Source organism: Lepidothrix coronata, unplaced genomic scaffold (assembly GCF_001604755.1).
Source record: "Lepidothrix coronata isolate B3197 unplaced genomic scaffold, Lepidothrix_coronata-1.0 Scaffold54, whole genome shotgun sequence".
Classification (NCBI taxonomy): Eukaryota; Metazoa; Chordata; class Aves; order Passeriformes; family Pipridae; genus Lepidothrix; species Lepidothrix coronata.
The window spans coordinates 2,435,504-2,490,320 of NW_016690234.1; the positions used below are offsets into that span (position 1 = coordinate 2,435,504).

The 54,817-nt window shown below is 45.2% G+C and overlaps 1 long non-coding RNA gene across 8 annotated transcripts; it reads left to right on the forward strand.

Moving 5' to 3' along the window:
- Positions 1–3,496: 3,496 nt before the first annotated feature.
- Positions 3,497–37,276, forward strand: LOC108497930. 8 transcript variants are annotated; one of them, XR_001875011.1, is made up of 10 exons: positions 3,497–3,828; positions 4,804–4,873; positions 5,709–5,855; positions 17,039–17,173; positions 18,096–18,165; positions 23,290–23,432; positions 33,683–33,792; positions 35,083–35,289; positions 35,433–35,528; positions 36,520–37,276. It is a non-coding gene; the product is annotated as an uncharacterized LOC108497930 (long non-coding RNA). The 8 variants fall into 8 exon arrangements; XR_001875013.1 differs by having other exon boundaries at positions 35,125–35,289; XR_001875009.1 differs by having other exon boundaries at positions 33,683–35,289.
- Positions 37,277–54,817: the final 17,541 nt, after the last annotated feature.

Genomic DNA, 54,817 nt, shown 5'->3' on the forward strand with positions numbered 1-54,817 from the left:
CTCATCCCAAATGCAAGAGCACTGGAGTGGGCACCTTCTTGCTCTCTACAGCTACCTGACAGGAGGTTGGAGACAGGTGGGGATTGGTCTCTTCTCCCAGCTAACAAGTGACAGGAAAAGAGGAAATGGCCTCAAGTTGAGCCAGGGAAGGTTCAGTTGGATATTAGGGATTTTTTTTTTTTTCACAGAAAGGCTTGTAAAGCCCTGGCACGGTCTGCCCAGAGAAGCTGTGGAATCACCATCCATGGAAGTGTTCAAAAAACATATGGATGTGGCATCTGGGGACTTGGTTTAGTGGTGAACATGATAGTGGTGCTGGACTGACAGTTGGACTTGGTGACCTTAAAGGTCTTTTCCAAAATTAATAATGCTGTGATTCTAAGCTGTCATAGCTGTGAGCACAGGTGCCACAAATGGGCTCCACCTGTAACCTCTTAAGGGACTGCTCAGCTCCAGCACATCTAGGCATCCTTTCCACAGCTGGATTAACACCACCAGTGAGTTTGTGTACCCAGCACTCTTTAATGGGGAGTGAAGGCCCATGGAGTGTGCACAAGGGAGCAGCCAGCTCCAGAGTTTTCTCTCCAACTCCTCCAGCACTCTTGGGAGTTCTGCGTCCTCCCTCCCTGTTCTCCTGGCCACAGATGCCACTGTGGCTACTCAGCCTGGCCTCTGGGCTCAGCCATGCCACAGTGGGAGAGGCTCCATTGGCTCCAGAGCAAGGGGAGCTTTGCTGCTGGAGCTGCTCTTGGAGGGCTCAGGTTTAACAAGGGTTCCCAGCACATGCCTTGGATACAGCCCTGGGGCTGTACAAAGACGTTCTGCCTCCCACCTTGGCTGACTGAGTAGTGACAGTCAGGGCTTGGAGTGCCTCTCATGGCCTGTCAGCACCACCTCTGCCCCGCTTGAGGTTGGACCAGCAGGTCTCCACACCTGCAGGATCGTTGTGCCTGGTGAGTGGACACTGTAACAGTGAGTGATGCACCTCATGGCACAGAGCCAGCACTGTGTGTCGCTGATGGCTGCGGGCACCTGGGTTTGTGCTTCTGGCTCACACGTCTATCTGGCAGCTCACTGTGGTTCTGCAGGGCTCTTCCAGATGAGTCCCTGGCAGCCTGGTAGAGGCACAGCTCCTGCTGACAACCTGCTGGATGATTCTCTCCAGGAAAGATAGTTTTGATGCATTGTCCTGGCATCCTGCCACCAGTCCCTGGTTGGGGTCTATTTTATTAACATTGCCAAGACGGCAGGTCTAACAGGATGGGAAGGGAACTCTTCCCTCAATTCACTGACTGGAGCAAATCAGCTTACAAGGAAGCAATTTCAGTTTCAGGCCTTGGCTCTATTCCAAACTAGGATGGGTCTTAGTCTATTAGCCATAATAAAATAAACTCAGAGTCGGCCTCTGCGGGGTCCCTCACACCCCTGCTCAGACACCAGGGCTTTGACACCAGCAGAGTGAAGCAAGGCACACCTGGTGTGCATTCCTGCAGACTGGAGGAATTCATGTGTCCTTGAAAGGGAAAAAAAGGGATCTTCCCCAATGAAGGCATCAGCTACATCAACCAGCAGCAGATGTCCTCAAGTGTAAGCTCAGTAAACACAGTCCTAATTTCATACACCTATGAGTGGTGAATCAAAGCCAAATTACATAAAGGCACATGCTGGTGTGGATCACTGCTGCTCCTAATTTCAAATTTTTTTACCTGTGCAGACTTCAGCTGAAGGAATACTAAGAGAAAAAAGGTCTAAATATATTTTCAATACAAAAATGTTTCTGGTTAGAAAATTGTTACAAAGTTATGAGAGATGGGGAGAGAATTGTAGTGGAAATTCTGAGGAAATATGGTTGTAATGTGCCCAGCAGTGACCATAACTGGGCTCTGGCCCCCATAAAACCCTGGTTCTCTTGCTGTCTCCCTGGATTTCACACATTTAAATGATACCTTGTTCTGGTAAAAGAATCTGGAACTGGACTTCCATCCCCAACACCATCTCACAGATACCCCATTCATGCCATCTGGTATTTGATCTATATACATGGCTGCGAGAGTATTTTATGTTTGAGCTCTGTTACATTTTTCATGTGATGGTCCATTGCACCTGGGGCTTGGCCTTATGCTGAGCTAGACAAAAACAAATTAGAAGTTTCTCCTGTAGCAGGCAGTGCTTTGTTATTTCCTAAGCATCTCCTATGCCTGAGGCGAGCAAGATTAGGGGAGGATTACTGTCCATGCGCGCATAGCTTAGAAAGCTGCTTTGATTACAAAGCCCAAAAAAAGGATATTAAATTTTTATTACAAAAATATTTGTTTTACTTCAATCCTCTTCAAACAGCAGACTAAGTTCCAAGCATTCTCTCGCTCTGTGGTCACACTCCAGTTTCAAGAAGGGAGAAGTGAATTTCCAGTGCTGTTTTCCTCCTGGAGATCACAGCCTGGAGCTTTGCCTCGCACTGTTTCCCAGATCTATCACTGTGAGCAGGGCCTGGACAAGCTGAACTCCATCCTGCCAACAAGGAGTGAGGGCTGTGAGAAACAGCAGCTCCCTGTCATTATTTACACCTTTAGGGTTTCAGTGAGCTCAGTTCCCTCCCTGCTTCTCCATCGAGTGTCAGGGCAGCCAGGCAGTTCCTTGCTACTATGATTTACCATTTGTCTGTGCATTTGTAATTTTTTTCTTTTCTTTTTTTGCCTACAGCAATTTAGTTTCTAAATTGTCTCATGAACAGATGTATGAGTCATGCAGGTTTCCCAACTCCAAAGCTTGGCTTATGCTTTCCCTGTGCTAATGACACCTCTTTCAACAACCTTTCTATTTCTCAAACTGGCTGCTTCACTTACATCGAGAGCAAACCATCTCCAGCATCTCCTGGGTTTGGAGGCTTCCTCTGTGTCAAATCAGGTCTGTGTGTGTGCCTCAGAGGCAGTAGGAACTCCTTCAGCGGCATGTAACACACATAAATCAAGGTCTAGCTTCGATGGCTTTGGCGGGGTTACAGCTGTGACTGGAACGCCAGGCGATGGAAGCAGGGCCTGGGGCTGCGCTGAGGGACAGCGCAGGACAGTGATATTCGACCCGAGCCCCCCAAACCATTGTGTAATCACCGAGTGGCTTCTCTGCGTGACAGAGGACGGGAGCCTCGCTCTCTGCGGGGTTGGCCGGGAGCAGCACCGCTGCTGGGGTCCGGAGATGCCGAACGTCCCCATGGCAACGCGCCTCCTCTCTCTGGGCGGGATGGCCAATTGGCGCCACGCATGGGCGGGAGGCTGAGCTTCTATTGGGTCATTCTTACGTCCATCAACGTCTTCAGAGACCAAGGGGCTCGTGAGACCTTCCGCGTGCGCAGGCGGCCCCGCCCCCGCCCTTGGCGAGTGTTGATTGGTCCTTTTGGGGGCGGGGCTTTGTCTCTCCCGCCTCAGGATTGGGCGAGGGCACGGTCAATACGGGGCGGGGCGGGAGGACGGGCTGGCGGGCGCGTTCGAACGGCGGGAGGGGCTCGGGGCTCGGGTTCTCCGGTCCCCGCCACTTCTGCGGGCTCCGGCTCCGGGCGCCGCGAGGCCCGAGGGAGCCCCCCGCGCTGGCGGCAGGCGCGCTGTGCCCCTCGTGCATCCCAGGCTCCCGCTCTGTCTCCCGCTGCCCCCGACATCCCTCCTGTCCCGGGAGGGCGGGGGGAGGCAGAGCTCCTCTCCTGTGCCGCCCGCTCCCAATCCAGGACAGGCCGCGCTCCCGCCGGCTCCTCCGTTGCCGTTTCGGGAGAAGTGATGGGACAGGCTCGGCGTTGCAGGGTCCTGAAAAAAAACGGGCACTTGCCAAACTGCGGACCAGGTTAGTGCTCGGGAGGATCCCATATGTCCAAGCAGTTCCCTGAAGTCTTTGTAGGGAAGAGTGGTGGGCTGCGAGGTAAAGCTCAGCAAGCCACTGTGGGAATCGTCACAGTGGTCATTGGGTTTAACACCTGGGTGCAAAACTTCTTCTAGGCAGGTTATTCTGCAAAAACTTTGGGATACATCATCCGGTCTGATTCCTTACTGAAAAGGGGGATGAAATGCACCTATATATTTTCTGACAAACTATTCCAAACCTGTTATTAAAAGCCTTCAGGGATGGAGATTTAAAGTGAAAATCGAGCTGATAGAAGCTGAAGTGCTCAGTGTGTTGAGTTCCTGTTTACATTGGTCCTGTTTGGCCTCCTTAATTCAAAACCTGAGTTTATTTCTACATCACTGATGAGAGAGAGAGAAATAGGGAGTTGCTTTTACTGAATCAAGTTCTAGGCGAGAAAAGACAGGAACAGCTCTCCTATGGTGCCAGAGCATTTATTGCACAGAATTTAGTGTAGGTCAACGAGAAATTAGTTGCTACCACAAAATCCAGGTTTTCTTAGTTGTCATACTTCAGGTAACCTAGAAATCATCTGTTTGTTTAAAAATCCCCAAACGTGTGCTTGAATATGTATTTACTCTTTTGACTGCAACAACAAAGAAGCAACTCTGCACTCTCTGGTAGGTGATATAGTGAGAAACCATTCCCTGATAACTATGAAATTCTGATTCTGACCAGTTTTGGTCTGGGTTATCAGTTGGACCATGTGGCACAGCTCTGGTCTCGGGGCGTGACCTCTCTGTGTCTGACTATGTTTAATAACGAGTGCAGGGGAAATGTGAGCACCGTTGACTTTTTGATGTTCTGACTGAGACAATGGCATCTTCTGGAGCATAAATTGTATTGTTTGAGTTGAATTTATGTATGCTTATGAAAATTATGTAAAATTAAAAAATTCTCTTTGATTTGAAATTCTAGATGTGACTGAGGAGACTCACTGCAGTATCTCATAACTGGAAGTCGGAGGGACAAGGGTGCTTCTGAACAGGTAAGAGACAAGCAGGCCCTTAAACTTTTCTTAACTGTAATTAATTTTGCTCCAGCTTTTGATTTTAGAACCTCAATTTTTTTCTGTCTCCTCTTTCTAGTCAGTTTTCCTGTCTTTGATTTACAATTTTACCTTATGTTTTATTGGAATTGTTGTTTTATCTGTTTATACTGATGGCTTTACACTTTCAGAAGTAGCTGAGAAGACTTTGCTATTATGCCTTAGAATTTCAGATAGTGAAATAAAGCTCTTTTGCTGCTGCCACTGCTCAGTTAACAGTAATGATTAAATCCCATAAATATTCTCTTATCCTTGATGGGAAAAGCCTTGAAGGTAGGTTGACAGAGAGCATTCCCTTTCCTGTTGATATTTGTAACTAAAATCAGGCTGTAAAGTGCTGAATGCATCTAGAAAGCCCATGCTGGTCTTCCATTCAAGCAGAGCAAATGCAATCACCAGTGCTGTCACCCTTTGAAGGGTTGGAGCACTTGAAAAGAATTGGATGATTTGTAGATGGATTCTGACCAGGCCTCAGTGTTAGCAAAGGGCAGGTGGCACTTCTTCCCATTTCTGAAAATCAAACCCATTTTGTGCAATTCATCCCCCTCTCATTCCTCAGTCAGTGCTGATTTGGGGTAAGTGTGATCATTGGTGTGGAAAACAAAGAGCCAGATCAGATCCTGGTGATAGAATCCCACTTTGGAAAGCCAGAATATTTGTTGTGTTTATGAGAGGTATTTCTTGGGGGAAATGTGTGGGAAAATAGCTCTTGTAGAAGTGATGAGAAGTTTGGCTTAATTTTTGGGTCACTTCACTTGTATGTATTTGATTGTAGCAGAGCTGGGGAGAATGGAAGAAACTCTGCCTTTCTACAGGCATAAAACCCAGTGGCTGTCTCTTGGCCAGTGTTCCTGATTTTCCAGTAAGCTGTGTGCTGCACGGAGGTGTAGAACCCTAATGGCTTGTTGTATGCCATTAAAAGGTATTGTACACTCATAAAAGAATGACATTTTGATCAATGCTGCTAAAAGAATTACTGTCTTGACACAGAAAAGCTTTCCTGCTGCAAGTTTAAAAATATGCCTTTAAAAGCTTTTTATTGAATACCTTTGCATCCCTCAGAAATGTGCTATTTTGGCACAGGGCTGCTCTGAAGTAACTCCATGTTGTAACCTGAATGCAAGACCTCGTGTTTACCATCAGGAGGGAGTGAGGCAAGGCAGGTGTATTCACTTACCTACTGTCATGGGGACAAAGAAAAGCACCTTGAGCTGCCTGTATGCAGGCTAAAAATACAACCCCCTCATTTCTAGAGTCCCAAAACACTTGAAAGCTTTTTGGTTTTGTTTTGCCATTGATTCCTCTCTGTCCCTCCAGCTTTCTTTTGAGTGTCCCTTTGAAGCTATACATTGATGGTGGAGGCAGGCAGGTGGCAGGTAGGGAAACCACAAATGTCTCCACTGCAGCTGGGTCCTGGCTTGTGGACAGGTGGGCTCTGCTGGGAGAAACTTGGCTTGGAGCTGTCTAAGCTGGTTCTGTAGTGTAATACTTCTTGTGGCAGAAATTTCCCCTATGTGTGGTTAAAAGACTTTGTGTTAGAGCTCTTCATTAATCACAGCTGCTGAAGAGGTGTTGTACCTGGCTTGGTCGAGGCCAGAATCACAGCTGGGCTGTTCCACACGGCTGTGGCTGACAGGTGGGAACCCAAGAACCCCAGGCTGGGAATCAGGAGGTAGGGCTGTAATTCCTCAGCTCTGTCGTGCTCCTTACGTGTCCTCATGCACTTCTTATGTTCCTTGAGCTTTCATGTTTCAGGCTTTGAGTCGTTCAGCTGCGTGTGATGATCTAAATACAACTTTATATAAAGGGGGAGGGATTACCTGAAGGAGCGTGATGTGTGAGTTTTGATGTAAAGAGATCCGGAATAAATTGTTCTGCAGGCTTTTTCTTCCTCTCCTTTCTATATATTTATGGTCAGAACAAAGGAGCAGATGTTCTGGGCGCATTTGGTATGTGTCAAGTCCTGTTGTGGGACTCTCAGTGGCTGGGGGGATCTCAGAGCACTTGCTAAGAGGTTTTGTAACAGGTGAGTGAGATCACAGCATTACCTGGCATTTCTACACCTCAGAAAAAAGCTGTGACATGTAGTGGGATTTCATTGCTGAAGAAAGCAAAATGTTTAGTTGCACCAGGTGTGAGTAGCTCCCTTTAAGTTTAGCTTTTCAAGATATGAGAGTTCCTTCAGGAAAAAGAAATATTAATGCTCTGCATGATCTGCAAAGACAAGGTATGAAAGGAAGAAGCAGGAGAGCTTGAATGTTTGTTATTGGCACATGAGGATGTTCCTCAGAGACCTGTCAGTAGACTTGCCATCCATCATATTTCCTTCCTAATTGTCTCTCATATACCTGAGTTTTGTCCAATTTGACCTTCAAGGAACGCATGAGATGCCCAAATGCTTTCTTACCTCCGTTTCAATCAAACTTTTGGCAGCTTCCGAGGGGAGGTGTTGGTTTTGCTTTTCTAATGTGTGAGTTTCTGTCACCAGCTGCTGTCGACTGTTTTCCAAAGCCTCACTTGTGTAGTTTTAGCTTTGGAGGAAATTTGAAAGCAAAATTATCTCCATGGTCCTATTTACCCACAGTATCTCCCTGAAGCTCCCTACAAATGTTTTTTTACAGTGACCTTTTAGATTACCTGCTTTCAAGAGAGGCTGCCAGCCTGGAAGTGGGGCTTAGGCATGTTTTCTTACATTTAGCTATATTAAAAACAGTGATCTTTTCTCCACTCTTCTTTACCTGGCAAACTAAATGGCTTTCTACCACTGATCCTTGTTTTCATGACTCTAATCTGTAAATTTGTTCAGTAATCATCTTGTGCTTTTTTCCAGAGTACAGACAAAACTGCTGCATAACATAAGGTCATCTCTTGAGGGTGGGATAAAAGAAACCGTTCTCTTTTGTGTTGATATTTAATTGATATAAGCTGGAAACATTTATTTAGTGTTTTGCCTCATCTGCAATTACATTCTGGGGCCTATCAGTCTCTAGCCCACTTGATCTGTCATGTTGATTTTGAGTTTCTTAATCAAATGTCATTTTGCATCAAGTCAACTGCCTTACAAAAACCTGCTATATCTGTGCTATTAATTAGCAATAAACTTTTAATTAAAAATCATGCTAGTGCAAGAATATATTTTCTGTAAACTTATGTCGTTAATGTTATATTATCCTCTCCATTTTGTTCTAGCCAGGGTCTTGTATTGGCTATTCTGTTGCTTTGAGATCAGTGTCACACAGACAAGATTATAGCTACTCAAGTCACCAGATTTAAAAAAAAAACAGCCTCATATTGTTTCTCTCTGCCCTTTCAAATAGCCTGTGTTTTCCAAAGGATACTAAAAAGGAGCATTAATGGTCCAAACAGCTCCTCAGACAAGCTCTTTCTTCTAATCACCATGGAAATCGAAACCTAGATCTTAACCCTTTCCCATCTGACCTACTTCAAGCCACTCACTCAAGTTATAAATGTCCTAGCAGAGTCCTGGTTTCCCGTGGGACTTCAGCTTGCAGGAATCCCCTCTCAGGATGGTGGTTCCTAGAGGTCCCCTGCTTAACTAGCAGTGGCACTAAACGGGTGATTGTGAACTTGAAGGCCTTTGTCACTGGTTTGGGCAGCCAGGATTAGATCAAGGTGGGACAGAAGCTGAGGGTCTAAATCTCTTTGGGTTATTATTTCAGGTGAACTACATGGCTTTGGCTTATAATTGATTAAAATTCGATGTTAATCTTTGCAGCCATGAAATGGAAATTCAACAAACTTTTACAACTAACCCCAAATCTATAGAAATTGGTCCTGTGGGTGCAGTATTGCTGCCAAGCCATTCAGCATAGAGGCCAGTTGTGTGATGTGATCATAGAGTTCTTGGATGTCAGATGGATTGAATTGCTATAAGAACTGGTGGGAGCATATCTTTGGGCAGCAGAAACAGGGAATCTGCTTTTTTTTTTTTTTTATAATGACTTTTTCGAAATCAAACCTCTGTGTCTCATGTTTGTGGCTGACTTCCTGTGGGCATGTGGATAAACCAGGTCAGTTTGCTCACTTGATGTGCATAGAAAAGTGTGAAGAGAATGAAATGAGAGCAATAACTGAAGGCTGTGTATTATAGTGAGAGGAAAAAAGGGGGGCATAGAGGAAAGTGGTGCCTGTTTGTGGAAATATTTATGAAAAAATTGATAATTGGAAAATAAGATGGGATTCTCTCTTGGGAATAAACAGATCAATAAAATCAGTAAAATCAGACTAGGAAGGTGTGTGTTTTGTTACTTTTTGGAGTCATGAGAAACACCTTTGTACTTGTGAAAAGGGCATGTCCTGAATTCTGAAATTAGATTGTACTGAAGTTTTTGGACAGTAAATCAACTAGTAGCTCAAAGTGAGGTTTGCTTTTAAGTCTGGAACTTGGGTTGCAGTACATTTCCTCATTCTGGGCCTTGCCCGAGGAGCAGCGTGCATGTGGCTGAGGGAGTAACTCACGTGCTGAAAAGAGCTCTTCTTGTGTTTTTTGCAGGGCAGGTTGTAGGATGTTTTCTTTGTAGCTCTAGTGTTTGGGCTACAGGGATTTAAAACCTTTCAGAGGAAAAAAAGATAGCTTCAAATTCAACTCAGAGTCTGATATTTGTTTTATTAGTGGAAATCTTTGTCTCCTGTGTTTTCCCCGTTCTAGATAACCTTTTCTTGTCATCTAAGAAATTAATTTCTTTGTTGGACTCATTGCAAGTAAACTTGATAGCAGGAGTGCTGTTATTGAGGCAGCTTACACAGTGATTTGCTAAGTACAGCCTCTTCATATAATGTGAAGCACAAGTCGATTTATTGACCACCACTGGGATTTCAGGAACTGTTGAACTACCTGGTTTTTATCCTTCTCTCATAAAATTTGCTATTGAATGTCTTTTTTCTGGTACCTGCTTGGAGAGGATTCTCTTTGATATGCAGTAGTACAAGAGCATCAATCCTACTTGTTTCTGTGCTGTAGAGTTTGGCTTTTTAATGAAGTGTCTATAGGGTCATTTAGGGTACCTTACATGACATCAGACTCTTGAAGGTTTTCCTAAAATACTTTCCTGTGCCAGGAGGACACTAATGCTTCTCAGCTGTGACAACCAGGTCCGTGGCTGTGCTGCCATTGGCATAGAGCATATCTCAGTGACAGCAAAGCACTGCAGAAAGGCCAGCTCTGCTCCGAGCACAAGATTGCTCTTCTTGCAGTACATCTCCACTGTCAAATATAATCCACTGCTTCTCTGGAATGCTAAGGAGTTATTAAGTATATAATTAGATTAGTTGGTGCTATTTGCTCTATATTCATAATGCTTTTTTCCAACTTTCTGCAAGCACTTCTCTAAGTAAGGTGTATGTTAGGAAGGAAAACTGTTGTGTCTGGTAAGATGTAAAAACAGTTTTAAAAATAGAATCCAAGTGAACTGCACAAGTGGATTATTGATTCTCGGGGATGTGGAGAGAATGCTTTCTGTGAAGTCCCTTCATTGCTTCAGAGTCTGCACCAACGTCAGGAGGCTTGGGTGGGGTGATGTTTGCTTAAATAACAGACACTAATGGATAAATCATTGCTCATTCATCTCCTGGATTTCTGACAACTCTTCCCAGCCACTGTTGCAGACAGGATGTCAGAGCTGGGGTACTTGGGGTGGAACTGGATACTTAGAGGTTATGGTATGTGGTGGTGAAGGCCTCGGCACATTTGTGTTCTGTGAGCGATGATGCTGTGCCATGTTGTGTGACCAGCCTGCCTGGGACTGGGGCTGATGCTAAACTGTCCACGCTGCTGCTGCAGGCATCAAAAGGGAAGAGGGAAGTGAAGGCAGAAGAGAACAGTTATTAGAGTGCGTTAGATTATTGCAACCAGCCAAAGGGGACAGCGTTGTGTTTGAACCCTGATGCTGTGCCCAGAGCTGCAACATCTACCAGCCCAGTATTTAGAGGGGCTAATCCCATCCAGTTATGTACTGTAGTTAAAACTGCTTATTTTTGTTACTATTTATGCAGACATTAAATGACAGGAACAAAAATAGTATTTTCTAGACTCCCTCTTTGTTTGCTTTAATCTTATATTTATTTTGGAGCAGCACCTTAGTAGTCCTAATTAACCTGAATGCTGGACTGTGAGAGATCCTTTTGATTTGACTGGTCCCAGAATTATTTTATTTTGCTGTTAACTGCAGATTAACAAGCCTCAAAGGGGTGCACAAACTTGCTATTGGAAAATAGCTTGTGCCAGGTGCATGGTTATCAAGCCCACGGCCAGCTTGGTTTTATTTCCAAGACAGCTTCTCCATCTGTGGTGTAGAGGAAGCCCCAATGCCCAGGGGTGAAAGCCGGGCCATCGCTCTGCCCCCACAGCTCAACCTCATCTTCCGTGCGGAGCGTCCGGCTCTGTGCCCGGCTGTTCCCTCCGAGCCCAGCCCAGTGTGCTTCCCTCGGGCTTTGTCAGGGCTGTCCTCTTGGAGACTGACATGAGGAATAGTCTCCGACACTATTGGCAAGTGGCTTTCACGCTCTGTGGCAGATCTAATGAGCTACAGCTGCCTGGTGAAATCCTGCTTCTGATCCACTGAAGGGCTCCCAAAGGCTCTGCTTGGATTCACAGATTTTATTTATTTTTTTTGTCTTTTGGAAGTGGATGGAGAAAGCACTCTTGGAAACTTCTTCATAATTCACACTCACAAGTGTTGAGTTTAGAATATGGCACAGGAAAAGCTGTGAAGCTGACACATATACAGGCATGCCTGGAAATGGAAACAGTGGCACATGCCCACCCGCTGAGAAAGGCAGGAGTATCAATCACCTCCAGGCTGTCAACAAAGGTCCCCCATGAACAGGTATTTAATGCTTCCTGTTCATCAGGTACTACAGGTGCCTGTGCTGGTGGTTGGTACTCATATAAACAGGAGAGGTGGTGCTGTCTGATGGGAATGCAGCACTTGCAGCTGCATCTTCCAAAGCTTGGGATCTGCAATTGGTAACTGTGTTACTGTGTTTTTCTTATATTTTTTACTCTCTTTTTTCCATCTCCAGTTTCCATTTCATTCTTATTTACACAACACTCTTTATTCCCTTTGCCTTGTCCCCTGCCTTAGGGATATCAGCTAGCCTGAACTAGCCTTTTACATTGGAACTGAAGCTGTGAGAGAGCAGGATCAAACAAAGCAATATTCCTCTCCAGCCAGTGAGTGATAAGGTTATGGACTGACATATTTAAAGAAAATCAAGAGGCACATTACTAAGACTTCTAGGTACTTGGAGAGAAACTTTGGGTGTGAAATGCTAATAAAGTGAACTCATTAGAAATATGTCTCACTTCTACTGCAGAAAATGCTTTTTCTTACTCTCTTGATCTTCCTGTTTGTAGTGGTTTTGACATGTTCATTATTAAACAAATAATATGACACAGCCCCTCTGTTTGGGTGATGTAATGAAACCCTAGGGACTGGCTCAGGGTTTGGGACTTTACTAGTGAGAAGAAAACCTGCGGGGTCACCACGTTTGCAGTTTGGAAGGAGAATTCTCACCCAGCTGAGGGCTCCTGGAAGGTGCCAGGTGCATAACAAGTCTGCAGTCATTTTTATACCACTTCTAAGACTGAAACAGAAAAGTTAGGTTCCTGACTGGGGAACAAAAGTGTGCAAGGACTGCTGCCGTAACAGTTTATTTGGGAACCGTTTATTAGCAGGTGCAGGCTAAGCTTGCGTGGGTGTGAGTCTTACAGGTGCATGTTTTTCAGCCCCAGCCCATGTGGCTGTGAGTGGCCTCTGCTGCACATTTGTGTTAGGACTGTTTGTGCCATGCTGTTACTGTTTTCTGGGTAAAATTTGTAATGTATGTAATTCTCAGGTATGTGGTCTTGCCTTTCACATCTCCTAACTGAGAAAATAGATTTGTTTCTTCTCCTCCCTCCCCTTCCTTTTCTATCATCTTTTGCCTGCTCAGTAGTTGCCCAAAGAGGAACCTGAGCCCAAAATGGTGAGCAAGTGAGGGTCTGCCTTGCATCCCTGGTTCAGACACCACCAAGCAGCTTCTCCACTCTGTCTTTAATTAAACTTGGGTTTTCTGTTGTTGTAGCTGGAAGCACTGTGCTGACACAACTCACTCTTGTATAGAACAGATTAAAATGTCAATGTTTTAATGTTCTCATCTGTGGGAAAAAGAAAATAGTTGGGTGTTTTATAACTTAAAAATAGACTGTGCTGTGGAAAAGGTTTCTTGTGCAAGATGGAAAATGACAATTAAAGGTACAGAGTCCCATTTAGTATTAAGAGTCTGTAAAGGGCTGAAAAGAGTGAAAGGATGAAATCTCTTCAGGAAATAGGCTATATTGGGGCATGGCAGTTTAAAGCAATTATAAACAATTACAAATTTATCATGTTTTTATTCATTCTACTGAACTCAGGTTATTCAGCTCCTACTGAACACTGATGCTAGAAAAGTGGCACTGGGCGTCTTTTCCCACTACTTTCTTACTCTCTCACACTTATTTATTTATTTGAACCCATATCCTACTGCCTGGCTGCTGAGGGATCAATTTGTTGGCAGGGGTTATTCAAACATCAGCAGAATGCATGTTCTTACTGTTCTGGTTGGACCTGGCTGCTGGAGCCAACACAAACAGCTCTGGTGTGGGAACTGATGCTTTGTGTTTGAGTCAGGCTGTTCTTGGTGGTCTGTCCTTACTGCAGTAAAAATGTCAGGGGTTTCTTTTCCCATAGTGTTCATTTGTGTTCCCGTTGTTCCATGTTTGTACAATCACTGTGCCTGTGGACAGTTCAAATAAATACTTTGAATAAATTTTGTGGTTTTCTTCACTTTCAGCTCTTGCTTTCTGGAGGTTTGGGGTTTTTTCCACTCTATGGTTTCATTTCGATGGCTTCCCTCCAACTGTCAAAGGGAATGTGGCATTGTGTGTTTGGTGTTTGTTTTTTTGCTGTTTGTTTTTTCTCACAAGGAAAGACCTGACTGGGGGTGACTGTGGGGACACTTAGGGCAAATAAGCTTCAAGAGTAAGCAGAGTGCCTCCAGAATGCTCCAGGAGCCAGGGTACAGGGTGCTTCAGGCTAAGCTGTGCTGGGGCCGGTGACACACATACGGTGCTGCAGTCTCAGCCTGGGGCTCCCCACAGTGAAATCAGAGTGTGCTTTTCCAGGAGAACTTGGGCCCTTGAAGCACTTAGTGCTGTGCTTTGTAACACCCATCCAAGGATTCAGGAACGACCAGCATTCCTTGCTGGCTGTGCTTTGTTGGTCTAGTGAAAGTCCAGGATGCAGGATGCTTGTGGGAGCTGGATGGTTTGAAGCTTTCTGTAATTCTTCCTGTTACCCTCAGGGCACACTGAAAAATTACCTCTTTGTAGAGTCTTTGGGATATGATGCAGTCCCAGATCAGACATTTTTCTATTAAATAAAAAGTCTGATAAGCCTAAAAGCATTGAATTTGGTATTTTGAATCTCTAGAGGCCAATACCAGTGTGGATCTATTTGGGCTAATTTACTGAACTATTTAGTTTCTCCTCCTGCATAACAACCATTCCACCCCCAGCATTACCAAGTCAGCTCTGCCTCTGTGGCTGCCAGGAATAACTTTGCTTTGCATGGATAATTAACTGGATTGAGTAACAGGGAAAAAAACCCATTTTATTTCCACACAGTGGTAATAATAAATCTGTTACTACTTTTGGCTCTCCACGTTATTGCCATACTTGGGTATGTCTTAATGAGGAAGTGGCTTCCTTTGGCTGAGTTCAAATACCAGCATGGAGTCTGCCCCAAGTGCGGGGCTGGGCGGGTGAGAGGAGGGCAGAGGGGGGTTAAACCAAGCAGGCATTCCTGCCACAAATAGCTGTCTTTTTTTTTTTTTTTTTTTTTGTTCCCTGCAAGCTGTAAATTTCCAGTCTTTTCGACAAGGTAAAACTTGGGATTTCTGATTGTGTCAGAATCAAAGCTTTGCTAAGATGGAAATCTTGCAAACCAATTTTTTTTTTTTTTTAAACCAAAATCAATCTTTCCTGTGGTGATATTTGGAGCACCCCACTCTGTTTTTTTTCCCCTGAGGGTATCTGGAGCATCCCACTCTGTTTTCCAAAATGCACAAAATATGGGTATGGGACCTGCCAAGCTCACCACAGGAATTCTCTTAAGGGATGAAAGAACCTGAGGCTCAGATATGAAGTTATGAGTAACTCCCAACCACAATAACTCTCCTGTCTCATAACAGCTTATCTGACACTCTTGGGACCTTTTCCAGAACCATCTCCTCCTTTTCCCATTCATTTTCATCACCTATTTTGTCTCATGTTCTGGAGCCTCGTTGTCCATCAGTCCAAGGAGAGATGGACTTGCTTTCTGCAGAGAGGGCTCTCACAGCTGCTGGGAGCAGTTTCTGAGTGTTTTGCCAAATACCCAACATCTCAAGTCAACATATTTGCAACTCATGTGTGCACTGCTGCTCTCACGTGGTGACAACACACCCAGCTGCAATTCCTCCTTTGGCTGATCCCTGTCATCGTCATGGGAGCCACGAGTGCTGCAGACCCCTGAGAAAGGACAGTGACCCAAAGATCAGTTTGAGGAAAGGTTGGCACAACAATGGAAAGCTGAAAGCTTCCAGGAAGAAATGAGCAAACTTGTTTGATGGTAGAGAAAATTAAAGGGGGTGTTTGTTTGCTTGTGTCCATTAACATTTCCTTCTGTTGGTCTCACCTGTGTCCCACCTGGGTTCCCTCTGTGCCTAATCCATCTCTGCTGTTCCTTTTCCATCATCCTCTCACCATGTCAACCTTCTGCCTCTAACCACTGCCCTGTTTCTTCCTGCAAAATATAAAATGCAAAAATTAGCTTAGTTATTGTTAAATGGGTGGAATTTGTTAAAGGAGGGAGGAATATGTCACCCTGGATTTAGACCTGCAGAAGTTTTTATGGTTGTAAAACCAATCACTGAATTAAAAAAGGACAAAAGGAAATTGTTCAAGAAAAACATTTAAACAATTCTTGGTGAAAAGTGCTCTTTGCCAAAAATAACTTTGCTTTAATGAATCATTCAAGTGTTTGGAGGAAAAAAAAATAGTCAGAAAAATAAGAACCGAGAGAAATTCACGTCCCTCCTCCCAGATAGTGCTAAAACACTTAGGGTCTGAAATGGCCACATGGAAAATGGGGGTTAATCTGGGCTCAGTCCTGTAGCCCGTAAAACAGAGGCATTCTCCAAGATACACTGAAGAGAAAATCTTTTTTTCAAACATAATATATGCAATTTTTAATTATTTTTAATCTTGTTTCTACCTCTGTAATTGGAAATCTGACCTTTCTGACTGTTTAAATCTATTATATTTTTAACCATTTACCTGTCTTGTGTCAGAGATGGGTACAGATACAAGTGTCCCGAGGTTATCTCTCACTATCTCTTTGGAGATGATAAATACAAATAAATCTGTAGACACCCCAAGGAGAAACTTGCATCCTGACGTTAAGGGGACTTAAGGCTTGCACAGTGTCTCACATTGAGCTGTGGTAGTATCAGATTCCAGACTGATTTCCAAGTGCAGGATTGAAGAACACAAATCAGCACCCTATGGATGAAAAACTGATAAAACTGTTAAAATGCTGAACCTAAGCAGAACCCAGAAGTAGAGAGTTCTTTTCCTTTCTGAGCCTATTTATGCATTTACTCAATTTCCAGGTGGGCTCAGTGTTGCGCCATAGATGTTCAAAACCCTAAATATGGGAGCTAATCATAACGTGCCAGGTTTCAGTCTTTATCTGCTCATTGTTAGAGTTCAGATGTGGGTGTCTTTAGGAGTAGGGACAGGAAATACATCCCCAGGGATGTGGTGGAGCCTCTACCACTGGAGATACTTCCAAACAGAATGTTAGAATCTCATCTGGGCCCCTTTTCCCATGAAGATTGAATGAATGGTCTTTCAAGGTCCCTTCCAGCCTGGGCTGTTCTGTGACTCTGCACAGTCAGAGGAAGAACCAGGACGTTCAGAGGCTGGTAGAAGAGGTCTAGAAGCATGTTTGCAGGAAGTGGGAGAGGTGATAAACAGGATCTTTTCATAACTGAAATCTGTTTGTTCTCTCTTTTCCATGGCAGAGCAAGTCAGACTTCTGTGGGCTTTCAAAACCAAATGAATGATGGTCTTGACCAGCACTGCGGTGTTGCTAATGACCTCATTGCTGACCACAGCTGCTGGCAGTCAGGCTCCCATTGCCGCTGCATTGCTGATAGGTTTGTGAGGCATTTTTCTTATTTAATGAGTTGATTCTTTTTAAATACTGTTCAAACTGTAATCTTGAATTAATGAATTTGGGAACATGGGTAGTGCAGGTTAAGGTCTGTGAGTTTATGTTCCTTATTGCTTTGTGCGGGTGAAGACACATCACATCATTAAAAATAGTTGTTTAGATGACTTTTCTATTTTAATTCTGAGGCCTGCAATAGCCTGGGTGTAAGTACAAGTGGCCATGGGGCTTCTTCATCCTGTCTGCTTTGCCAAAGTATAAGCCTGAATGGAGCACCAATCTGTTCTCTGGTACCAAATTTAGAGTAAAGTCAAACTGGAAGATGGATCATTTGGGTTTGCCTTCACTGAGTTATAACAAGGTTATCCTGACTTAAGTCTGAACTCCACAGAAATGTTTATTTAGCAAGATGTACCTCTGAGCTCACTGGCCACGAAGCCGCCTCGATCAGCAGTGGGTCTGTGCTAACACTGCTGCTCCGCAGAGCAGGCTCCAGCCAACTTCAGGGCTGATGGTACTTCTCTAAATCTTTTTCTTAATTGCTTTTCTCTGCAGAGAAATTCCAGCTGAGCACATGCTCTCACGTCACTGGCAAAGAATTTAGTGTGGGCCTGACTTCTGCCCTACAAATAAACATGAGAGAGATGTGCTCAAGCCCAGCAGCGAGATGCCTGTGAGACACCTCTGTGGTCAGCACTCTTCAGAGTGCTCTCCGAAAAGAAGCCAGCTCAAAAGAAATAACTTAATTGATCTGTATAGTCTAGACACTTCTGAAACAAAGACAAGCTTTATGAAGGAATGGTTGGTTAGACTGTTTGGATAAATACTGAGTATCTTTGATATTCCTGGAATTTAATTTACCTTGTTCTGAGCAAGGAGAGCCACAAACTGAAGTTATTTGTTTGCAGAAACACCAATTTTCTTTGAATCTCAGAGGCAGATGTGCAGATGGGAGAGAAGCCGTGGTGCTGTGAGCAGGTATGGACTGAGGGCTTCGGCTGGGCTGACACTGATGTGCCAGGTAACCCTGTGCTCAGGAAGCAGGAACAACCAGTCAGTTCTTGGTCTGCGGGACTTGCAGTGCCTTTAGAGACACCTGATGTACCTCAGGATACCGCCCATGTAGTAGCTGCATTAAAATCCCACCACTGTCCAACTGGTGTTTTGAATGTTCAGCAGAGGAGAAAGAAGGGAATGGATTACTGGCAACATCAAAGGCCAACTTCTTCTAGTAACTTTTTTATATTAATGGAGTCCAGGCTGTGGACCCAAGCGATCCTATGTGTCCTCTCAGTGCTCAGCTGAACTCGCTGGTCCCGAGGCTGTGTACTTCCCCTGGGTCATGCATGGCTCAGAGCCTAGCAGGGCTCAGCTCCTGCTGCTGCAGTGTCCGTGTGACACTGGGGACAGCTTTGCTTACTCCCAGGCCTCCTGTTCTCACAGGGATAGCCCTGGGCACCTGGCCAGCTCAGCAAGGTGTTCTGTTCTGTCCTCTTGTGGGGTTGTAGTTTGCAGGTGTAGCACAGATTTGTTTGTGTAGATTTTGGGTTGTTCTCCCTGAGTCTGACAGACCTAAAGGAAAAAGATAAAATGTTGATCACAGATCTGTCCTTGGCTACATCGGTGCTTCATTGCTGACTTTAATTACGTAGTTTGAATGAGAAGGGAGCAGTTTGCCTTGGGCCCGTGCATACCTGGCACGCCTTGTCACAGCCTGGCAAGCATTCCTTAATCCGGTCACCAGCTTATATCTTCATGGGCTCACTTATTTTTAAAAATCCTGCACAAAGCCCAGAGAATTGGGGCGTTTTTGAGGGGAGAGGTGTGACCTGCAAATCTTTGATTGGTTCTGTTCCTGTCTCACTGTTCTGTGTAAAAATCATTTACTGGTTTTCCTTTTAAACCGTTAGCTGACCTTCCATACGGATTCCAGCTGTGCATTAGCATTGCTTGGGGATGTGTTTGTATCTTTTGTCTAAAAATACCCAGCCGGTAGGATCCATGATCCATGAAAGCTAATTGAAACAATTTCTCTTCAAGTTTTGGCAAGTGAAGCATGCATTATAAGCATTAATATCTATAAATTGAATTGTTAATGAATCTAGACACTAATAATGAATGCAATTTTGTAGGCTTAACTAGAAACACTAAAATTATCAGGATCTGGAACAGAATTTTCAATCATTTTTGCTTATTAAATAGCAAAGCTATGCTTTTAATAAGCTAATCATTTTTATTTGACCCCATAGGAGTAGCTCAGCTGATTAGAAACAGGTTTCTAAGTGCCAAACAACATTGTTTTTCTCTCACTGTTTTAACCACCACAGTGCTGAAATCTTGGGTCAGATGCTGATCTCCATTGCTTATCCTGCAATTCCTCTAAAAGAATTTGCAGTAGAACTTCTCTATGTCCCATTGAACGCGAGAATTCTCTTTGCAGATAAATATTCTGTTAGCTGCCAAAACAACTGGAGCTTGCCTGAAGCACTGTCAGTGCACAAAAATACAATATATGAAAGAGACTTCTATTTAGTATTTGTTACATCAACAAGTAGAAAAACGCTTGATACAACTCAAAACTCAAGACCAAAACTAATAAACTGAAATCTTTTCCTCCCCTAATTTAAAATTAGCCTTTAGGATTATTTTTTGCAGCTGAAGAATATGGTAAGATTCAGAGCTATAGCAAGAAAATCTTAAGTTCTGATGATTTCCTTTGAAACAGTTTTGTGAAGTTTGCCATTCCTCCTGACTCTAGTGGCTGGAGACCAGGAGGGCACATGGAAACCGATTATTCTGCAAGTCTCTCCAGCAAAGTTTCTTCTCTCCACACTGCTGCTGGCAGCCCTTGCAGACAGGCTGTCAGCCTTTATGGATCACTAGTGTGCCTTAGACAAGCAATTTCTTATACCAAAAGATTTAGTAACCCTACACCATTTGTTAAATGAAAAAATCAAACTTGGTTATCTTGCAAGGTAACAGTGAAGAACAGTCTGAAAGGTAAGGGAAAGGGATGTCAAGGATTTATCACTGGATTTAGGGCTGGAAAGGACCATGGAAGGTTCCTCCATCTCTAGAGACAATTGATATCCTTATGGAAATGTATTCCAGTGCTTAATTATACTTTCTATTTGAGACTAGGTTTTTCCTTTACTTAATCTAAATCTCCCTTACTACAGTTCATATGTATTTCTACTTTTTTTGTGTTCCATGAACATGGGGGAGGGTTTTCACTCTCTGTCACAACCTTCTCAGTATCTGCAGGCTCTTTCCATGTCTCCCTGCTGCCTCAATAAGCCCCTTCCTCCATTTCTTCCTTTCTTCAGCGTAGACAGACATGGGGTGGCAGTGAGGATAAGGGACCGATTAACATGGGATGACAAGGGAGGAATACTGGCAAGCTTGGAGGGATGAGGTGGTCAGGAAAGAAACATCAACAGATGGAACCAGGTAACACAGTAGGGGGTTCAAAATACTTCACCAAAATACTAATGGGAAAGAAGTGGAGTCCCACAGTTTGACTGAAAACTCAATGGGAAATTAATATTAAGTTAATCTGGAAATACACATTAAAGAGCAGAGTACTCTGTGCAGGAGCTCTGACTTAGCAGACAGCATTGTAAATGTTACACTGAAATATTTAGCTGAAGTTGTTCAGAATATCTTTACTACTTAGACGTCCGTGTTTATGATTATTGTGTCCATGTGCCCTGGGATCCTGTTCTGCTGCCCCTTATGGCTGCCAGGGAACCCCGGAGCACCTTCCCTGCATTTATGGATCCTTTCCCTGTGCTGAGGGTGTTACAGGGAGTACACAGCAAATTCCATCGCGGGTGGCCATGGTCACAGTCCATGCAGAGTGTCCCATCTCGAGGCTGAACACTTTCATCGTGATATGTCTGCAAAATGAAATGTCTGAGATAATCTGAGAGGGGGAAATGCTTGTGGGCCTTCCCCCACCCCATACCTTTCCCTGTTGGACAACACGCTGACAGAAAAATGCCTCAGCCTGAAGATTGTGTCCTGTCCCACTGACTGCACTGGGTAAGGGAGAGGATGGTGGGTCTGGGGTGTATGTTCCTGTTCTGTTTCTTCTGTGAAAAAGTCCATATTCTGGGAGACAAATATTAGAATTATCTTTAATAATTGATATTAGAATTCATCCATTGATAACTGCTGGGTTTGGTTTTATTTTTTGCTGTTTTCTACTTTCAAAGATTCCTTTTCCCAAACCAACAGAAAAAAAAAAAAAAAAGGTTTTCTCAGTGCTGCTGTCTATTGACATTCAGCAGAATAACTGCCCTGGAGTTAATTCCTCCTCTTAAGTAAACTGCTTCAGTCAGGGCTGTTAGCATGGAGGATATTGGCATTCCTGTTTACTGAAGAGCAGTCTTTCAGGATCCTTCCTTTTAAAGTGAATTTAGTATGTGTATATGTGTACTTTTCAAAAAATGTAACAAATAATCCAGATGAACCTGGGAGCCTGCTAGCAAGTCATATGCAAACTGAACCAAAAATATTTTAGTCCTGGAGTAAACATTTATGAAGTGTCTGTGCCACCCTTTGCAAAGGGGTAAGGTGGTCATTGAGTGTGCTACAATGTGCACCCAAGAAAGAGCTGGAATAATATTTTTTTGTACTTCAAATATTTTGGCATTATGAATAATAGTGTAAATCAGATAATGTGTTAAAGCCTTGCAGCCTCTTCCTTTCAGTTGAAGGCCAGTTGTGTCAGGTGCCAGCCACCCTCTTCCTCTGGAAAAGAAGTTTCTGTCCCTCAGAATCCCCCCTGCCACAGGTGCTGCACTGTCATGGGTGTGAGCTGGAGAACACTCGGGCTTCATAGTTTGAGATGCAATTGTTTCAGATATAAAAACCCAGTCACACACTCTATCTCAAACAAGTACTGGAGAAGAACTTTGCCTGAGCTCTTTTTGCCTGCTCTCTATAAACAGAAAAATCAATGGTCTCTGTTCTTTTATTGAGGGGAAAAAAGTATTTTTCCATCTGGGAGGGCTAATGGGATACTCTGGTGTGCAGCACCATTTTGGTGGTGAGGGAGGTGTCCCCACTTGATCTCTTCATACAGAAGTCTTCACCCAGCCGTTCACTCTGCTTCTGGGGTGGAAAATTCCATGTTCTGGCCCTCCTGATCCATAGCTTTACTGAGCCTCTGTGGGATCCTGTGCAGCACTGTTTGAGTATGGTCTCAAGGAGGGTGTGACTTGGAAGTCGTGCCCTTTTCACTGGCCAAAAGGCTGGTGGTACTGTGGGACATCCCTGTAAACTTGGCTGCAAAGGTTGAATGTTCTGATGGCCAGTGACGGGCATCTGAGCTTTCCAGCTTGTGTCTGAGTCCCCAGCAGAGTCAAATCCAACACTACCTGTGTGCAAAGCTAACAGTTAGGTAGCTTTTTTCCTAGATTTCAGGCCAGCATGATCCAATAACCTTTACTTTGGTCTCTTGCACATCTTTCTGAAAAACTAAGCATGTCACATCCTCAGAAATGAGAGGAAATGGGATAACCTTACACCTAAATTGACATGGTCATGTCTTCTGTCTTTCCTCAGTGTTTTACCATTCCATGTTTTAGGTGTCTCACCTTTCACATTGACAAAAGAGACAAGAGATGTATGTTTTTTTTATTTTCTAGAATGCATGACTCCTTTAGAGCAGCTCTGTCATTTATCTTGCCAAATATTTAGCAGTGCTCAGTATGTGAGGCTCTTCAGGAAGAAGATGACAAGATTTCTCATTCTTGCTGCCTAGAATTTAAACAAATATAAAAAAATTGATGTATTAAAGAGGAAGTGGAAATAATTGACTGAGTGTGATGCTGGGAGCTAAATCATTGTTTTAGCAATGAAGGAATACTGGCCTGGGTTGGTGGAGCTGCTTGGATGCCATGTAATAACATCAGTTTCCATGTTGGATATCATGACAGTCTGTTGCCACTTTCCAGAGGACTATAACCAAGTTTTATCATAATAGCAGCCCTCAAAATCAAGAGAGTTTGAAGCAGTAGCAGCCTTGCAAGCAATTACTCCCACTGTTTATTTTGCGTGTGTATATTTATCTTCTTTTCTTCTCCTCATCCTCAGAGTCCCAAGTTTTTATCAGTGTTTTTGCAGAGTGGAACTGGAAGTTGCTGACACACTCCAGGCAATAACATTGAGCACAGGGAAAAGTGCCTGCATCAGTGGCACAGGGAGAGCAGGTTGTGGCACATGAGTAATGTGAACAGGTAACTGCTGTTTCTGCTTATTCTAGTGCAGGAACCAACTGAGGACAGTTGGTTTACAAAAAGAAAGGGAAATACTTTTTAACAACATCTAGTAAAATTTATGGAATTAGTTGTAAAGGCCAAAATCATAAATGCATTTTTGTGCCACACTTTCCATGGCCTGAGAGTCAGATGGTGAGAAATCATCACATGAAATGGTAATTCCAAGCAATAGTGTGCACAGGTACTAATGCACTCAGATTTTGGTGCCATCTTCTGCTGTCCTGCTAAATTTCAGTCCAACTCAAATTATTCAGGAAGAGAGAATCCTGCACTGGTCCCTCAAACTGAAGAGGTGGAAGATAGTTCTGGACAGTGCTTCAAGAGTGATAAATGTAATTTGATAACCTGGGTACAACACATAATTGATTAAGAGCCTATTGGAGGTGGAGGGCACATTAGTTTTTCCTGGCACAGGTGGGTCTCTGACCAGAGTTTGGCACCTGCCCTGTCTTTCCTGTGAAAGTGTGGGTGTTTCCAAACTACACCTAAAACGTTGAGGGGAAGAGAGGAGCTTTGAACTTTCCTTTTTTGGTTGTTTCTCGATATTACATCAACATTGCTTTTTCCATCATGTTTGTCCACCCCTCGCTCCAAGCAAAGATGGGTTGGTGTTAGCAGAGGTTTTTTGGTGTAGCCGGGAATAAACAGTGTATTTTGCAGCCTGCTCTTTATTCTCGATTCAGGACTTACAGACTGTTCTCTGCAATGTGGTAATGAGATCTGGGATAATAATGTCAAGCTGTATCTAAACAATTGGATTAAAGCAAGCCCTTGGAGTAGGACAGAGGTTGGTGTAACTTGCTGGATCACATGGCTGATTGCTGGCCAGTTCCCTAGGGACAAAGTTTTTCCTCCTGGCAGAGCTCAGCAGCTAGCTTTCAGCTTCTTTCATGATCAGCATTTTGTATCCAATGTTTTAAAATGTTTGGAAAATGCAGCATAAGGGAGATTGAAGGTGTTATCTTTAATTGGACTAACTTAAAAAATTAATATTGAAAAGCTTTCTCCCCATTGTGTTGCTATTGACCTGATGTTGAGAATAGCTTGTGCTGATCTGGTGGAGAGGAGGAGGGAAACATACTTTGCTTTCTGTTTTGGATTTTGGGAGGACAGGAGACTTTGGATTTGTAGACAGAACTGAGGAAGAAGTCATGGAAAAAATGGGGAAAGAATCTATAATTTCCTGTAACCACTATTATGTTTAGAAAAAAATGGTCTGAGCATGAATAGGGAATATTTTCAAAGGTGTTTCTATGTGTTGGGCTGCCTGTGACGATTTGTTCAGGGATCCAGCTGGGAAAGGTTCTTTAGCCAGCATGCAGCTGTTGGTAATATCTGTTTGTCAAGTTCAGAACCAGGAAGGTCTGAAAGGTGGATGGACCTTTTCTTTTCCCCTAGTAAGGTTCCTTTGCTAATCACAGCTCATTCTACTCAGAAAGTGATGGCCTTATGGAATGGAATTGCAATTGCCTGCTTTGACCTCAAAATATTACTTTGTCATCCTTGCCTTTCTCTCTCCCTTTCTTCTTGGAAAATTAACATTAGATAAGAGTGAGGTAGATTCTTTTCTATCTTATTCATTAGCAGCAGCAGTGTTGTTAATCATGTTTTGATTGTAGAGCCTGTATTATGAGTGGCCAGAGAACACAGAATTAGTTTCAGATTTTCATAGCTAGAAGGTGGGAAAATCCTCCTCTGGGTTGCAGACTAAGCAGATTTCCTCTGGAGATCATTGAGGCACAATAACTGCAATTTGGATGCTTTTTTCTATTATAGCTTTGCTCTCCATGCACAGATTTTACTGTGGGAAATATATAGCCCACTTCTTGGAGGGTCCTGTTCTCTTTTTTTACATATACCAGTTTCAGCTGGTAGAGTTTTCTGTTTTCTTCTTTTGTTTCTTTTTTTTTTGAGTCTTTGAAAAACAGTTAGAATGTGCCTGAGGAGCCCTTAACTGGCTTTTTGTGTCTTCCTATGTGAGTTCAGAGCCTGCCAAAACCTACAACCATCCTCCCTGGGCAGCACTCAGCAGTGAGCAGTGTGAGAGCTGGTTAATCGGCATCATAAATAACTTCAACCCTTCTTTTTCTTTTAAGCTTTATAATTTATTTAAATTTGCAAAAGTGTTTTGGTTTTAATCAGCTAATAAACGCTGTGTCTGTCTGTGACTCAAAATACCTGATGCATGTGTTAATAAAAACACCACCCTGAGTGCATGAGTATGAGGGAGTGTGGCACTGTAACTCTGTTTATCTTACCAATCCCTGCTCTCACCTGCTCTTGCTATCCCTGTGCTGCAGTGCCATATTTCTGACAAACAGAACCAAAGGTACGAGTTTGCCTGACACTGTTTTGTGACTTGCTCAATCTTCTGGCAGAGTCTTCTTCAGAGTCTGCCCTGCATTGCCTTGATGCTCTTTTGTCCCTCTCCAGGTGCACGGAGCTTTTTGTTGGTCACTGGGATACCTTCAGCATTACAGGAGTGTTTCTAATACCAAATTTTACTCCTGGTGTCTATATTAAACTCCCTCGAGTCTTCCTCATGATTTCTTCTTCTGAAGTCAGCTTACACGTGTTCCTTCGGGCTTTTTGCATCAACACTTGATAAGTGTTGATAAGATATGATAGCACATTCCTAAGGAGTCCCTGGAAGCACAGAGCACACATTTCACTGCGTGGTGACAGACAACCCATGTTTAAGATGTTCAGAAGCAGAGCAGACCCTTCTCAGCCCTGATTTCCTTAGAATTTAGTGGAAACTTCAATGTCTGATGAGGAATTTGAGGTGGAACATGAAACAATCCTTTTCATCCTCAGCTGAAGTGTCAGTATTCATTTTGTCCTTGGTAATTAAAGAGAATTTCTTGTTTTCCTTGCTCTTTCAAATCTGTATCAGTAGGATCTTTGGAGTAATTGCTCAGAACAATAACATGGAAATAGAACATCACTGATCTCCCTGGCTCGGAGATTTGTGAAAGGGAATGAAAAGAGGGAGAACTTCCCTGTCAGAGCTGCAGCTCTGCCTGAGCTCGGTGGGGTCTGAGCAGGGGAAGAGCAGCTCTACGTCAGCTTTGAACGCAATAAATTCGTGAATTTGCTGTGTGTGAGGAAGCTGCACATAACAGGAAAGACAAGATTGTTGAAAAGTCTGATAAATTTCAAGAAACTAAGCAACTAGTGACAGAGAAATGGGTGCAAGAAATATTTAAAAAGAAAACAAACACAAGTAGAGAGAAAAACAGGCAAGGATTTAAATATATCATAAGCACATCACAACTAATTCATCTGATAAAGGAAGATACAAGACACAAGAGGTGATTGATGTAGCTCAAAGATTTGATGGTACAAAGGCGCCTTTACTTGAAATGATGAAAGGAAATAGGGCAAAAATCAGAATATTGAGGATTATTTACAACATAGAGAGAGGGACAGTAATCAAAAAGGCTGAGTAAATTGTAAAACGAAATAAGAAATGGCTTATGGTGTATGGGGGGGGAAATTACAGAAATCATTACTAAACAGAGAGTCAACCAGGAATCTGAAATGGATGAGCCCTGAACTGATCTCATAAATGGGCCTTGACAAAGGAGAAAACACAGCAGCACAAGGCTATCTGTGAGTAATGGAGACATTTCACAATGTGGGATGTTAATAGAACACTTGGAAAGGATGAATCTAAATAGAAAACCAGTTCTACCCATAATATGTGTCCTCAATGTTAAAGAAATTAATTTTTTTTTTCCCCAAAACTTGGAGAATTAATTTGGAGGATAATAAACTGCTGAGATAGCGAGGAATTGCAGAACCCATGCAAGGCACTCCTATTCCTCCCCTCAGAGAAAGGATTCAAGTCGGTATTTCAGTACATGGTAAAATATTGTCCAAATTTTTCTGGCTCATGATCTGTGAAGCATATTCCCTAAAAAGCTGCTGCTCTTGGAAGTGTGTTTGCCAGCTGTGCACCTCTGCTGAGGTACACCCTGCTCCCAGACGGAGCTGCCTGGATGCTTGTTCCAGTCTTTTTAGTAAGTGTGGATGACTGGGTACCTAAAGTAGTAAAATAGCTTCTTGTTTAAGGTGTGTTGTTTCTGTAAGTTTGGATCACTTGGGTTGGATTTATTCTGCTGGTGAATCTTCAACAGAATTAACGTCTACTCAGTCACAGGAACATAAATTTCACTGGAAGTCTCAGGTACCAGCATTGCATTAAAGAACATGAGGTTTGCACTTACAGGAAGAGGCTTTTTTAAAACATCTAATACATTGTAGGTGTCACACCAAAAATAAATAAAATATTTTTATCCATAACTTCTGATCAAGGATTATATTGCATTTGAAAAGAGTGACAATGTTGCAGAATTCTATCAGATTGGATGTAAATTTCTCAATGATTTTTGTATTAATTTCTGCACGCAAGATGGCAAAAGTGAATTCAAAAGGAACTGAATGATGTGAAGGATGCAAATGTGTAAGGTTGGCACTACAGAGCTAAGATTTTCCCCATGCTGCTCTGTAGAGCACCCAGACAAAAAAAATAAATTGTGAAATTAGTGCAAAGCACTGGCAGTTGGAAAAATGATGGAACAGCTGCTGGGAGATTAGTAAGTGTGGATACCAGGCAACGTCATTTCTAAAATAATTTTTCTGAGTAAAGCTGCATTTAAGGGCTGGAAGTAATGATTTATGAAGAAATATGAAAAGAATTAGATGTGTTTAACTTGGCAAAATAAATGAAGAGTGTTGTTCTTGTCCATAAGCATATGAAGAGCATAAACAGAAACCATGGAGAAGAATTGCCTTGGACAGGGCCTAAGGAATGCAAATGAAATGTATTGTGATCATAATGCAAGAAGGAAAATGTATCTCAGATATCAGGTAATATCCTCCATTAGCAAGATTTATGAGACCCATCGTGATGGGAGTATGAAGGAAATGATGGAAAGTCCATTGACTGAGTCAACTGAAATTGGATTAGAAGATGTAGAACAGTTCAGCCCTGAAAAAGAAATTGTCACATGCCCAACAAACATTGCAGACTTGTTAGACGGTGGCACAGCACAAATGTATTTCAACGTTTTCCCTCAATGTCAGAGATGCAGGTTCTGTCCTGGTGTGAGAATGCAGGTGGGCAGTCCCCGAGCGAGCGTGCCTTGGTCATGCTTTTGCTTCTCTCAGCTGATTCAGTTCCACCCGAATCTTGTAGAAAAGGGTCTTCATAAACAATAGTGTAGTAACATGCTCCTTCACCCCGTGAGTATCCCTAGAACCAGAGGGTTCCACAGAGAAACTGAGGACAGAACACCTTGAAGTCCCTCTACTGTCCAGCTCTCAGGTGCCTGCCTGGAGGGCTCCCAGACTGCAGGGCGCGCTTCAGAAGTTCAGGAGTGTTGATTCTGGTTGCCTGGCGCTGCATCAGAGAACTCTGGCTCTGGCTGTCTGGTGATAAGCCTAAGTGGTAGACTTGGAAGGGGTCCAATTCTTTTTCACCTTCAGCAGCTTGCTTGGGAGTTGGCCACTGCCAGGGCTGAGGCAGATGGATGGTTTGACATCCAGCACCAAGTGTTTCTCTGGCACTGCGCCACATCTTATATCACGCTCAGCACAAAAGAACCTTGGAGTTTACTAAGCCTCTCTCCACAGCTGGCTTCACCACAGGCTCTGGGGTCAGTGCTTCTGTTGTCACAGCAGGTTTTGTTTAGAGCCTTACCTGAGAACATGGCTGCACTGTTCAGCTCCTGAAGATGTTCTGCATGGTGGTGGCTGGTCAGGTTTTGCCCTGTCTTAGCTCCCTATAAATGCCAGTGTTGGCAGTTCCCTTGTGTCACATCACCAAGGCTCAGCCTTCAGTAATTTGCCACTTTCCCTTCAGGGAATCTGAGGCACCTGCACAGAACTGTTTAGAAGAAGTTGTAGGTGCCTTGTGGATCAGTGGTCTCCACAGTGGGATGTATAAGACACATTATATATATATTTTTTTACAGTTAATATATTGAATTTTTAATATTTTCTTATATTTTAATATTTAATATTTTTTACAGCTAATAATTTTAAAAAAATTAAATAGTGTTTATTTCATCCTTTTCCTTAGTAAATGCCTATTTTTGTGTATGTTTTATAAAGTACATAATGGATTAGTACATGGAGATAATTTATAGATATACATACATTGGGGTGCACACTCAAAATTTTTTTACTTAGGGAGACTTCGAGACTGCTGATCTAGGTGTTCAGAGAAGGATGGGGATGATGGCCATGGCACAAAGATCTTCCACAACAAGAATCCTAAAGACTGATACTAAGCTTTGAAGAGGGAATATGACATAAAGATATAGAGTAATGTAAAAACCCTGGGTGATGCTGCTGGGAAGCTCCCTGTGTTTTCATGTAGGTGCACGAACTCTTCCTCACACCCACCGGGGTGTATTTTAGCCTTATGCAAATCCACAACTGCTGTGTAATTAAATAACAAGATCAATCCTGCCTTCTCTGCCTGGTTCCTGTGTCTCACTGCTGGGTCCAGCCTCGTTCCCTGTATCCATCTGCTCTCATGGAGCATCTAGGCCTAGTTTAGACAGTCTGGCAACAAGTCCTGGAACATCCATCCCCAGCAAAGGGGACAAACGCAGCTAGTTCCACCCACGAGCCAGTGTCCTGTTTTCAGCTGTAGTTGGTAACTACAGCCACAGTCTGATCATTCAGAACTTTAATTTATATTTATTATGGCTTCGTACACGTGACCTGGGGCTTCAGCAGACTCGTTTATAGTGCCACCATCATGGCTCTGCCTTCACAGGACACAGAATGTGCTGAATACAGAAAAGTGGTGTCAGTTTTTACACTATCATGTCTCTGATTGGCACCTGCCATCTGATCTTTCTCTGAGGCAAAGAACACAGCCAGGTCTCGGCAGATTTCCTTGCACAGTGCAGACGGCATGTACCTGTTGCCAGAGTTACGTGCTGCCAAATTTCGAGCCGTCATTCCAAATTAAGATGTTAGAACTTTCCTTACCTATGATAAGTCATTAAGTATCGCTCAATTACCCTTGCACTGAGCCTTTTTTTTAAACTCAAGCTTACTTTACTGAAAGGCATCCTGTCTTGATTTGGAGATATTAAAAGATGAAGAATCCTCGTTCCTTTGATAAGGCAGGGGTTTTAATGTCTAATCATTCTCACTATAAAACTGTGCCTGATTTCTAATTTAAGCTGGTCTGGCTTCAGCTTCCAGCAATTGGTTCTTGTTATGCCTTTCTTGGCTGGATTAAAGAGCCCTCTAGGACCTGGTATTTTCTCCCTTTGAAGGTACTTATACATCGTAATCAAGCTATCTCTTGATCTTTTTAATAAACTAAACAGATTGAGCTCCTTAAGCCTCTTGTTCCGAGGCAGCTATTCCAGTCCTCAAATAATTTTTATGACTCTGCACTGTCTCCAATTTTCCCGTGTCCTTTTAAAAATGTGGACACCAGAAATAAAGCCACTCAGGGAATTTACAGCCAACTGTTTGTCCCTTTTCCCAAAATCCTTTAGATTCTCTTATTTCCATGCTATGGGTTCTCCAGTCTATAGAAGACTTTCTTGCTCCTAGAAACTATGACCACTGATGTAATTTGCTCCAGGTGAGCCAGAAGTGCTCCCAGACAGGTAACCTAGCACCAAAAAAATGGGTGGACCCTTGCTCCGATCGGTGTTAACTGTTCTTACACTTTTTTTGCCCACTTGTAGGAGCTATTTCAAATCATTAATGTTTTGGAACCAGGACCTCTGTGTGTTTTACATTCTAGGAGAAGAACTTGAGCTGTTTGGGGCAGTCCAAAATCACTATAGATTGTAACTGAGCCTGTTCATACTTACAGAGGAAACTGAGGCTTCTGCTGCCCTTCAAAAGTGATCTCAGTAACCAAAGAGGTGTTTTGGTTCTGGCAACAGCCTTAGGAGATAGCACAGGTGGATTGGCCAGACTGGAGAACAGAGTTCAGGAATCACACTTCTCTAATGAGCTCAGGAAGTTGCCCTGGTTTGTACAGGGAATGATGCTGTCTGCGAGGATTTTCTAAACCTGTCTAGTGCTGCTTCTATGACTCAATTGTTGCTTTGTTGTTTGGGGTTTTTTTTCCTGAAATATATTTGTGTTTATCAAAGGGATGGTGGATGACCACTCCCCTCCTCAATATAAAGGAAATTTTCCAGGTGTTGCCTTGGTGAACCTATTTCTATTGAAACCCACTCATCCTCGTTTGGTCCCCTTTCCGATCCTGTCCCTGTTATTAATCACAGTTATCTTCTGCTGACTATAAGCAAACTGGAGGCCAGATTTGAGATACTGTGTGTTGACAATATTAGGCATTTTTTCTGTTGCACCAACCAGCCTCCAAGATATTTATCCTTGCAATTATCTGCCAGGTAGGCAACAGCTATTCCCTGGTTTTAAGACAGGGAGGAGAAGCTAAGGTATGGGAAGCTTCAGTAGGTCAGGGCTTGAACTCACATCTTCTAAATCTGGGGTAATTGTGCCTCCTCTCTGTTCCATCTTTAAAAAATAAAGCACACACGTTAGTTCTGAGGCTTGCTTTCATCTGCACCGTTCTGCCTTCAGAAATCCTCACTCCTCCTCGCCGCACTGCGGTCGCCCTCCAAGAATTGCACAAAGGCTGTCAGTCGCTTCGGCTTGCCATCATCAAACATTGAGGAGAAATAGGAACAATTACAAGTTTAATATTAAAAGAAGCAATTTCATTTCCTTTCTGGAGTCGGCGTCATTTTTTAATGCTACCTGAAGTAGCAGAATCCCTTTTGCCTGGTGAACGGGGTGCGTTTACGTTGACTCGGGTCTCAGCCCCAGCATGCGATAGGCGGGAGAGGGACCACCTGGGCCACTGGTGGGTCCTGGGAGCCCCCACGCCCCCCGGGCGGGCCCTGCGCTGTGGCTGCGTGATGCGCTGTTTTATTTTTAATTCACCTGCCCAATCGGGCCGTTGTTTTTTAATTAAACTGCAGGAGGGCACGAAGAGCTGCTAAAGGCCCCCGGCTGCTCAGGAGGCCGCTGCCCGGGCGGGGAGCGGTGCCAGCCCCGCTCTGTCCGCGGCGCTGCCCCCGGTGCGGCCCCCGCGCCACCGCCCCCGCCCGGCCCGGGCGCTCCGGGCCCGCCCTGCGGCGCGGGCCGGCGGCGGGGCGGCAGCGCCCCCTGCTGTGCTGCGGCAGCGCCGCACGGCCCCGGCCCGGCCCCGCCCGGCGGCCCCCCCGGCCCCGGCCCCGGCCCCTCACCCGGGCACCCGGCGGGACGTGCCCCCAGGGCCGTGCGCGGGCCCTGTGCAGCCGTAGCGGTGACGGGCACAGGGCGCAGCCACAGCGGTGCGTGCGGTGACAGCGGGGCAGGAGCAGGGACGGGAACAGGGACAGGAGCAGGGACAGGGGCAGGGACAGGGACAGGGGCAGGAACAGGGACAGGAGCAGGGACAGGGACAGGTGCCCGCTGCCGTGGCCACCGCTATGGGGGCTGGCGGTGGCGGTGGGGTCGGGCAGCGGAGGTTTCGCTGAGCCTCGGCCGTGCTGGTGCCGCCTGGCAGGGGCTGTCTGTCACTGGGGAGCCCCTCAGTGGGCCCGGGGGGGCTGTGGCCAATAGAACCGGTGCCTCAAACACCTGGTTGGGATCTCTGTGGGCTGCGCAGCAGCTCCCCAGGGATGAGCTGCAAGCAGGGGCCACCTAGGCCCTGCATCAGATGAAGTTCCGCTAGGTGTGAAGGGCAGTTGTGTGCTGTGACATTTCAGGTGACCCCTCCGAGCTCACCCTTCACCTTCCAGAGATCCCAGCTGGAATGTGGCCCTGGCTTCCGGTCTGGGCTGGAGGGGGATGTCCCTCCCGTTGCCACAGCGCACAAGGAGGCTGCTGGCTGTGCAGAGGAGAAAAAACCTGTAAAGAAGAAAAACCTTCTACAAATTGGGAAGAGCATTCTGCTTTGACAGAATAAAAATAAAACCTGGAATGGGAAAGGAAAGGCATGAAAGAGTTAGTGACAAAGTATCATGTACAGCTGGGGAGATGATGGGTTTATTGGTATTGCGGGGGGGGGAGGGAGAAGCTGAGAGGCAGTGAAAACACAATTTGGCCTAAAATTGAATTTCTCTGATAAGGAATTTCAGAAGCGGCTGCCTCATTCACTGTGCGGCCAAATAATCATATGCGCTTTAATAATCTTTATTTTACAGGAGTACGTTGCCAGGGCAACAGAGTGTAAGCAGGAGCACAGCACCTTGCAGATCACAAAGGCAAAGCTGCAGAAAGAAATTTCAGCGAGTTTCTCTCTCCCTTTTGCAATGTAATGACGACTTATTTTTCATGCACTGATTTAATAATCTTATTGAAAGATCCTTTCCCTGTTTCTCTTATTCTTGTCTGTCTGGGCGCGGACAATGGTAAAAACCTGGAATTGTCAAGCCCACTGGGCTCAGCAAACTAACAGATGTAATATGTTTAGCATTTTTATGTAATTACTTTTTATTGCTATTTTACCCCTACTTCTATTCCTCCCCGGTTAGATGCTGCTTCCCTTCCATTCCAGCCCAATCAGGGGATGGAGAGGGGCTGGGGGAGAGTTGGTAATTGACGGCATTAATCGGGAATTATTAGTGGGACGTGTTTTCAGGGGTGGGGGTTGGGTGCAGAAAGAGACCTTTTAGGAAGGGTGAATTGAATTATGGGCGATGCAATAATGAAGCCTCTGGGCTGTGAGCTGCAGAGGACACTCATCCTCACAGAGCTCTGAGTGTTATTTATCATGGGCTCTGCTCTGTGGGTGAAAAACAGTGCGTTGCCCTACTGACATCCTCTGGGTGGGGGAGGTCTCAACTAGCTGGGCTGAAAATGAAAAAAAAGCTGATTTCGGATGATTAAAAATGGAGATCTTCGATGTTGGTTACACAGGGAGCAGGAACGCTGCTACCAAACCCTCGGCAGGGCGCAGTTTGTGACCAGTCTGTCTCTTGTAAACATTTTGCTTGTTCTTTCCCAAGGGCCAGGGCTGGGGAAGGAAGCGTGGGAAAAGCAATCTTTGCAGGCTGCAGAACTGAAGGTGGGGGAAGGCTCTGTGAGATGAAGTACAAACCCCGGGTTGTCTCACTGCGGCTGAAAAATTCCAAGAAGTTGGGAACAAAGGCTGTCTGTCACCTGAGCTCAGCAGTGCTGGGGCACTGCGTGTGGCAGGTCTCCGGCTGGCACCAGGAAGCAGCAGGATGTGTGGGTTTGGAGGGCTGACAGGGCAAGGCTGAGGGAAAGGGCACTGGGATAGGGGTTTGCAGCCTCAGCTGAGAATATCACAGTTTTGTGGTGTGAATTCATGCTCATTGATGTTGCTGACATGGAACCTTTGCTTTAGGATGCCAGTTCTTTAAAGGACAGCACATAGATTTACATGTTCTGCATTTTGCAAAATAGTTACATAAAATAATACATAATAATATATATAAAATAATATATTTTATATATGTAACTAATATATAAAAGCCAAGCAGCATTCTCCCTACAGGATTACCTTGTGCCAAACATTACTGGTTTTCTCTGAGTTAGCATTTCACAAGTCACTGTGAATGTGAGATGTTCCCTGAACCAGGGTTTCATGGAACAACAAAAACTGCTTTGAGGCACATTGCAGAAATGGCTGGAAGCTGGATTCAGGAGTGGGAGGTGGTTCTGCAGAGAGCGACAGGGACCAAACCCTTGGACCAGGTGTGGAGACAGTTGCCTGCAAGAGAGGAGAAAATTCTGCTTGGAGACCTGGGCGTGAGGCCCATAACTCATGGATTTCCTGCGTCTCCAGGTTTGGAATGTTTCCAGTACTGTGGAAGCATTAATAACAATACAGTGCTTGGAGTCTAGTTATCACTAATGTCTAATCATTGTACAGACAAAACCCCAAGTTCTGAGGCCCAGTTAAAATTCTGTTGCTTTCTTAAAAAACAGATAAGCATTTACACCTGAGACATCAGAGTCCAGGGAGTGAAGAGCAGCCTGGCTGCAGGGACAAGGGCATGTGGATGTGGCTCTGTTCAGAGTGAGGTGAGCAATTAATGCATTGATATCTTCAGTTTATTAAAATTTGTTTATAAATCAAGTGTAAGGATATTGTACTATCACTAACAACTTCAGCTTGGTTTTTAGAATATTTGCAGTGCTAATCCTAGGCAGCATGGGATCAGATAATGCTGTGCTATAAAAATGACTCAATATAGGATTCTGCAATAGAATAATGTACATTAAATATATATAATATAGAATGCTATAATATACCCTCTATATAACATTATATATGTAAGTATATATAATTACTCATTTGTAGTTTTGAATGTGTATGTAGAATAAATAGTTTAGATACAATGTTTTAAGGTCGTAACAAAAAGGAAAAATAACACCTCTTTTTTTCTAAGCAAACATATCCCAGGTTTCACCTTTCTGCTACTAACCAAAGGAATTGGCAGTGATATAACTACTGCTAAACATTTTATCTGGTTAGAAAACTCAATGTCAGCAGTGCCTGGTGATGAACTATCCTGTTGTTCCTAATCTGGAGACATGCAGGATTTTCTACAGCCATTTTTGTAATTGTTCCATTTTTTCATGGCCAGATCTGATTACTAAAACAAATATTAACTAGGCTATATTTTCCTTATTAAAAAAAAGGCTTTTCATAAAGCAGAAAAGGCGTGATTATTTACAAAAACATTTTTCTTGAGTATAAAAGCACATGAGCATCCTTCAAGTTGTACAGCTAAAGCTTTTCCATGGCATGTAGGGTCAGGAGAGGGGATAAACACAAAAGCCTGGCTGCAAGATTCCAAAACTGTTTGTCTTTTTTCCTACAAACCTGGGATCTGCTTCATCTTAGAATTTTTTAATTTATTTTTTTAATAATAAGAATGTTTCTTTGTGCTCCAGTAATATGACAAATATTTGGAAATCAGTTTATGCAGAAGAGGGTTGTTTTATTTCTGTAGCTGTATTTAGAGAAACTATGGAGTAAAGCCCTTCTCTGCTTCTATCTTTATGTTAGCAGAAAAGCCAGGAATGAAGAAGCAGCCTGTTGCTTTGGCAGTGTTTGAGGAAAGATCTCCCTTTCCCATGGCTTCAGAGAGTTGGAGACAAGGTCACCCTGGTCTGAGGAAAGCTTCTGGAAATCCCAAATCAGACTGACCCTGCAAGATCTGTCCATCATTCAAATTTAGATGAAATCACTTTCCATGTTGCTTTCACTGACATTTAGGATTTTTTTTTGTTTGTTATTGGCTGGTTTCTGTGAAATCCAACAGCTCTGCTCCTCTAAGCTCTAGCCAAGAAAATCTCCACCGTTTTTGTCCTCTGTGCAGAATCTAATTTCATAGAAACTGAACATAAAATATGTAGATACAGAATCTCCTTAAAGCAGTCTTCTATGAAGTCTGCAGGAAGGCAGCTGACTGCAACCAGACTGGGCCACAGAAAGAACTCTGGGACAAGGTGCACTTGCCAACTGCCAGGCAGTGGACAATATTTCTATTTTTTGTTGGCTTAGGAGACTGCATTTTTGGCTCCTTAAAGCAATTCTGGACAAGAAACTATTTACTGGATCTTCCTGTACAATTTTTAATTTTTTTTTCTGTTTTAATCATAATAAATTTTAAAATGTAGAAAGTCAAAAGGATTATTATCTGTTCTTTGTAAGACTCTATGGGGAAGCCCAAAGTTGAAGCAAGGTGGCAGAACCTGTACTTGCTTCAGGGGGAAGCAGGGTTATTGCCATGACAATATAGAAAGGTTTACCTTTGTACCCATTTTCCTATTTTCCTTAGGAATGGTGGGATAAAAATTTTGGTAAGGAATTGAAGTCCACCAGCTTAAATACCCACATATTTCTAGCACAAAATCTGGGCAATTTGCTTTCCCCTTCCTGCTAGTTTGTATCCTGCTGCCTTTTGAAATGGAAACTCTTCTGACCCTGTAACCCCCGTGTTACTCGGAATAAAACTCTTTTTAATTGTGTTTTGGAGGAGCATGCAGGGAGCTCCAACACTACTAATCAGCTTTGCTGGTCTGAGTCTGTATCGCCAGGATTCATGTCGGCAGAATAACTTGATATAATTGCGGCTCTGCATCGCTGATTTAATGCTGAAGAACTTTAAAGATGCAGGTCTCCATTTCTGTCTGTGTGTTAGTACAGTGTGAGAGCAGCTCCTGGGCACTCCTGGCTACTTGGGGCCTTGCAGAAGGATGTGGGCAGGCCCTGCTGCTCTTTGGGGTGCCTGGAGGGGATCCCTCAGTGTCAGAGGGAGCGACTGCCTGCTGGGCAGGGTTTGGTGGGCACAGCATTAACACAGTGACACAGGTTTTGGAAGAGACCTTTCATACCTGTTTGTTTGCAATGTATCATGTGGAAATGCAGGTCAGCTTTAGTGCCTGAAACCTCTTCATATAATTAAAAACAAAAAAACCCAAAATTCTTCTAGCTAGAGTCTGAGTTTTGTACTGGCCAGAAGCAGGTCTGGATGGATTTAAAGCAGACCTGTTATTAAGCTATTTGACAGCATCTACAGCTTTGGTTTGAAGAACAGAACAGCTGCCTTACAGTGCCAGAACTTCAACACTGGATAATGCTGAAATATCCTCCTTGACATTAGGAAGGTGGAAGTGGATCAATGTAAACTCCTGCCCTGCAGAAGCTCTCCCTTGGGCAGACCCTCACCTGTTTTACCCCTGTTCCTTACATTGTTTGCCTTCTCACCTTCCTCAGAAAACACAAACACTGCTTCAGGTTTTTATATTTGGTATAACTGTGTTTAGCACCGAGTCTTGCCCCAGCCACAGTCTGTCCTAATTTGTTTATAACTCTGCTAATGTGCCTCTGTTTGGCCTTCAGCATTCCAGGAGTAGGAATGCCACTTAACCCGAGTCCCGGCTCCCTGATCCTGTTTGATCAGGAACAGTGATGCAGTAACTGCCTCAGACAAATGACTGTACTGAGAACACTCCCAATTGCCCTGTAATAAACCCGCCATCCTCCCTGAAAGCCACGATGAGGATAGAGAGGGCAACAATGATTGGAAGGTCAACAAGTTTGAGCACTGACAGAATAAAAGAAAAAATTATAATGCCGAGGCCATGATGCTGAGACTGTCCTGTGTCTAATTCGTGGCATGGCTGGAGCCCAGGTGTCTCAGCACAAGTGCCCCACTGCTCTGGTCCCACGGGAGAGGATGCAGGATGCCAGCATCCCTTCAGCCTCTGCGTGGCTGAGCACTCACAGGCTCAACTCGAGTGCTGGAGGTCAGTCATGGAAAGAGATCAGAATTCACCAAGTGTCACAGTGCAAGGCCTCGGTGGGGGAAGGAGCTTTGTGCTGTGCCATTGACATTTCCAGTGTCTGGCTTCCTTGTCCAGGCCGAATATATCTGGTGTGGCTCCCATTGGCACTGGTGGGAGGGTACACCTGGCTCTTGCTGGGCTTGAGTCAGAATTTGGCTCTTAATAAGGTCCAAGGAGAAACTTCCCAGTGCTCTCAAAGAGGTAGGAAAACGAAAACATTTTACAACTGATGTTTTCTGTCATCTTGCCTGTTTGTTCCAAAAGGGACAGTCTGGCAGAGCTGCCTCTGGGCCTCTCCCCACCGATCCAGAGCTGGGAGAATGATCTGTTAGAAGAAGCCAGCTTGTTTGATTTGTTTTGGCTAAACAACTTATTTGCTGGGGTAAAAAAACCCAAACTTTGGGGAGCTTTTGTCATCCTACAATTTTGTTGACCCTACGCTCTTTTAAGTCATGAGTATTTTAAAAGGCCACTTGCCTTTTGGATTTGAGACCATTCAAATTCCGATACTTTTAGTTGTGAGGTTGTTTATTTTTTTTCTGTTGTAAACCAACAAATCAATCCGTGTGTTCACACAATAGTCCTGTGTTACTGTATGTTTCCAAGACCTGAAGTCCAAACAAAGACTGAGATGCTGGATGGATGTCCCAGGGAAACAGCCTACATGGGCTTTGAAGGATTTAATTAATGACATTAAATCTTTGGGCTTTTTTTAATTATTATCATTTTTTACACAGACAGATTACTTAAAACCTTGATCTGCTTTGTTTTATTACCACAAAGCACGCACAAAACACTATCATCATCTCTAAATGTGAGGTCTTTACCCAGATGAGTTTCAGACAACCTGCTGTACAAACTGCACTTTGGGAAGTTCCATGGGGGAGATAGTTCCTGCAGAGAAGTGGTTGGAGTGATCAGAGCTCCTCCAGCAGGAACTGGGGAAACCTGTGCAAGGCTGGGTCAGGTAGAGCTTAGACCTGGCACACCAGCAGCCCCTTTCAGCTGGAATGGAGCACATCCACACTTCCATTTGCACATGCAGAGACCAATTTGCTTCTGTAGATGAATATCCAAATCTGGGCGATTATAACAGAGAAATGAGATCCCTTGTTACTGTCATGTTCTTACCACAACAGTGATAAGCCAGGATGTGATTTCCTGACCATGGTTGAAACCATGTTCCTGTGGCACTGCTCTTAAGAAATCCTTTCTGAATCATTTTCATTCAAAGGTATCCTGCAAACCTTGCTGACACCTCCTTAAACATGTCCACAGATAACTCACTGTTCCTTGTCAGATGATTCCCCCCATAAGTACATCTCTCTTGGGGCAGGATAGAAGCAACTATGTTCTGAAGTCACAGAATCACAGTCTGGGTTGGGTTGGAAGGAACATGTATAGATGATCTAGACCAGCCCCTCTGCCATGGGCAGGGACACCTTCCACTAGACCAGGTTGCTCCAAGCCCCACCCAGCCTGGCCTTGGACACTTCCAGGGATGGGGCAGCCACAGCTTTTCTGGACAACCTGTGCCAGGGCCTCACCACCCTCATCACCACCACACTTGGTCTGCTCAAAAGCTGCAGAGTTACTCTGGTAATTCCAGATACTTTCCCATCAGATGCAAGTGAAGGAGAGAGAGTAGCTGCCAGGGAATTGTGACTACATGGTGTGAAAACCCTCCAGGTCAGCTGGAAAGTGATGTGTCACACACTTTCTGCTCTGATGTGTGAGCCAGGAAGAATGCAAAGATAAAGATCAGTGGCAAAGTGTGGTTAGGTGGATCGATAAACCACAGGATGTTTCAGATTCTGGAGCAGTAAGAAACAGTGGGAGGCATTGGAAGGTGTGTATTTGCACAGAGACCAGCACCTGGAGACTGCTCATGTGCCTCAACACAGGTATGAAACCAAGAAGTAGGAAACAGTAGCAGGAAGCCCCAAATTGAATTGGCAGTGCCACAGAAAAAGTGAGGAAGGAAAGGAAATGAGGCCCCAGCACATTCTTAAACTTGCTGTGCAGGAGATGGCTGTCTGCTGAGGCTTTGCCCTTTGCTGTGTGGGATGACTGAAGTGAAAAAGGCTCTTACCCTAAAATACTATATTCCTTCCCTCTTCTGTGTTCCTATATTAGCTCTGACTGATGTTTTAACTTCGAACAGATGTCTCTAATGGAGAATAAATGGTGATTCATTTCTGCATTGGCCCGGTTCATGTTCTGGCTGTAGATGGAAGGACACACGTTGCTTCCTGTGAAGGTATCAGAGACTCAGTCTGTGACTCATTAAATCGAGGGTGGCCAATGCCCAGGTTCAATACATGTAACCATTGTATTCCCTGAAAGTTACCAGCCCTTCCAGGGAGGGAGAAACCATGCTGGGATGTTCTTTGGCTTTGTGAGAGGTGACTGGTACCCAGGAGCATTTACACCTACCAGCCTTTGCTAGGCTGCCCATGCTCAGGGGAACAGGTGACAGTTCAAAGGAGAGGCTCTGGAACTTTGTGACTTTCACTGTAAGTTTAAGAGAATATAATTTTAGAGTAAAAGAGTCGCTGCCTCTGCATTCAACTGGATTCAGAATGACACTGACACAGCCACAAAAGGCCCAGAGCTGTTGGAGTGTGGCCTGTGATGTGGTTGATTCATAGCAGCTGAACTGAGGAATTTAATCTCTAAGAGCTCTTTAGTGAAACCAAAACTTACCAGAACAGAAATCTCCCAGCCCTTTTAAGCAGAGTCCTGGTTAAACTGCTCAGTAGTTTGTGAATTGAGGTGATTGTACTAATTGGATGTTGGACAGAGGCTGATTGAGTTCACGTCTCATGGCTGGAAATCACGAGCAGTGAAAGCTTAATTCACCATGCCATTACAGCAGCACCTCCTGTTTCAGGAGCCACTGGCCTTTGTTCATGCCAGACTCAAATTCATGTCTGAACAGACAGTGCTTGCAACAGCCTGAGATCCAGATGCTTCTTTCAAGGCCAAGATGATGGAGGATCTGGGCTTTGATATGTGTGAGCTGAGCAGTTCTGCTTGGTGTGAGAGCAGGGACTGTCATATGTGTCCTCTGAACAAGTGTCTTGTACTGGAAGGGACTGAGGCGGAGGTGGGGAGTGTTCGCTGATCACTTCTCCAATACAGCACTCTGGCCACCTAGATCACAGGATGTAACATTCTTGTTCTCTGCCTCAGCTCCTCTGACCAAGGGGCTCCCTCCAGCTGGGGCTTCAGCACAAGTGTCTGCTCACAGTGACCAAAGTAGTGCACCTGAGACATCTCCAGGAGCTGCCGTTCTCTAGGAAACTCTGGGATTATACTGATCTGAACCCTAACAGCCCCAGTCTATTGGTAACAGTGGACAAGAACCCTCTTCCAAATGGTCTGTTGGAGCTGTGCAGCCAGCCTGGAACCAGGGTGCTGGGACTGACCATCTGCATGGCCACAGGCAGCCAAAACCTGAGTCATTGCCTCCTCCTGAGGACTCCTTCAGAGAGCATTTGCCATCCGGGCTCTGCCTGCACCCATCAGGTGCCAGATGGCTTAAAATGGTGTGTGTGCTCCTGCAGAGGCTTTTAAACACCCTTCTCAGCCTCACATGTGGCACCTGTGGGGTGAGTGGGAAATAACAAATTACAAAGAACCTGGTTTCAAGTGTGTCACCTTTTGTTGTTGGTCCTGACCACAAGGAAATCAGTTCTAAGAGAAATCTGCTTTAAAAGATGAGTTTGTTAATAAGTTTTCACTTTATTTGCTGAATTATTTTTCTGTGAATTAAAAAGAGACAATAAGGTTTTATTTGTGCGTTTCGTTGTTGTTTTTTTTTTTTAATTTTTTAAATCCACCTTTCCTTGCTACTAACTCTTTCAGACGAAGAAATCCACAGTGATTTTCCCTAGTGCTTTTCATGCCTCCTCACTTTGTTGACTATTTTGTTTATTGGATTTGTTATTTAAAATCTGTTTCCTTATGGCTTTCTCTTTAATTTCCTCTTCTTTATTAGGGCTGCACAAAGGTAAGCTGAGTCCCAAAGCTATTCTCTCCTAAGTTCTGGTATTTTATATATATAAAACTTCAGGGCTGATGGCAACAATACCTGGGATTATTTATGGGTTTTCATAAAAAAGAAAGGGGAAAATACAGAATCGCATGGCTCCTCTCTTCCTTCCCCATTTCCCAACCCCCTCCCCACAGAGGAGTTTAATGTTAAATGATAAATGTGGAAATTAGAGACCGTCGAGAAAATCCAATTTGGTGAGGAGTTTTAAAAATCCCATAATAAACGCCGAGTGAAATGTATGATTTAATGCGGGGCGCCAATGGCTGCTATTATGTGCTATTAGCAAATCGGGGTTGAGAGTGAATCTTTATCACGGGGCGCGCGCGGGCCGGGGCCGCCTTCGCTGCTGCTATTGATTTGTAGCCGCTTGTCATAATGACATGGGGAAGCAATGAATGGAAGATGTGCTTTTGATAGGATTGAAGCGGTGCAAAGGGGGGAGAAAAAATTCAGCAAGTTTTCTATCTCTTCTGCCTGATTAGATTTTTTTCTTCTTTTAAGAGCTTTCACATTCCAATAAAAATGCTAAATCAGCTCTGAAGCAGAATTGTTAGGGAGTAAATAGCCAGTCACATTTAAAGGAGGAAAAGATCTGACTTTACAGCTCTGGCTTCACAGTAGCCGATGAGTCCAAAGAATATTTCTGGCTCCACAGAAATGACAGTAGTGGGTGGTGTGAGGGTGGCTGGGAGCTGGTCACCTGCCCTCGTGGCTCTGCAGGCAGTGGGCACAGACGTCTGTGTGGGATGCACAGGAATTAAATCCCCAGTGTCAATGTTTAAGGAGAGGAAGGTGTGTTTCATGATCTCGGAAACAAAAGTGCTGGAAATGAAAAAAAAAAAAGCAGCTTTTGCCTTATAGCAACAAATAATAAAGGAATCCTTTACATCTGGAAAGGAAGTTGTCACTTTAATTATAGGTGTTCCTCATCAGAAACCCAGTCCAGGTTTGATGGAAGGGAGTGCAATCGCTGTGCTGTTTGAGGAACGCAGCATGCCTGTGCTGAGGGCTTTTCTGGGACTCGGGCTCTTAGGAACCAAAAATAGGCTCCTACCTAGGCATGGATCTCACGCCTGTAGGGAATGAGACAAAACCCAAGTGTGCTCGGGAGTGGGTCTGCGTGTAGTGCTCGCATGTGGCTTTGCCTTTCTGATTAGTAGATCCATGTGCCTTTATCTTCCTGCTTCCCAATCATTCTGCCTTCCCTGTCAAGGGGGGACCTGCCTGCACCCCAAGGAGCAGAGCTCCACTTTGAGCTCCTTTGCACCAAAGTCTGCACACATCTTCTCTCTTTACTATTATAATTATTGTTGTTGTTATTATTATTACTTTGGCTGGCCAGGCTGAAGGGCTGTGAGCTTAGTAAGGGTTGGGCTTCTGATATTTGGGTCCTCTCGTTTGGCCTGACCCTCCTCAGCTGCTCTTACCTATGGAAACACTCATGGAGTAGCTGAGAGAACCTGGTTTCCAGGGCTCACTGTCAGAGTATAAAATGGCAGATTAGAAATCAATGCAGAGAGTCCAAGTGCCCACTTCATCACTCAGGAGAAAGAAATACAGTATTCCTAGTCTGAGCCTTGCACTCATTAAAATCACATCCTTTAAAACACCCTTTGAATTAAAACAATGATCAGTGGAGATGGGGAGAATTTCATGCAGAGGAAATTTTCCAGAGGCAGGCAGGCTGATGGCAGGGTGCAGGTTTGATGTGGTGTTCACCATACCACCCAGTGGTCTTACCGGGCACACGTACCTGGTGTGTGCAGCTTCTGTCCTGCTGGAGTTGGCTACACACCTGTCTCAAAAATTCAGTGCAAACCTTTGATGTGTCATATGCTGCTTTTTGCTGCAGACAAAACAGAGGGGATTAGCACCCGACCTGTTCCTGCTCAAGAGCATTTGTTGACTATGAATCACACAGGGTCGGACACTTCAGGAATCCATCTCACCCCTCAAGCCATTCCAGCACACTCCTACAAACAGAACGGATTATTCCTACAGGCATGAACGAACCTGTGGGAACCCTTTGCTAGGGGGATGTGCTATTTTGGGCCAGTCTTTTGTGCTGTTTCATAAGAAGATAACAACTCGATTCTCCACATTTATCTATGAAAGTAAAGTAGGCTGGAATCAACTTTGGGAAGCTTTTGGTGCTAATGTGATATTGCTTCTAGAAGGGTTGCTCATACTTCTGAACAGATGAGTCAGCAAAAGTACAGAGGCAGTGTGCCAAGCTCTGCTGTCCTGTCCTCTTGGCTCCTAGGCACAAATTTTATGATAGCAGCAGAGGAGGCTGATACAACAACAGCTTTCAAACGTGAAGAAGCTGCTGCCAAGGGGAAGGGAATAGTTTGTTTTCTGTGTTTAACAATTAATGACTTAAATAGCAGCTGGATTAGATCAGCAGCCTGGAAACTGAAGTCCATGGACTCACAGGGTGCTTTTGAAAGTTCTCTGGTCAATCTGTCTGTAAGTGTTCAGTGTAACTGTTCATATTGTGAACTCTCTCATATGTAAATTTTGATTGTCATCTTCAGGAACACAGTTGAACATTCACTGACACACTCCTGGGCAACCTGGTCTGATTAGACCTGGTCTGAGCAGGGGCTTGGACTGGTGACTCTTGGAGACCCTTCCACCCTAAATCATTTCACGGTTCTGTGTTACAAGTTTCCTGGGAGCTCAGAGACACCTTTGTGTAAAGTGACAGGGAAAAGCCAACTTTGGTCCCTCCTTGTCCCTGCTCATGTCAGGGGATGGGACTAGGTGACCTCTGAGAGTCCCTCCCAGCCAAACCATGCTGAGAGTCTGTGATCTGTGTCATTTGCCCAAAGTACATGGGGGTTGTGTGGCTCATGGCATGACCAAGCCATTGGATGCAAGTTCTATCAACATCGGATGACTATTTAGGTCCCTGTATGCTGAGACATGAACAGTTATGTTTCTTTGCTTTGTATTTCATGAATAAACCTGGACATAGAAACTTCTAAACCCACAGTGGCAAGGAGAAGCAATGGCATGGCAAATAGTAGCTTAATTTTGGTAAGATACTGTCAGGAGAGCGAAGCTGCATTTCCTGAGCTATTGTTTTCCCTCTGGCCCTCTTTCTTATGCTTTTCCTTGGTTGAAAAGGTAGGAGGAGAGAGCAGACTGTAACAGTAGCTTCTAAAACCATCTCTCTCCTTTCAGTGAGTGCAGGTGATCTATCTCTGCAGTCTCCTAAAAGCACATTGATCATTTTCAATTTGGAAGCTTTTCTGTAATAACACTGTGTTTGTTATAGCAGACAGTTCAGGGGCATTTATTGTGTTAGTCTGTTAGAGGACCTGCAAGACTCTTTTCTGTCATGCTGAGGGTCCAAGGCTCTGTTCCCCCTGCATGTGCACGCCTCCACTCCCCAGCACCACCAGGGCTCTGGCTCCAGGCATGGCTGCCTGAGCCCCTGCTCTGAGCAATCAGAGTCCTCAGCAGAAATGAGAGCTCTGAGAGAATAGGAATATAGAAAATGAAATTAGGATAAATCAGGAGTTGACTTAATCATGATCTTTTTAACAAGATGCAGAAATATTCCTCTGCAGGCAGTTATGAGGCAGCAGGTCCACTGCCAAATGTTCTTTCTAATTCTCTTATTAAAAAAGAAACATGTCTATCTGACATCCAAGAGCACAAGTGCCTTTGCAGCGACGCCATCCAAGGACTAACCAGGTGGTGTGGGAAGTAGTTGTGGCTTTTTCAGTTTCTTTTTCATTTCTGTTCTCACAATGCAAGCGTTTAAATGTTGTTGGTCTTTGCTGCAGACTCCCTCTTCAGAAACCAGGGATGCAGCTTCTGGTGCTGTTTAAACCTCAATAACTGATGATGTGTTCCAGCATTCCTCTCTTTCCCAGCCTTGAAATTTTTTCCTGCACCATCCTTGTGCCAGAATCAGAGCCAGACCAGAGGCAGTCTGGTGAGAGCTGGTGTGTGGTAGCATCCCATGGGAGGTGACAGGACGTCCCCCTCCTCCTCCTTGGAAGCTATCCAGCATATTAGGTCAAAGGCATGCTAAAGCACAGTGTGACAATGATCCAGGGTGCTCAGGTCCCACTGCTCTGGGATGGAGGGGTGGCAGGGTGGCTCACAGCTCTTTTCAGTGCTTTAGGCTCATGGTGTTGCAGTTGCCAGGCAGCGTGACAGCCACACATCCCATTAACCAACACGGCTCCCGCGTGCTGTGTGGGAGGCGATGGCTCTGTGGGACATGTGCCAGGCGCTGTGCCAGCATCCCAGGGCAGTAGATCTGGCCGGCTGGGCTGGAGAGACATATTCAGCAGTAGCCTTGCTTGCAGGCTGCCAGGATGGCAAATATTCCTTAAAGGAGTCCATTAAAGTAAAATAAAGCCTCTTAATGTATATAGGGAACATCTATAACAAAATATACGATGCACATGTGTCTATTTGCTGTATTTAAAACCTGAATTTGTGAGAGTGGCACAGCATCGCCTTTGTCTGAGGTGCACTCAGAGATGCTCAATGGGGACAGTGTGCTTGGGACAACCTGTTGTCTGCTGAAATATGTTCCTATTCTGAGTTAGATGTCTAAAATGCAGGACACAAAGCACTTGTTCTCCTGGGGATGTGATCCAGCTGGTCTGTGTAGCCTTCAGAACATGCACTTTACGCTGCTGGAGAGGAGTCAGCCCTTCTAGTCATGACAACATATGAGAGAGTTTTAGTTTTCGGAGGCTGTCTGTCTTCTGACCGCATTCCCAGAGCAGTTCTGTTCCACATCACCACAGCCCTTGCCTTGAGCAGCTGCTCTCTGAGCCTGAACAGCTCATTCTCCATTCTCGAGGTCCTGACTCCAGCCAGGCTCTGCATGCATGTGTGGGTAGGGGAGATGTGCTCGGGAAGTTTGCAATGGCTCAGACATGACCCCCTGAATGCCTGTGAGGGGACGCTACATTCTCTTGGCACCAGTCAAAATCTCTGGGCTCACCCAGAGCCAGATGTGTCATGGTGTTTGTTGTTACCCTACTCCTGGGGTTTTCTGGCCCAAGTGATGCCTTTTACCTGCCTGGCTAATGCTTGGCACCATACAGAGATCTGCAAAACGCTTATGGAGGAGCAGCAAGCACACCTTTAAATATCTCCTCTTTATGATTCAGCTTGTGAGTCTGACACTTGCTTGAGCACACGTATTTAATCCATGCTCAGCTGGAATTCCTCACCTCCATCCTGCAGGTCATAATGCCAGGAGGTGGGAATATGCCAATAAAATGTGCTGATAATTCTGATCCTGCAGTGTTCTCTCCAAGAAGTCTGCATCTTTCTCATTCTCCATGTCCTCACAAAAAAGGTAAAGTGGGTGCTGCAGGCCTGGGGAACTGGTGGCTTCGCAGCAGTTCAGGCAGGTGCCAGCGAGACTTCGAGTGGGATGGTACTGGGAGGAGAGAGTACAAATGGCGTGCTAGTAATGTGTTTGTCCTGGTCTGAAAGTAGGGTGGTGTTCCTGCATCCATACCTGGGGAACAGGGAGAGCCACTGCCGTGGCCCACAGTGGCTCCAGGAATGAGGTTGGCTGCAGGTGTCAACATTAGAAACAGGCAGCAATGTTGAACTGTGACTGTGGCAGATAAAGGAGAACAGGAACTTCAGGTTCAGCAAGACAAAAACCCACCAAAATGCCTTGGTAGAAGGAAGAGAATTGGTCATGGAGAGGGATATCAGGAGCATGAGTGCTGGAGGGTGCCTGGAGATGAGGGAAAAAACTGAAGGAGCAAAGGACCAAAGGGTAAATATAGACTTGAAATGTGTGTCAGATCCAGGGTCAGTGAGTTGTGCCATGAACTGATGTGTTCTGATGGCCCCAAGGGGTTGAGCTGGAAGGAGATGAGTTCAGCACCTAAATCTGCAACTGCAGTGATGGGGACAGGCCAAGAGCTGGGCTGTGTGTCCTGCAGACACTCGTCAGTGCAATGGAGGCATGACCCTGGCCACCAGTAACCCCCAGTATGTGGCACTGTGTTCCATGATTTTAGGATTGCAGGAAGGAGAGAGGTAGAATAATAGTAAAATCACTGGGGTAAAGAAACCTTTTTAAAGGTGCAAAATGCCATGGTGTGCTACTGTGGGGAGAGGTGAGAGCTGGGATGCAGAAAGGGAGAGAGGAACAGTGAAGTTCAGCAGATGTTGTCCTGCTTTGGGATCGTGCTTAGGGACCCTTGCAGCACTCAGTCACTGGTGGAACTGGTGCCAACAGCAGCAGCTCCAGCAGCATGGGAACAGCAGAATTTGGTTATTGTGCTCTATGGGAGGTACCACACTTTTCTGTAGAGACCCCTGAAGCTAACAGGCTCTGGGCTCAAGAGAGAGGAACCGCTCAAGCAATTCATCTGGAACTAATGGGGTTTGTGCCTTTGATAGGGCTGCGCTTTTTGATACACCTTCTGTGTCAGCCTGGGAGTCTGGTGAGACCTGAACCTCACTGTGATCATTTCCACGCAGGACAACAAAGGTTGTTATTTAACCCAAAATTTAGTCTGATATACCCTCCCTGGCAAATATAAGCTTGAATAATTACTGTATTTGAACAGTAAAAAAAAAAATCTGCCTTAATTACATCTCAGAGGATGAAAATCTCCTACCTTGTCTGAGTGCAGACTGAGTAGCTGGCAAAGGGAGGTTTCTCTCTGCGTACTAAATGGAATCTGTCTCAACCGACTCCAGATAGTTCTAGCTTGCTTATTCCTGTGTTGATTACTGTGGCCCCTCATAGGGACTTATCTGTGTCAGGAGGGAGGTAGCAGCCATGCTCCCTCAGTGTCTCTGTGCACACCCTCCCCCCTCGTCAGACCCCGCAGTGCCAGCCTGAGGAATGGGATTGGTGGTTATGAGGTGTTTCAGGTGGGTCTAAGTCCTGATGGCTTGCAAAGAGAGTGAATTCCAAAGGGTTGTGAATGCTTGGACCTCTTGGAAGTTTCATACACCTCACCAGGCTTGAAACTGTGGGGACAGCTATGGGGATCTGCTTGGACCAAAGGTGTAAGCTCACCCTATGTTAAAAATAATTTCTGGCCCTGGGGTTGGCTTCTCAAAAATTTAAAATAATCTGGAGATTACTTTCATCTCCATTAGTAACAGAACAACAATGTCCTCACGAGCGCTGTGACAGATGCCTGTTCTTTTGGAAAATAAGACCTGCCCATTTCCTGCAGGAAAAAAATGTCCATTTTAACTGTCAGTCGCCGTTTCCCCCAGTGTTGCCAACAAAAAGTTATTCCTGTCCTCAGGGGCTGCCACCACATTGTTCCTCTTGTTCCTCTGAAAATCTTAGTTGTCCCTTGTAAATGTGCTGTATCTATGATGAAGAGAGCTGCTGCTCTCCAAACGTGAGTCCAAATGCTCCAGAGGACTGTTGGGGACAGGGATGCTGGCTGGGCTGGGCTGGTCACTTTGTCTCTTTTGGGGAGGGGAGGTGAAGGAAGGGCTTTGCAGGGAGGGGAACTTCAGTGTGAATCCCAAACTCTAATTTCATTGGAAATGAAAGACTAGCTGCAATAAAAAACTGAAGAGGGAAGTGCCTTGAACTCTCTGAAAATTCCTGAACTTCCTATTAATAGATCTGTGTTTAGAATAATGTGAAAAATTGAGTCTCTCCAAGCATTGAATCATGTGCATTCCCACGAGTGCTCAGCGTGTCTGCACTCACACAGCCCCATCCTACTCTGTCCCTCCCATGCTGGCTCCAGGCTCATGGTGCAGCAGGAACCTCCACGGGTTCTGCAGCATCTCAGCTGTGGAGATTCATCGCTGGCCTGGTGATTTTATAAAACATTTGCGTTCCCCATACTTTATTAGTCCCTGACAGACTCATTGTTTATAACATACTTCTCAGCAAGCTGTTTGCGACTCATCGCCCTGCTTGCTTTATAGTCTATAAATATTTAATTCTTTAATAAACTGCTTATATGTAATATCAAATGACTGATGTACTTCTCTCCCCTCTTCAGCAGTGCTACTATTTGCAAAACAATTCTTTTGGTGTTTTGAATAGCAATATGTTCTATAAATGCTTGAATTTCCTTTTCCTAAATAGCAATTTCTTCAGGGTATTTGGTGAATTGACAAGCAGTGCAATGGCTCCAGGAACTGCCCCTTCCTAAAGCTTCCAAAGGGCCACAGGCTGCAATCATGGGAGTGATATTTCTGGTAATATTTCCCACCTGTGCATGTCAGGAAGTGGTGGGAGCCTGGCTGCAGAGCCATGTGAGCACATTGGGCGCTGTGTGGAGTGGGGTGGGGGTGTCGTGCAATGAGCATCCTGACTCTGACCATGTGCTGCATCCCCACCTCCTCTGCCTCACCCACTGCATGCTCCACACTCATTTTCCCAGCACAGTCTCCTTCCTGCTCCTCTTCAGTAGCACTTGTGGAAAGAGTGATTCTGAGTAGGTTTGGTCCTAGGCTTGGCTCCATCTTCCCTGGGGGGTTCTCTACCCTGGGAGCAGACAGCAGGCTGCTGGATTCCTCTGGCAGTCCCTAGCCTTTGGGCTCCTTCTGGCATTCCGGATCCTCTCCAAAATGCAATGGGAATAGCAACCTTGAGGACTGCAGAAGTGTCAGCCAAGTGAGGGCATGGCTAGAGCTATTGATCTGCTCTGCAGCCTGCTCCACGTCTGGGTCAGAACACTCTCTGAGGCTGGCAGCCAGCTGTGGTCAGGGTTACAGGCTGCCCTAGCTGCACTGGGACCCATGGGCAGAGTGGACAGCCTTGCAGAGCTGGCAGGGAGGGCTGTCTGTCAGCATGGGCACAGGAAGGGACAGTGGCACCGCACTGCCACATCTGTGCCTCCCAGCCTCAGTCGTTGTCTTACCCTCCACCTTGGGGGAGGTTTCTTCTCAGACTCTGCACTTTTAATCTCCTCCCTAAGGCTCATGGCACGCCAAGGCACTTTTTGGGATTGGGCACCATGCTCTGCTGCCAGGGCAGAACCAGGTGGGGGAAGGATTCAGCACCTGGAATGATGACAAGGGCATGGTGCAGGCATTGCCTTTCTGTGGAGTTGCTTTGTGTTGGTTCCAGTTATTCTGTATTCCCAGGTTCCATTTGGTCTGAACAGACACCCTGGCACTGAGCTGCTTTGAGGCTGGAGACCAGAAAGATGGGGCAGGGCCAAGTGACACCTTTGGGGTTGCTGTTCCACAGGGTCCAGACCAGCCACGTTGGGGTCAGGAAGCCATCGGCTGGGGTGAGTGGGCTGGATGTTGGAACGAGATGTTCATTAAGGTCCCTTCCAACCCAAACCGTTCCATTATATGATTCTACGGTCTGCACAGACCACTCCATCTGATCCTGGCCGCTCTGTTCCTTACAGACAGCTTTAGGCTGCTCGCTTGGGTCCAGGCTGGTTTGAACACAGGTTCCTTGTTGCCAGGGTGGCAACATGCCTTAGCCATGCCCCTGAGAGGCTGTAAGGGCAGGACATTCACACCCAGCTGCTGAGTCACATTGCCAGTTGGGTTATCCCTCCTGTCCTGGATTTTTGCAGGTGGTTTGGAATGGCAAGCAGAGCTCAGGTTTGGGATTGCTGCCCAGAAGCAGTCCTGTGTCCTGGTTTTGATCAGACCTGGCAGCCTGTTGTCTGTGCGTGGTCTCCTGAGTGCCCTTGCAGAAGGAGTGTGTGTGTGTGTGTGTGTGTATGTGACAGGGATGCATCTGTTGAGATGTGGGAAGGGAGTGGAGGCAGATGACGGCTGGATGGGCCCGTGGTCAGGAGTCTGAGCAGCATGGGGCAGCAGCCACCCTCTTGGCTACGGGTCACTGCACACACTGCACATTGGTCCTTAGACAGACTAGAGCATAACCCTCCTCTTTGGGGTCTCATATCCCTTTGAGGGCAGCCTGCCTGAGGACCCTGGTTACTGTGTGCCTGGGGGTCACAGCTTTCTTTGGGCAGGCTCTTGTACCACTGCTGTGCCTGTGACAAATGGCACACCCTCAGAGGCAGTGAGTCCACCCCACTCCGACCACGAAGGGACTGGTCAGGAGCCTTGCTGGAGCTGCAGTTACAGTCTGTGCATGCCCAGGGCATGGGAGGAGAGGAGGCTCTTCTTGCAGCGAGTCCCATCTGCAACTGACCTTCCTCTACACCTGCCTCTCCCTTTTCCAGTGGAGAGGAGACTGATGTTCCCTCCCTGACACCACATCTGTCTGCAACCTGAGCCCTGCCCACCATCAAGAGGGTGTGGAAGCTGCAGAGCCGTCCAGGATCAGCACAGGGCAGACACACAAGGCACAGACCCCCAAGCTGATGTCACACAGCTCAGGTGAGGGTTTTGCTGTTGGCTGCCAGCCCACTCTATCTCTCTTTGTTCACCCCTTGCTGATGGACATGGGTGCAGGTTCCAGCCTAGAAGAGCAGCAGGACAGAGCAGCCAAGGGGTCCCACATTTGTATTTTCATACTTGTATTATCCAGGTACTGCTCACTACTCTGAGTAAAATGGGTGCGGGCAGATCTAGCCAGCTCTGGGCTCCCTGTCCCCAGCAGGCTTCCTGAAGACACAGTGGCCAGAACTGCTCTGCCCACTGGCCTGTGGTAGGGACCCCCTGGGCACCACATCAGCACTGTGTCCCTTGGTGGGGGATGCCAGCCTGGCATCAACCAGCATCAGCCAGTGCCAGTGCCTGGGCAACATGTTGTCACACCACCCTCGAGCTGTCATCGGGCCCCTCTTTGTCACCGAGCTGTGCCACTCAGCACATTCTCCCTCTGCTTCCTTTTCTCCTGTCCTCCTCCCACCACACACTTCTGAAGGAAAACCAGGAATCATCCAGGCATCCAGCTCTCGGCGCTCTGGGTCTCTGGCAGCGAGCATGCCCAGTGCCCTGGCTGAGGGATGAGTGATGATAAATAAGTAAATCACGCAGTGGGTTGAGCGATTCCCCAGCAAGCCTGTTTGTCCCAGGCACAGTGCAAAACCCTCTTCTCCTTGGCGATAACCTTTCTGCGTGCTCACATTATGCATGTATTCATGTGACTTCCTCTGCCTCACCGCCACCTCTTCGACTCATTTAAATAAAAATAATTTATGTGGACATTCCTTCAGTCAGGATTCCCCCCCCCAATAATATTTCATTGATGCTGTGAACCCAAATGGGGTCGTTATGCTTTTGCATATCATTAGGGCTTTATAAAGAACAACAGCGACATCTGCATGTGCCGCAGCGCCACAGAGATGGGGGAGAATATGGAAAACAAACCCCAGATGAGCTCCAAGCTCATCTGGCTCTGTCTTTCCTCAGTGCCTTTGCCTCTACCATGGACACAAGTAATTGTACAGTGTAATCACATCACGGCTCATCTGAATATTCATAACCGAGACAAAGACTTGGAGGAGAAGAGAAGTGGGGGAGGGAAAGGAAGATAATTTAAATATAAAACAGTATTTCATTTGGAAGCAAAGTTCCGCGTTCAGCTCAAGAGATTGTCTTGGTACCAAATCGGTGTGTCTGTCCGTCCGCCTCCTGTGTGGAAGCATGGGCAGTGGGAGCACCACACCCGCAGCCCCCACCCTGGAGACAGAAAATAAAACACAACAACAAACAGTGGCAGAACTGCCCCCAGCCAAAAGGATGTTTGAAGAGTCGCCAACGGTGGCTAACCAGCTGCTGGGCTCCAGGAAAGAAATAGTCTATTGAGGGAGCTTTATAAAGACGCCAATTAATATGTTGTGCATGTATAAGATCTACAAAGAGCCCACTGTGTTCCTCCCCCCGCAGCCACCACCTTCCCTTCCTGATCAGTGCCAGTGGAGAAGGATCTGCACTACCAAATAATTGATTAATCATTTCAGCAGTGACAACGCCCCTCTCCAAAATAAAGAGAGAAGAAAAACAAACACAAAAAGAGGCAACTGTTCGCTAATTAGCGTGTAAATTACCGCTGGTTCCATCCTTCTTTGTGCCTTTA